The sequence below is a fragment of the Aegilops tauschii genome, chromosome 5, assembly GCF_002575655.3.
Source record: "Aegilops tauschii subsp. strangulata cultivar AL8/78 chromosome 5, Aet v6.0, whole genome shotgun sequence".
Classification (NCBI taxonomy): domain Eukaryota; kingdom Viridiplantae; phylum Streptophyta; class Magnoliopsida; order Poales; family Poaceae; genus Aegilops; species Aegilops tauschii.
The window spans coordinates 112,393,242-112,464,025 of NC_053039.3; the positions used below are offsets into that span (position 1 = coordinate 112,393,242).

Below are 70,784 nucleotides of genomic sequence, written 5' to 3' on the forward strand. Positions count from 1 at the left end.
GGAGAGATCTTTGTGCGCACCCCAGAGTTCGAACCTCAAGGGTTTTGCCGGAACCCGTAATCCGACAGGCACCAACTCCTATTAGGAGTAGGGTTGGACTCCCAGCCCTCCCACACACATAAATATAGGGGAGGGGGCGCAACAAGGCATCCCAACACATTGGCCTTGGCCGCTGCCCCGTCTCTCCCTCCCGGCATAGTTCTCGTTCGCGGTTTTTCGCTTAGCGAAGCGCTGCCGTTGCTCCATCACCACCACGCCGTCGAGCTAGTTTTGATCCCATCTACTTCTCTGCCTTCTCTTGCTGGATCAAGGAGGAGGAGACGTCATCGAGCCGCACGTGTGCTAAACTCGGAGGTACCGTCCGTTCGGCATTAGATCGGTTGGATCATGATCGGATCGCGAAGAGTATGACTACATTAACGTGTGATATACGCTTCCGCTTAACGGTCTACGAAGGTACGTAGACACACTCTCCCCTCCAGTTGCTATGCTTCTCCTAGATATATCTTGGGTGTTCGTAGGAATTTTTTAAATTTTCATGCTTCGTTCCCCATCAATATACACACCCTGTAAAACCATTTTTATGGGAACTGAAACTTACACTTCAAATCAATCATCTACGGTCTGAAATGCATGCTCTAAGAGCATATCCAATAGATAATATAGATGTACAAATAACCATCTTTTACATCATTAGGCCCCAAAACACCCCTCCAATAGATGATTCAGATGTATAAAAATTTACTACAAGTTTACACTATAGTGTAAATACATCATCAAGTGATGCAAAGATACATCACTTGGCCACGCGTGATGTAAACGCCCAGCTGCCACGCAAACGCCCAATTGCCACTAGGACACTTCCCGCTGCCCGCTGCTCGCCCACTTGCTTCCCATCGCCGGTGATTTTGCCCCAGAAACGCCCCCGCTGCCGTTCGTCCGTCCACCCCGAGACCTCGTCGCCCATCCCTGCCGCCAGAGCCCCCAACGACCCGCCGATTTGGATCTACCCCGTCGAGGATTTTTTTGGCCGATTCGGATGTTCACTGGAGCGCCGGGGAACGTTATGGCTCCAGGATCTCATGGCCACCTTCCGGAGTAGCGCTACTCGCTACCGAAGCTAGCAGGGGCAGCCACGCGACCACCGTGACCCCGTCGAGCGGCCATTGCTTCGGTCGGCGGCGGCGGCGTTGCATCATGTAAGTGGACTCCTTCGCTATCCGCCAGCCGTCCAGGGGTCGTAGTAGACCTAGCCGCCCACCCTCGACGGCCGACGTGAGCATCATTAGGGCTTCCACCAGCCGTCGACCAGTTTCTTCCACCCCGCACACAACGTGTTCGACGAAATTCCCCCAAGGTAAAAATTCGCACAAACTTGGAGATTTTTCATAGGACATAAAGTTGTAGTTTGATGGCGATTCCCTATTGCAGATGAGCTCGTGCAACTCCTCTTTTGTGGACGATTTTTCATCGGATGAGGAATTTAATTTGACCGAAGGAGGGGACATTGATATGTTAGTAGCGATGCACAAAAGGAAGAAGCCGAAGCACGACGGTTGTGTGTTTGGCCGTGAGTATACCCGAAGAGAACGGGTTGAGACGCACAATAGATTGATGTGCAACTATTTTGGTATTCCATCCGTTTTTTCTAGAGAGGTACTTTCGTCGGTGATTCAGAATGTCCAAGGATTTTTTATTTACATTTGCAATTCCATGAAGCAACATGGCAGAACCTTCGAGCAGAGAGGAAAGCGGCCGCGCGGCTGATGGCCCTTTTTACATCACCTGTTGGAGCAGCGGCCGCGCGGCTGATGTATTTTTACATCATCCATTGAAGTTGGGTGTTTTTGTGTAATACTTTCCTTTTTATGTAAATTTTGCATCTAGCAGTTTTTATTACGAACTCCTCCATCCGATAATATAAAAGCACTTTTGGAGATGCTCTAAGAGCATGGTTAATAATATAGCCAACGGTCAGCTATAAGAAGTTGCCATGTCATCTAAAGCCAACCTCACAACTAGCATGTACAATAGTAAATTTTAAATGTGTATTAATTTATTAGTAGTTGGCTCACCTTACAACCTCACAAAGCGCTAACTAAGAGCCCGCTTCTCTTCTCTCTCCTTCAACTGAGCAAAGATATCCAGATATAAGTTAGTTGGGAGAACATGAGAGTTCTCAGAGTTCAGCGATTCATGACCGTCGGATCGGATTTTTGATGCGTTCCAGACCGTTAGATCGATGCGGTGAAAGATTCTGGCCGTCGGATCGACCCCCGCGCCTATAGCAATGAATAGTTACTGCCCTCTCCCGGTCTCTCTCACTTCGCGGACTCGTTCCGGTCTCGCTGGCGGGTGGGGTAACCAGCAGATGGGGCCCACATGTCATTTGCTTGGGCTGGGGCGCGTCCCGTGCGGCCCGTCGGCGTGCTCGACTGGTAAAAGATCTCATGCCACCGCCGAAAATCTCGTGCCCCACCGAGGGCATTTTTGGGTTTTCATGTGGTGGCACTGTGCGTGCTGTGTGCGTGATGTACGCTGGTTGGGTGAGGGAGTCCATGAGGTGGGGGCAGGCGGCTGGCTTGCCCTTTCGAGCTCCCCATCGTCCCCTCCGCCCATCATCTCCTCCCCACCCCCTCACGCCTTCCTTCTCCTCCTGCCCCGCCCGTCCCGCTCGCCGTGGCCGTGGCTGATGACCGCGGCCCCGCCGTCCCGCCCTGCCCGCCGCGGCAGCCATGGACGAGCTCGAGCTCGACGGGGGAGCAACGGGCCGCCCCACCCGTCCCGCTCGCCGTGGCCTTCGCCGATGACCGCGGCCCCGCGCAGCACAGCGCCGAGATCGTCTTGCTCCGTTGCGTCCTCTCCTCCTGCCGGATTCACCGCTCACCCGTGACCCTGCCTCGTGGTTAGGGTTTCGGAGGTTGGCTCCAACACCGGCGGCCATGGGGCTGCGCCTCCTCTCTGCCTGGTCGGTTCATCCCCTCCCCCTCCTTCCTCCTCCTCCTCTTCCTCTCTATCTCTTTCTAATCCCTCTCTTCTTTTGTAGCAGCAGAGGAGAGGAGAGGGGATTGAGCCTGCAGCTCCACATGTGCTTCAATTCGATTTGGAGTAGAGCAATTGATGTGATCCTACAGCTGCTGTAGAAGATAGGATGGACGAGAGCACATCATTACAGGATTATTGCTATCTGTTGCCATGTCGAGAGGTTGCAAGGTTCCTGGTTGGTGAGATCTTCCTTTTCCTTGCTGGCTAGCAGACTATTAGTTGTTATGTGCAGCTCCAGTAGCTTTTTGGATGTGTTGACTGCCCGAATCTTTTTCTTGGATGCATTTGCTGCTTGATCCTGGATCTGGTCGGATTCCTTTGGATCGATTAGGTGCTCGGTTCTGTTTGGATCACTGGTATTTGTTGTTGCTTTGCAGGAGACTAGGCATCATGCCTATATCCAGGGTAGATTTTTGTTACCTTTCTTAATTTGTCTTGCTTGGATGCATTAGGTGCTCAGATATTGTTGTTGTGTAGGAGATTGTTGTGGTCTGCCTAGATTCCTATGTTTTTGTTACCTTTTTTATTTTGTCCGCTGCCTGATTTGTCCTTATCAGTGGTGACAAGGGAATGGAAAGGTTTGGCACTGGCTCGCTCAATTACTTACCTTGAACATGATAATAAATATAACATGTTTGTAGTTGTTAGTAATTATTTTCACCCGTGTAATAATCCATTTTCCTAAAGCTAAATGTTTTATCTTCCATATCGTTGGTGTGTGACAGGTTCAGATGGCATGGACAAGTGCTCATTTATTCATGGAGCTAGCGCAGATCATCCTTTTTCGATAGAGGGATTTGGCATCAATCCTTGGCCTTGCTCCTGATTATGTATCGGAAGTGGGAGTGCTAATTATGCATTGGATGTATACTTTGCCTATGAAGCTTAGTGGAAATGCTCAAATTTACCTCAATTATAGTTACAAGGTTATATTCTTCTTCACTTATATATGCTCTTTTTTATGCACTCTTGTTTCATTTATAGATTTGGTGTAGCCTCAAGTATGTAAATCCACAAGGTATATAATTAGTACAGGATTAAGCACAGATTATTGAGAGCCGATGCTGAACAATGCACTTGAACTTTGAGCGATCTGTCAGCCATTGTTCAATTCACATCTTTATGTGCTTAGGATTAGGAGGATATATATGAACCCAACTTCGACACAGGTTTTGCATTGGCTGCATAGGCCGCTGCCCCGTTCATTGTTTTTAAGGGGTGTAGAAGCTAGAGAGAACTGATTATATGAGGATACAACCCTTGAAAGCTATGGATATTCCTATAGGTAAACAAGTGAAATATTTGTTGTTGGTTACTCAGTTAGTGAAAATGTTCGAAAATACTCGTAGAAGATGAGTAAGATCTGCAGTTGACACACCGAATATGTTATTTAGCATAAGCTCTTCCAATCTGCTAGATTCTGTTGGTTACTTAACTTTGTTATTATGTTTGTAGATTACGATTTTCATTTTGTGAACTGCATGCCCGTACTATTATGACTTGTGTGTTGGGAACTGCATGCTCGTATTGTTAACATCTCTAATCCATTTTTCAGATACATTGCTGGTATTGTTCTGCAATCAGTTTACACGTCAGGGAAGTCGGTTTTCTGCTGTCCTGCTGCTCATCTACACTAATTTTCCTCTAGGGATGTGGTTAGTGTTTGTTGCTGGATCCAAAAGTCATCGCCGCCTGCTGGTGATCTTGAGTCTTGACTGTCGCATTGCTGGAACTGTTGTTGTTGTTGCTCGTGGTTGTCTCACAGTCTTGGCTCTTGGTGGCTGGTCCTAGCTCAGGTGCTACTCTATTCTCATCGCTTCCTTCATGCCTTTCTATGCGCACGCTCAATCTTTTTTCATTTGTATGATGATGTTTATCGTAGGATGTTGTTGTTGGAACTGCTATTGTTTTTGCTACAGGTTGCTCATGATCTTAGTTACTTTTTCAGGTTGCCCTGATGGGTTCCATTTTTTAGGTTGTTGTGTACCTATGGATAGTTCGTTGGTGCCTAGGTTCTGTGGTTCATACCTACTAGGCTACTATCTATAGGAAGGAGATATTTTATTAGATGAAGGTTCTTTTTTTACCGGAATACCAAGGCAATCTAATTAGTTGGTTGCTCATCACCATCTCTACATTAATGATAACAAGTAACCAATGTTTGCGCCATACATAGTAGGATTATGGAAGTTGATCACGTGGGTGAAAGCAGTATATCATGATGCATCATTAGTTCATTATCTGCAAGTCTATTGATATATAATTATACTTTTGAACTCATATTTTATTTGTACTCTGTAATCTGCTCATTTAGACATTGTCAGCATGTCTATTATTTTTCTGTTTGTATCTATGTTAGTTAAGACGGTAAGTGCAGTTTGATGTCATTTTTTTTGCTTCTCAGGATCTATTGTACTTTTTAGTTGAAATTTCATTGTGTATGAATGAAAAAGAACAGCAACAAGCAACCCATATGTATAAATATTACTGACTACCGATCCTCTTCATCAGTGGTTTGGAAGTAATTTATGTTGTACCCTTAAGATCAATATGGTGGCAGTGGCTACTTCCAATACCTATTGTGCTGGTCAAGAGCAGGGCCAATAGGCCAGGCGTTTAGAACATGTCTGAGCAAATTTATCTCCGTGTAACTAGATAGAGATTCACTGATTTTGTAGCTCATTGTCAAAATTGGTTATCTTTTCCAGGATAATCATGTATCCTTTGCTTCATGGGCCAATGTTCTATTTTCTCCTGTTCTTGGTGATTGGATGCTGCTAATCTCTATTTTTTTCCTTTTCTATACCTGCAGATTGGTCCTCTGTGGCTCAATCCCCTGGTCGATGCCTCCTTCGATCTATGGCTGCTCTTCTCTGTTTACTGATGTGCGGGTCAACCCTTCTTCTCCCCCTCCTTTATGCTCCCCTTCTTTTCCAAAGCTAGGTACACGGTTGTATGGTGATATGCTGGTTGTGCATAGGCTGGAGAATAAGATCCTTCTATTTCTTGTCTTGTTTCTGATACAACCAAAAGTATCAGTCACTTTGCGCACTGGTTTTTTTGCGGTTGCCTTGCCTTTTGTCCCTTCCTGGTAGGGCCAACACTTGTTCCTTTGTGCATGGAATGTTGATGTTTTGTTCTTTTGTGTATGGATAAGAGTATTTGGGGCTTGGCTTCATTAGGAAGGAAAATCTATGATCGGCCAGTTCTGTTGTTGGCCTCATGTTAGATAAATTTCAGGTTTCGTGCTCGCTTTATGAGCTTGGAGATGGTCACATGTTCAGTTTTTTTACTTTCTGCACTGCTCGATAAATCAATGACTTTTGATTCAATATCTGGCCTAGGTAGCTATTCATTTTGCATCAATCTGTGTGTAGCTGAAGAATGTTGGTTCCATCCATCTTGAGTAGGTTTTCTTGAGCTCAGTAATTAATTTTTATGGAAAGTGTATTTTGCCGAGTAATAATTATATAGTCTAATGCATGTCCCAGTTTAGGATTACTGTTACAACTACCCCATCTGCGGTGTTCCTGGATTCTGGTGATGTAGTTTCAGAATAGCCTTCTTTTAGTCTAACAAAAGGGGATTTTTCATTTGTACTTTAGCAAGGTGTCTGAAGATATATATCTCGGCAAAAGATACAAAAAAGGGAATGTCATACAGGGAATGGGAACACGATAAGATTGACTGATAAATCACTTTGCTTCAGTTTAGGAGGTTCTGATGTGGTGGTCTTGATGTAACTGGAGTATTCAGTGTAAAGTTTGTGGTCTGCACCTCTTTTTTTTCTTAAGAGAACACCTATATTTTTTATATCTAAAGAGTTACTGTGACTACCATGGGACTTGAGTATTCAGTCCGTGTACTTCCAAGGTCTACATCTTAACATGAATCAAGCACTAGGACTGACATGTAACTTGAGTATTCAGTCTGTGCAAGGAAATGTGATGCTTGGTCTGAAGACAATAACAATATTTCTACATGTAAGAAGTTGAGGTAATATATTTGTTTCCATTTGAAAAAACTAATCCTATTATTCTTGTGGATATATGTTATGTATTCCGTCAAAGCATGTGTGCTAGATCTTACATTGTGAGAAATAGCAAAATAAGTATTGTATTAAACATTAGTAAGTCAGTCTACAGTGGTTGTGTAACATCCCATCATTCAGTTTGCCAGATACTTAATTTATGTTTTTGCACTCAAAAGTATTCTTCTGATTCCCCATAAGCCTCAACTTATCACGGAAGCATGTTCAGAGTTCATTTGCGATTCACTTCACCACTTCCTTGTGTAACTCTATCCAGCGGTGACGTGTTGGTGGTTGGCCCCTTTCGCCGTCGTACCCATCTTGCTGATCTTATGTGTACAGATCGATTTGATGCATCATTGTCGTCCTCTTTGCACGGCTGTGTGGTGTCTCTCAACACGTGATGGATTCACTCACACAGAGGAAGCTTTTCTCCACTGCATCGCCGACAATCGCACAAGCTTTTGGGTCCATGGTGCCACCAGTAAACTAGGTATGTCCCATTCTGTTGATTGATCAGTTCATCATGCTTTTAAAATTCTTGCACTATGATTTGCTCAAATTCTATCAAGACAACGGTGGAAATCAAATTTATTTATTTTAAATGCATGCCATTTCTCCCTGATCATTAGTTCATGTCACTTGATGATGTAAACCTGGTGTCTTTTAATCCTTTTCCATAAACCAAGCACTTGGGAGTTTATTGCAAGCCCGGTTTCCACCGTACTATAATGCAAGGCTGGTTTTTATTTTTTCATTTATTCTTTTTGGTGAGCAGGCGAGCTAACTAGATGCTTTAAAGGATTTGAATTGAGTTTATTGTGCGAACCCTGCTGCCATGTCTCCACCTTCATGCAGTTGGCTTGACTGGATCTTGTGGTTTTTTCTTGCCAGAGACTCCCTGCGCCACCATGGTTTTATGTGTACTACCTCTGCAGTGGAAACTTCTGCTACAATGTGTATCGACACCAGAGCCATGTTCCCTATCATGGTATGGTGCTTAGCATCATCATGTATTTCCATTCGGTGTAGTTGAGGGCTTCCAAAGTTTGTGTTTCCAAATGATACCTCATTTTCCTCTTATTTGTATTGTTTCACATTGTTTTCAACTATAGGGATAAAGAGCTATAGAAATTTATGTAATTTAGCTCCGGTAAATTATGCTAAACTGCAATGTATTAAAAATATGTTTCCTAACCACTCACATGGCTACGTGGTATTTACTTTCAGGAATCTCGATAGACTAAGGCTGATGGTAAGATGTGATGGTTATCCAAGTAGTTACCTAATAGTACTTAGTATTAGCTCTTCCCCAATCATATCATATACAGGTAGTCTATAGTTCTATATCCAAGATGGTTGTTGCACCCTTTTGGCCAGTTTAGTATGTAAGGTCAGGTTGCATTAGTCTATATTAGGATGAACTGGCTAACATATCAGTGATGTAAAGTCGCCTCATGTGTACTTTATGTAACCTCGGACACGTGTACAACCTATCACATGTCCATGTTGTTCTTTCCATACACAACTTTTCCATGTGCGGTCTTAAATACAACTTGGTCTCACACCTATACCCGAGAGCTCTCCTTGGTACAAATAAGCAGGAAACTATATGCTGAAAAGTGCGGTGATATATTCAGTTACTAAATTTACTGAATTTGTGATCCCAATATTGCCAGCAGAATAGTGAAATGACAGGGATTGCTCTATAGCAAATTTGTAGTGTCCTTGAACTTTGTGATGGGCAATTCAGTTTTCTAGGGCAACTGGTCTGGTCCAAACTAATAAATGCATCGGTTTTCATGTTATGTTCCCTGTAAGAAGTTGATCTTTGTTTCTTATGTATTTGCCTTTAGCTCTTTTGTTCATTGCATTGTTGCTTGTTGATGTTCTTACATTATTTTCTGATCGCTTTATTACCGGGTTGAGAATGACCGCACCCGCAGGGGTGCGGCAAGCCGCACTTCTTACCTGTACTGTCAACAGAGGAGCGCTGGAGAGAGAACCCATTGAATGCAGAAGCCTGAAGGAGTCCATACAGTGCAGGCTGATCAAGCATGAGGTTAGTAGCATGCAAACTACTAACAAGCTATTGTGATTAGGGATACATGTCAGTTAACTCCTTGTTCGTGCAAGCTAACCTAATTGATTACTTACTAGCTACATATTGGTATGTTTTAACTTTAGAATGAGAGTAATCACTAGAGGATTGGATTCATGGTTGCAATATCTAATTTCTATTAATTTGCTTTTATATATTATGAACTTCAGTTTCTTTATATGCCAAAACAAAATCACCAATTTGGAAACCTCTGTCGGTGTTAAATAATTAGGCATATAATAAGGTGAGATCCCTTTACTTCGATTCATCGCATGGTGTAATCAAGTTATGTGCCTAAAGAAAATCTTCGATATGTTTTCTGGGTGCCATGTAGAATGCTAAGGTAAAATAATTTTACTCTTATCTTTTATATTCTTTTATGTTAAAGAGGTTACAGTGTATCCAGATCATTGAATATTATCCAAAGTGGTTCTCCTTCATATAGGCCAAATTATTTTCTCCCTATCCATGAGGCACACTATTTGAATAGTTTGCCTAACATGATATGTCCTTTAGCAGGTCCGTGTGTCACAACATGCAAGGAAATCAAATATGGAGTGTGGGTAAAGTTATATATCAAGAAAATTGGATCAAAGCGTGTGGACAAAGTTATATATGAAGCAAATCGGATGAAGGCTTGTGGATAAAGTTATATATCTAATAGATGTAGTTTACTATTATGCAGTATAAAAAACAATGTAAATAAGTTAGCTGGGATTAATACTATGGCCTGCTTTTGGTTTCTATCATACCAAACCTTGCTTAGGTATTTCACGTCACATTTTATAACAAATGCGTCGATGGCATGCATATATAGGGTCATCTTTTTAGATATCTTACGGGGTGATTACTACTGTGAGTATCTACCATCACCTACTCAGATATATTTCCATCCTGAGATATATTGAGTAATATCAGATGTTAATCAAAATAGTTATATCAGAGGTTTGATCATTGAACTTAGTTGATTAATTCCTTGATACACTTTTATCCTGAGATAGTCCCTACATTTCCATCCTGAGAAACCTATTTTCTTTCTATTACCGGGTTAGCAAAAAGGGGATTGTGTGGGAGTTGGGGTTGGGCAAGTAGCACCTCTTTGATTAAGTCCACATCATAATTGAGAGGCATTGTAGTAGTGGATCAGTTCATAGATAATGCCATGTTTTATATGCAATGCTTCAATGGTTGTATTACCGGGTTGGATGAGTGCACCCAGATATAGATAAGAGACCAACAATAACAAACAATTGGTTAGGCTCTATCAAAACGGCAGGGATCAAAGAGTATCATATGTGTCTTTGCCTTCAAAATTGAAAAGGGGAACCATCCCTCCCTGTTCATGAGCTTTGAAAGGTTAAGGTACAATATCGCAAGTGCAATTTTTGTCTACACATAAATCGTTCTATGCAATGTATCTAATAGATTGCATGCATCGGGTTAATGTGACGTGCCGTCTATGAAGTTGATCAACAAGGCAGCCGAATGAAGCAACTTATTAGTATGCCTAATAGCTATGGCTATGTAGTTTTTATTTATTTATATCGTGTTTCTGCTCTTGGTACTTCCTCTCTCATATTTACGCTCTTAGTACCGAGCTTAATATCAAGTGGTTTCCTTTTGTGGTCTCATGAACACACTAAATTGAATAATGCCTTATTTCTCATGAAGATGTCAAACGCGATGACGTTTTACTCCTATTACATGTGAATGTTTCCTCTTCTTTTTAGTTTGTTGTATCCTGTTTGAATACGTCGCTAAACCCGACTTCCTACTAAATTGAGCATTATCGGCTTGGACACATCGATGTGACCGGCATCCTAGCGCCAAGGCGCGTTTCCGATCTAGTAATATTCTAGTCTTTATAGCCTGCTTATGGCACCTTATTATACTTGCTCTAATAAGCACAACAGCACCACCAGCTCAGCTGATCAGCACCTAGTCAGCCCCACATGTCACTCCCACAGACCTCCACCCTCTGCCGTTGCAGCTGGGCCACCTCGAATGCCAACCCCACAGGTCATGGACTTTACACCACCAACAAAACCGGTGACGCTTTCCAGTCGAGAAATCTTCCGGAAATAATTCTCTCTTCCTTGCTTGCTCCGGCGTCTTATCTCTTCCCTCCCCAACCCCCGCGCAGCCTGGTGCGATCTTCCTCTCCCAGCCATCCAATCCCCAATTCCGCCTAATCCAATCTTATCACCAAATCATTCGCCACTACTAGCATGCTGCCAGCGCGCGGCGATTACTGCGTCGCCGTCGCTGCACGCGGGAGCGATCTTGCTGTTCCGGACATATAAATATCCTGACTTCCTGGTCGCTGTCTCCCGGGGATTTGCTTCCGTTCCAGCCTGATTGCGGGGCGAGAGATTGGAGAAGCTGTTGGTTGCGTGGAAGGATTTGGAGGAGTTTAGGAGGGTCTCCGAGGCGGGTTACGTACGGTGCCGGGAGTCCGTGGAGGAAGGAAGGTGATTGCGTTCGGTGGCCGTGATGGCGCCAACGACGCACTTCACGCCGTCGCAGGCGCACGCGGCGGCCACCTCCCACCACCCTGCCGCGGCGGCGGCGGCGGCCACGGCCACTGCCCGGCTGCATGCGTCGGCGTCCGCGTCGGCGCCTGCCGCGGCGGCCGCGCTTTGCCCGCCCTTCCTCGCGGCGGGGTCCCACTCCGTGACGTGCCCGCCCGTCCAGAACCCGATATTTAGTGGCCCGGCCGCGCCGTGGGCGGTGCAGCCCCAGCGCGCCGCTGCTGGGGCCCTTGGCCCGGAGTTCAGGCGTGCGCGCTCCACCAAGAACATCTCCAAGCGCAACAACCGTGGTGCAGGAGGCCAGGAACGCGGGGCGCGCGCGTCCTCAGCTGCTGCTGGGCGCTGTGTCGACAAGCTGCTCCGCGTTGCCCCTGAAGACCGGCGCGCGCTCGGCGCATCGCTTTCCTCTTTCCGGGGAGAGCTGGTTGGTCCTGATGATTACTGCCATGTCCTTCGGGAGCTCGGCGACAGGGACAAGTCTGCGCTCCGTGCGCTTGAGGTGTTCCACGCTGCACTGCCCCTTGTTGGCAATGGCTCCGTCGATAAGGGCAAGCTTTTGACCGCCGCAATTGGTGCACTCGGCAAGATGGGGCGACCAGACCTCGCAAGAAGAGGTTTTGATTCTGGCATTGCAGGGGGTTATGGCAAAACGGTGTTTGCATACTCAGCGCTCATATCAGCATATGCCAGGAGTGGTCTTGCGACCGAGGCCATGGGGGTGCTTGAGTCGATGAAGGGTGCAGGCTTGCGGCCTACCACAGTTACGTACAATGCGGTGATTGATGCATGTGGGAAAGGGGGTGTTGACCTCAGGTTCACGCTCGGATATTTTCGTCAGATGCTACGGGATGGGCTTTGTCCTGACCGGAAGACTTTCAATTCACTTCTTTCTGCGTGTAGCCGCGCAGGGCACTTGGAGGATGCCCGTGCTGTCTTTGATGAAATGATCCATCTTGGCATTGGGCGTGACATTTACACATACAACACATTTATCGACGCAATTTGCAAGTGTGGCAACATAGAGCTTGCTATGCAGGTTCTGCTGGATATGGAAGCGAAAAAGCTGAAGCCAAATGTTGTTACATACAGTACCCTGATTGATGGATACTCCAAGCTGGAGAAGTATGAGGAGGCACTCAAGTTGTACGAAAAGATGAAGTCTTTGGGAATTCGATTGGACCGAGTTTGCTACAACACAGTGCTGGCTATTTATGTGAAGACCGGAAAGTATGCCGAGATTGCCATTGTGTGTGACGAGATGGAGGACTCTGGGATTGAGAAGGATACTGTCACTTACAATTCTTTGATTAATGGATATGGAAAGCAGGGACGCTTGGACATCGTCTCTTTCCTCGTCCAAGATATGAGGAGACGCGGGGTAGCTCCTAGTGTACTCACATACTCAACTTTGATAGATATCTATTCAAAGGCAGGAATGCATGGTGATGCATTTAATGTCTATTTAGATTTTAAGGAATCTGGCCTAAAGGCCGATGTTGTTCTGTTCAGCTCTTTCATTGACACATTGGCCAAGAATGGATTGGTAGAGTGGGCATTATCTTTGCTGAATGATATGACTGAGATGGGTATCAAGCCAAATGTGGTTACGTATAACACAATAATTGATGCATTTGGCAAGTCTAAGGTACACGCTGAGGAGGATCCTGAAGTTGGAGAGATGGGCATTGTTGGGGTTTATAATGGCCAGATCATAAGGGCTGCTAATCCAGTGACAAGAGGACGCTCTGCCATTGATGTCCGGATGAGGAGGTCTCAGGAATTGTATTTCATTCTGGAATTGTTTCAGAAGATGGTCCAACAGGGTGTACGGCCAAATGTTGTTACATTTTCTGCGATCCTGAATGCGTGCAGGTACATCTTGATTTCTTTCATTCAAGCCTTTTAATGCCAAATCTCTCAAATTCTTAGTATTCTACGACTGGATGCTACCACTGGATGCTTGTCTAGCCATTTCGTTATTAATTTTGTCATTCTAGTTGAAAGTTGAAAAATTGGTGCTGTATTATACTGAAAATTGTTCTCAGTATTCTGCCACTAGATGTTGTCTGACCATTTAGTTCCGAACTTATCATACCAGTTGAAAATTTCAAAATTTTGTGCTGCACTATACTGGAAGTCAATTACTCCAAACCAAAACCACAGCACTTATTTTGGAACGGAGGGAGTGCCTTTTTCCTGCCAGTTTAATTTTTCTAAGTTCAATATGGATGTATGCTTGCACTGGTCAAATTTTAGCCTTCAGCCCTTACATTACATGATCTGCGCATGGTGAAGACTATTTCTTTTACATCCTGTCATTATTTATTGGTTTTAGTAAAGAGTGTAAGCCGAAGATATCCTTATGGCTTCATATTTATTTTGGCCATAACAGAAGTGTATAATACATATGAGAGTGGAGTTAGAAAATCATGTTACTAGTACATAAATCTGAATTAGCAGAGTCACATTGCGTTCCTCTCCAACCTGCAAATCTGGTATACGGTAACTAACTCTTCGCTTTAATTCCGGTCTTGCAGTCGCTGTAATAACTTTGAAGATGCAGCCCTATTACTGGAACAACTTCGCTTGTTTGATAACTTTGTCTACGGCGTTGCGTATGGGCTCCTTATGGGTTACCAAGAAATTTGGTCGCAAGCACAGTCCCTTTTTAATCAGCTGGGACGCATGGATTCTCCAACATCCTCTGCCTTTTACAATGCTCTTACTGATATGCTATGGCATTTTGGCCAGGTAGGATCTGCTCGAAGTGTACATCTTTGATTTAAGTATTGTGCAGAAACTGAGAATTTGTGTTGTTAAAATGATTAAATCCTTGAGCAATCCTTAACATTTTATCAATGCTTAAGGGTAATTTTTATTCTCAACTGACTGGTTATATTTGAAAAGCTGAAATAGTATCACAGTAATACTTGTGTGTTTTTCTCAAGACGGAGGCAAAAGATTTGCCTCATCTATTAAGTAAGAAGAGGAGAGTTGCCCAGTTAATTAACGGAAAACCGGGCTAAAACCATCACAAACCGCTGAGTGGCACACACATGATACCCCACACACCTCAACAAAGAGGGCCTCGTCAAGATAGTTTGTAATAGTTTTTATATTAACTTTTAAGTGACTTGGAATCTTTCTTATTCCCCTCTTGAATTTGATAGTGTAGTGGATTTTGTCATTGTCCTTAACCTTAGTATGCATGGAATTTGATTTCCCTTGAATGAAGTCATGTTGTGCGATAGCCATTCCAATATTTCAATTAAACATTTCTGACGTAGCCCATTGACATTTATGGTTACTTTGGAACTTGTTTTCAGATTAGTAGTAGTAAAACTGACCTGAATTGGTATTTCCTGGACTGCTTGATATTTAATTGTACTAAACCATCTTCATATGTAGGGTAGCAAGTGTTGTGTGCTATGTAAAATGTTCCCAATTAAACTGCATACACAGGGCTAATCCATTCAATGAACTGAATGACAAATGTGTGTTCCTTATTATTTTCAGAGGCAAGGAGCTCAGTTAATTGTGCTCGAAGGGGTGAATCGCCGTGTGTGGGAGAACACATGGAGTGAGTTTTGCTTGGACCTGCACCTTATGTCATGTGGTGCAGCTCAAGCAATGGTTCATGCATGGCTCCTGAATGTGCGCTCTATTGTCTTCGAAGGACGAGCTATGCCTGAATTTGTAAGGTACTCAATGCTACAACTTACTTTTCTTGTGTTTGTTACATTTACAGTAGTTGTGTGTCTGCACAAATGCAAAGGCTGTAAACTTTTCCTCCATCTGCATCTGTGGGCTGAAGCCATGCTCTGTATGTACAGCATTCTGACAGGGTGGGGAAAGCATAGCAAGATTGCGGGCGCAAGCACTCTCCGTCACGTCATCGAAGCACTGCTCAACTCAATCGGAGCACCCTTTCAGGTTGAGCGATTCAACATTGGAAGGTTTGTGTCGCCCAGCGTCGTGGTGGCTGCCTGGTTGAAAGAATCCGGCACCATCAACACGATACTCCTCAGCGACGAGCGTGCGCAGCGTGCAAGCCCATCCAATCTGGTGCCGAGGTTGGAGGCGCTGCAGTTGTAGCCCCTAGAGCACGGCATACCCCTGTAGCAGCGTTGTCTGTAAGCTCCCCCGCTTCTCTTTAGTTTGTCTTCTGCCTTTCAGAAGACTGTGTAGTGTATTATAGGCTCGCCGAATAGGAGCTTGTTTTGTTGTTGAATCCTGTTGTTAATTGGCAGTGTACCTTTCAAGTTCCAACTCCTTTCATCAAGGTTGGGAAAAAGAAGTTTAATGAGAATCCACCCGATTGGCCCCCCTGCCCTCGATGGATTGTCGCTTCGTCGACAGCACGGACCGGGTATCACTGCTCCCAGAGGGTCATCTGCAGCGGGTTAAGATGCTTTGAGTTCTTGTTTTGGTGCTTGTCCTGTGAAGGCAGATACCTGGAGCTCTGGTTTCGGCAAGTGCCATGGATGGATGACGCTGACACCTCCACCGGCTGGTTTCCCCCTTTGGCTCGTGATGCTGCTTTACAAGATGCCATGAGCTTTGCTGAAGATGCAAATGGCATCTCCCCATCCATGAATGATGAGCAGGCAGCCTGTGGCTGTGTGGGCAGCTCAAGTGGTTGGCTGACGAGGCGCCATGGAAAGGGCAAGCAAAAAGGCGTGGAGGAGATGAGCGCAATGTGTAGGCTGTTGATTCATTCATTCAGTTGCCATGGCTCCTTTCTGAACAATTGGACCTGGAGTTGGGGCATTGTCAACCATTCGAAATGGTCAAAAAATTGGCAGAAACTGTATATTTGCCAACGCGCGACTCATTTTTTTACTTTGATTTTCATTTTACATTTAATTGTTGGTTCGCTTCTCGCTCTCATCGGTATTTGACTTCTTCCTTGCATACCCCCTTGCATATCTGCCTTTTTTTTCTCCTAATTTAGATACTCCCTCCGTCCGAAATTACTTGTCATTAAAATGGATGTATCTAGAACTAAAAAACACCTAGATACACCCAGTTCAATGACAAGTATTTCCGGACGGAGGGAGTACTTTTGAGTCGTTGAAGCAACATCTTACACGAGGGCGGAGTCAAAGGAAGAGAGGTGAGAGCGACATTCATACTAAGGAAAAAGGAAGAACCGATGGTTTTGGTTTTGGTCACGGGATCGGTAAATGATCGGTTAGCGTTGTTCGATTGATTTTTTCTTTGCGGGAAGAAATCAATGATCCGTCGTTTTCTCTCTTTTTTTCTCGGAAAAGAAATGGCCGAGAAGTTTGAAGATCAAAATAAATTCAGAGGGGTGGCTGCAAGTTGCAAAAGCCAGCAGAGAAAAAGGAAGGAAGGATTGCGTGTGGGAGCACAGCAACACCACCAGCAAGATGGATGGGTTGCTTGAGGCCCATGCAAAGCTAATGATTATCCAGCAATTTGGGAGGGGAGGGGATATGCTCTGCTCCCCAAGCGAGCGAAGGGAGGCCATGGCAAACAAACTTGAATGACAGCTGAAAGAGATTGGTCCAACAGCAGATTCGCCACTATTTCTGGACAATTTCTACTTGTAACTGTTACTACTAGTACTAGTACTGTTTCTGGTTTATTATCTGGATTCTGGATGGAGAAAAGTGCTCCGGGAACTGTTGGGTGTACCTGTAGATGATGCCTCACTATTTTGCTTAACTCTAACATGCTCTAGTAAATACATATATGGTATGTATTTTGCAACATATGCGGTAGAATTGTCACTATCGCAGCTAACAATTATACTCTTTTTCTCGAAAGATAAACAATTATAGACTTTAATAGGAGGACAAAAAGATAAGCACTGACCGTGATGAAGCCCTCTTCATATACCCCAGTTACACCGAAAATGGAAATAACTGTAAGGTCCTCTGCACTATTCATGAAGTATATAAAATATATGAATTATATCTCAAAAGAGAAAAATTCCAATTTAAGACAAACCGCAAGTTAATCAACTTATACTCTTTCCAACTTTTTTAAATATACAAATAGTTGACTTCATTTTTTTTATAGCTGTTATGCATCCAATAATATAATTATTTGTGCATATCCTGCAGTATTTTTAGTATTGCTAGATCTTTTAAAAAAGGTTAGACTAAACCTCGGCTTGTTTTGAAGAAAAGAACACTAGAAAACTTGCAGGTGACAAGAAATGAGAAATTCGTATACCAATGTAGATTTTCGTTCTCATAGAAAAAGTCCACGTGTACCTACAAACGTTGACCTTGTTAGCAAATCAACCACCAAAAAGGGGAGCACCCTCATTATATACCTCATTTACGCTCAAATAAAAACAATGTTAAGAGGTAGTAATATATATCTGCAAAGTCAAGGGGGAATTTTCTGGCCAAGATAATCAAAATTAGAGTTCAAAAGTAAACTTGACAACATACTTAAGAAAATCTTGACTAAGAGCATTATGGGAGATGTCTAAGTATCAAGCAATTTGACAAAGTCTCCTTTACTCTAATCACGAAATATAAAATACATACTAATCACAGGCTTGACTGATGGTAATGGAGTGCTCCATGCTAATCAACAAGAAATGGAAGCTATGGCGATGAGTTACTTTGAAAATTTATTTGAAGCTTAGGTGAGCTTGAATGCAGATCATGTGGTGCTCTTGTTCGAGTGGCGCCTGATCTCAGAGGATATGAATGTGAAATTATGTGCTTCCTTTTCAGATAAGGAGATGAGTGATGCTATGTTCCAGATCAGGCCCTTGAAGGCGCAAGGGCCTGATGGGTTTCCTGCTCAGGTTTTTCAAAAGCATTGGGGCATCCTAAAGAATGACATTATTGCAGCGGTGAAGCTTTGAAAGCACACTTGCCCCCTTGGCGGTTTTGGTAATTCATGTCAACATACATATAATTGGACTAATGCTTTTATCTAGTGTATTTCAGAAAAGTTCAACATTGACATGGCGAGGACATGAGGATGTGGACCCCTTCAAAATACTAAGGATATGGATTGGCAAAGCTTCAAGACTCTACATTTTTGGTTAAGTGACCCAACATCACATTGAGTCCATACGAAAGCCAATACTATTAAAAGGGGATGAGGTTTTGATCATGACTCAATTGCTTGATGATATTGCTCCAATAACCCTCTACCACTTTCTCCAATCCACACATGTCTAAACCCTAAATAGCCAACTCGGTCCCACCAAAAACATCTACTCCGGACCCACCGAGTTGATCCTATACACTACCAGAGCCAAACCCTAGAATTTCGGTCTCACCGAGATTGCGATTGGCCTCACCGAGTTGCAGTGACTAAGTTTCTGTAAGCCAATTCGTTCACTTCGGAATCACCGAGTTGAACTAATCGGAACTACCGAAACGAAGTCTTGCCTAGGTCATCGCATTTCGGTCTGTCCGAGATTTCCATTTCGGTCCCACCGAAAAGTCCAACGTTCATATCTTTTACACATCGGTCTCACCGAGTTTTTGCTTCGGTGTCACCGAGTTGAGTCAAAAGTGTGTAAGGGTTGGATTTTGGGTGAAGGCTATAAACACCCCTCCGCCCCCATCTACTCTCTAAGAGAGCCATCAAAACGAATCTACACTTTCACCATTGATTTTCTGAGAGAGAACCACCTACTCATGTGTTGAGATCAAGAGATTCTAATCCAACAATTTGAACCTTGATTTCTAGCCTCCTCAAGTTGCTTTCCACTCCAATCCTTCTCCTACCCAAGCCAAATCTATGAGAGAGTGATTGAGTGTTGAGGAGACTATCATCTGAAGCACAAGAGCAAGGAGTTCATCATCAACAACACCATCTATTACCTTTTAGAGAGTGGTGTTTCCTAGATTGGTTAGGCGTCACTTGGGAACCTCCAAAATCTTGTGGAGTTGAACCAAGGAGTTTGTAAGGGCAAGGAGATCGCCTACTTCGTGAAGATCTACCCCAAGTGAGGCTAGTCCTTTGTGGACGTAAGCCATGGTGGAATAGACAAGGTTGCTTCTTTGTGGACCCTTCGTGGATGGAGCCCTCCGTGGACTCGCGCAGCCGTTACCCTCCGTGGGTTAAAGTCTCCATCAACATGGACGTACAATAGCACCATCTATCGGAACCACGCCAAAAACCACCATATCTTCATTGCGTTTGACCTTCCATCTCTACCCCTTTACTTTCCGCAGTATTGCGTGTTGTATTCTTTCCGCTGCTCTATCTCTAGATATGCATGTGTAGGAAACCTTGGGTGTATCTTAACTAGTGCCTAAGCCTCAAGAAAATTAAAAACTGCACCTTTGGTTGGTTAAGTGTCTATTCACCCCCCTTTAGACCTATCTTCTCGATCTTACAAGGTTCCTTTGAGTCTAGACACATGCCGCCAGAGGGAGTGAATGTGACGATCATTGTGTTAATTCCCAAAGCTGATGAGCCAACAAAGCTTCTAGAGTTTAGACATATTAGCCTCTGTAATGTAATTCTGTTAATAGGTTATGACCCATTCTGCGAGATATTATTTCACCAGAGCAGAGTGCATTTGTACCAGGCAGACTCATCATAGACAACACCTTCATTGCGTTTGAGTGCACTCATTTTATTAAGCAGGAGAAGGACCCCAATAAGAGCTTTTGTGCATATATGTTTGACTTGTCTAAGGCGTATGATATAGTAGATTGGATCTTTCTGGGGCGAGTGATGCAACAGTTGGGCTTTAGTCATCGATGTGTGAGATGGATAATGTCATGTGTCATGTTGGTGAGATATACAGTTAATATTAATGGAGCTCGCTTTGATTCATTTGCATCCGAGGGCTACGCCAGGGAGATCCTCTTTCACCATTCTTTTTCCTTTTTATTGCTGATGCTTTAGCAAGATTGTTGAAACGGGAAGTTTAGAGGACAATCATTACCCCTTTGAAGGTGTGCCCGAGAGGACCAGGGATTTCACACCTCTTTTGTAGATGACACGCTGCTATTCTTCCGGGCAACTGAGGCTGAGACAGTCTGAGTTAAAGGAGTCTTGGAGAATTATGCAAGAGCTACTCGGGAATTGATCAATACTGAAAAATACTCTATTTTGTTTGGAGAGCAATGACAAGTAGGTGAAAAGACTGATGTTACCCAGGTTCTGGAAGTGGAGAATGTTAACCTCGAAGAAAAGTACTTGGAGTTGCCAACCCCTAATGGGCACTTGCCTAAAGGCCATTTAAGAATACAAAGAGGCTTATCCTTTGGCGTGACTCTCAAATGGCTCAAAGCAACAAGGAGGTGTTAATAAGGTCACAGCCCAAGCACTCCCAAGTTACTTGATGAGCATCTTTCGATTACATGCAACCACATGTGATGACCTCACGCGCATGGTTCGGAATTGCCGATGGGGAGCCGAGAAGGGGAGAAGGAAGATGCACTGGCACGCATGTGAGACTTTGATGCGACCAAAGTCACATGGCAACCTTGGATTCATGGAGTTCCACCTTTTTAACCAAGCGTTGCTCGCACGATGAGCTTGGAGTGCTTGCCTCCCCTGACACCTTATGCTCAAGGCGCGATACTTCCTCAACGACAACATGGAGGACACTGTTTTTTCTAACGCTTCTTCACCTACTTGGCAAGCAGTTCAACATGGCCTTTAACTTCTCAAAAAAGGCTTAGTTTGGATAGTGGGAAATGGACGATCAGTTCAAATTTGGTGCAATAGATGGATCCCAAATGTAGGCTCTGGTAGGCCAATTTCCCCACAAGGACGATGCAGGCCGCGCAGAGTATCTAAATTATTGGACGATCATTGCAATTGGAGAGTTGGTTTATTGCACCAATACTTCCTTCCAGTCGACATTGAGCAGATAGTCAAAATCCGATCATCCCCTTGCCTCGGGGAGGATGTGCTGGCGTGGGAAGCAAAACTGAGTGGTGTTTTCACCGTCCGGAGCGCGTACTAGTTGGTGCTCGATGAACGTCTTCGTCCTTCTTCAATCGTAGTGAACGAGGCATCGAACGGGCGATGAGCCGTCTGGGCTTTATTACGGAGGTGAGATCTGTTCCTCCTAAGGTGTGTGTTGCAACTGATTCTCTGCCTACTTAGGTCGGTGAATAAAGAACGTCGTACACTTGAGGTTTCTGACTTATTCTTTCTCTCTACGATCGAGTCGGAGGATACTTTCATGCCCTCTGCAGAGGTCCACGAATGGTGGCGCTTTGGTAGGCAATGGTGCAACACTGGAGACTCCGGAGCTTCATCAACTGGTGAACTTAGTGCCTGGATGGTTGCTCCACACCCTTGCTAATCTACCGGAGAGGGGGCGGTTAACGTTGGTGATGACATTTATGGCGCAGCTGGCATGTCAACTGTGCGATTGCGCATCACAAGTGACCATCGGAGGTGGAGTCATCGGAGCGATTCCTAGTGAGATATGTCAAATCTCTAGTGTCCATCAAGAACCACCTTGATGCGTGCCAAGTTAAGGGCAAGATGTCAGTCGCTGTTCATCTCCCCCAAAGAGTGCTTCCACATGTGGAACAAGGCAACGTCTCAACATTACGTTGAGAATCATCGTCGTCGGTCTGGACTACTTTGAATATTGATGGTTCCTTGAGTGAACGAGAAAACAGGCAGGTGCATGGATGATCTTGCGTGATGAATCTGGGGCGCTCATATTCTCATCATGCCGAGAGCTGCGGCAGTATTCCTCACCATTGAAATCAGAGCTTGCTGCATGCATGGAGGGCTTAGCTCTAGCTATCTAGTGGACGTCGATGCCTATTGCGGAGTGTGGTGCAGTTTGACCACCTTTAGTTGACACACATGATACGAGTTGCCGGTGATGATAGATCTTTGTATTCTATGATGGTTCGTGAAATCAACACATATCTTTCGGAAGAAAGAGAGTTTGTAATTAAGCACGTTAGGAGAGAGCAGAGCTCCGTGAGTCATTATTTAGCAAATTCCGGTAGAAAGGAGAAGCGCACTGTTGTGTGGCTTTGATCATGGCCTGGTGAGGTACCTGAATTATGTAATGCATACATGTTTTGTGCTTGCTCTATAAGTTCTTTTTTTCTCTCTGCAAAAAAGAAAAGAAATACAAAATACATGAATTGCCTATCTTAGAAGAGAAAAAAAAATCTGTTTAAGACAAACCGCAAGTTAATCAGCTTATCTTGTTTTCAATATTATTTTAAAGTATACAAATGATTGACTTTCAATATTGTATAGCTCTTGCGCATCCAATAATAATACACTTATTTGTCATATCTTGCCGTGGTTTCTCACCCGAATTGCTTGGCAGAAAATAGAAAGAATAAAATTCTTACGGGTCAGAGAAGAAGAGAAACTTGTACAGCAACAATGTAGTTGATCAACATGAAAGAGATTCACATGCACCCACAGACATGTAGCACAAAAAAGGGGAGAGCACACCAGAGTAGAAACACGCAGCACAAAACACCAAAGAGGCAGTTAGAGGCCAAACCCTAACCCAATTGTGGCAACGCCAGTGCGAAAGGCCAGTGATAAAATGGACCAACCAATTCGCCCATTTCTCCCTGCCCTCTCTCGACAGATGACGCCACAGGTTGGCATTGGCAGCAAGGTAGATGGATAGGGACAAGGACAGCCAGCCCCCCTCCCCTCTCCTCTCCTACTGTGTGGATCAAAATATACTGTAGATATATAAAACAAAAGAGATTGACAAGTAAATGAATTTCTCAGGAAAATTCCAAAGCCCAAATAAAAACTAAGACCGGAGCTTTCCATCATCACCTCGCGCAAGGCCAGCGAGCAGCCGCCGTGTTTTTTATAGCCCGGCTGACCAATCGCCGGAGGAGGACCCCTCAGGAACTCACCACCAGGTCACCTATATCATTTCCTCCCTCCCTCCCTCCCTCTTGTACGCTTGCTTCTTTTTTTATCTTCTTCCTCTCCCTCTCACTGGTTTCTTGATTATTTTATTGTTTAGCTGTTCGCCCATTTGGGTGTGTGTGTGATGGATGGATAGATAGATTCCAAGTTTCCAACCCCAGCTATAGCTGAGTACTTGTTTGCTCCGAGCAGAAGCCAAGAACAGCTCCCTCCCAAGGAAGGATCTTTTTCTTTTCCTGGATTTGGCCCGCTTCTGTCCGGGAAATCTCGGGTTGGCGGCGGCTGGATCTCCGGGAGGAGGATTTGATGCCGGTTCTTGCTCCATTTTGAGCCCGAATCATCCTGCCTCGGGACCGGCGACAGGCGAGCGGCCTTTCGAGCTCCCAGGAGCCGCGGAGGGTGAGCGAGGCGGCCTCCGAGCGCTCGGGAGGGCGGCGATGCCGCTGCTTTGATTCTGGTTCACGCTGCTGCGGGGATGGATTCCAGCGGGGAGGAGCTCCTGAAGAAGATCCGGCAGCTGGAGGTGGGCCAGGCGCAGCTCAAGCAGGAGATGTCCAAGTTCGCGCTGCCGCCGACCGGCGGCGGAGGGGAGCGCCGGCGCTCGCAGTCCGTCTCGCCCAGCCGCGGCGCGCCGCCTCATCCTGCGCCGGCGCCGGCGCCCTCGAGGCGGCTCTCCGGGGGGCTTGATGGAGGCCAGCGGGGGTGGGGCCGTGGCTCCGCGTCCTTCTCGCACTCGTCGCCGCTGCAGCGGGAAGGCCGTGCGGCGGCGGAAGGCGGCGCCACGGGCGCTGGGCTGGCGGAGCGGCAGTACCGCAGGGTGCTCCAGTCGCTGGGGCAGTCCGTCCACATTCTTGACCTCGATGGAAGGATCATATACTGGTGAGCTTTCTACTTCTTCAATGTTTGTTGACCTGTTTTGTGCGAGCTTGTAAATGCTCGAGGAGCTGCTGCGGTGATAGTGATGGCATCGGTTCAACTGTTCTTGTTATACTGCAATGAAGTGACCATGCATCCAATGGGAGTTGTGTTTTTAGTGGCATTTTAACCATGTATGCGTGTGATGATGGGACTTACTACTTGGTGAAATCTGGTATTTTGTCAGAGCTTTGTACTCCTACAACCCTAGGCTGTACAAGTTACGTATCGTCCATGCTATGTCACAGTTTATATTGATTTGAAGTGAAGCTTTCTGCCTGGTTGAACAAATTGGTAACAGTAAAATAACACAATAAGGTTTCATGGCACTTCTGCCATTGTTGTTTCAAGAGTTGAGTGATGCACATGGGTCAAAGTTTTGGGTCTTCATTTTTGTGTGAGTCGCATTGCTTATCAATTCAGCAACACAGTTTGATAGTCATGTACCTACTTCCCACCTGTGCTAAACAAACATCACATATTTTTTTTAGTCTGCAGTTCTGCATGGACTTTTGCTTCTTGTTCTTGTTAATGCTTTCTTATCACCAAAGCCTTTCATTTGCTATGATGCAGGAATCGGTCTGCAGAGAATCTCTATGGTTATCCTGCATCAGAAGTACTTGGTCAGGATGCACTCATGCTGCTGGTTGATTCCCGTGACCTCAGTGTGGTAAATGATATGTTTCGACGTATTTCTTTGGGTGAGAGTTGGACTGGGAAGTTTCCAGTTAAGAACAAGGCAGGGGATAGGTTTTTAGCTGTTGGCACCAACACTCCATTTTATGATGAGGATGGCAGTTTGGTGGGCATTATTTGTGTTTCAAGTGATTCACGCGCATTGGAGGAGATACTCAGTGGACCTTCAACCTCTGCAAGGTCCCATTCAGAATCATCTAGCCCCTCCTGTTGTGATGGCAGTTGCAGCAACAGTAATCGAAAAACCAGTTTGTTGAACAGAAATCCGTTTGATCCCCAGCAGTCTACTATAGCCTCCAAGATAACAAATTTGGTGAGTTCTGTTACTACTTTATTATTGTAAAAAGTAGAGATATGCATGCCATTGAGTAGCAATGAAACATTGTTTCTCTATAGCATGTTTTCTTAATTATTTGCTACTGTATTCCTTTCTGATATTTAGAATAACACAGGCTAACAAGGTTACAAATAAAGTTCGTTCGAGGGTCAAGATGGATGAGAATGGCATGGTACGGGAAGGTGGCAGTGGTGAGAGTCAGTGCTCTGATCGTGATAACAAGGAAGGTCCATCTAGTGGACCAAGTACACCAAGAGGAGATGCACCACATGGTGCCTTCGGCACGGAAGAGAATTCCCCTGGGAAATCAACCAAAACAAACGGTGATGAATCAGAAGCGAAAATAGGTCTCCACAAGATGTTGAGTTCAAAAGCAGAGGCATTGTTGAACAAGAAAGGGATAACATGGCCTTGGAAAGGGCGGGAGAATGATGTGCCTGATTGCAGAAATCAGGTGACCTTGCCATCATTGCATAGTGAGCAAGAGAATGGCCAGAATCATCCGAAAGTCTCTGACACTCAATTGGCTGAATATAACCAACCTAACAAAAATGAGGCATCAGGTTCCTGGTCTTCTTTCAACAACAACAGCTCAAGTAGTGCAAGCAGCACTGGAAGTACCAATAGTAGTGCTCTATACAAAATCGACCATGAAGCAGACTGTCTGGATTATGAAATCCTGTGGGAAGATCTTGTAATTGGAGAACAAGTAGGCCAAGGTAGTTGCTTCTCCTTTTGTGAGTTCTTATGTGTATATATTTTTTATCACATGGAAGTTTCTATGCTGTTTCATAGTTTCTACCAGCGGCTTTAGAATTGACTATTTGGTTATGGTAACTGGCTTTGTCTGCATGACATTACTTTAGAATAGCTCCTTTCCTGTCCTATTTGTTTTATAAAATCTATGCTTGTTGCATAATCTCCATTGTCAAATCAGCTAGATAATATTACAACTATATATGTAGTTGGAATAAATAATAATCCATTTTGCCCCCAGTTTGGCCAAGTTTTGGTTCTAATTTTATTACAACTGGGGCCACGTAGCTCACTAGCTCTAACTCCTAATGAGACATAGAAACTTTTCACATGGGTTGCTTAAGTTTGCTTTCAAATTTGTGATTAAAATTTCTACTTTCAAGTTCTTAATATGCTATTTTGGTTTGATATGAATTTGCCCTACTAATAGTGTGTGTGCTTATTCCTAGGACCTGAACATTTAGAGAGCTTAGACCATCAAGAATTTCCCTTGCATTTATGCTCAAACACTTCTCCAGATCCAAATACTCTTGTGTGAATTTAGTTGCTATAGGGTTTGATATTTTTAGAAGAGTACAAGCATGCCAAAAATGTTGACGGGGTGTACTGCTTTCTACTATATTGAGTGTTTTCTAATTGTGTCCCTTTCAATTTTGATCTGCACAGGCTCCTGTGGGACAGTATACCATGCTTTGTGGTATGGCTCGGTATGTTCAGTTGTTTCTTTGTTGCACGAGTGACTTGTCTCTGTTCACTTTTGGTTGTTAGTTTCATCTTTTTGTGTGGCATTTTGCTGCAGGATGTGGGTGTGAAAGTTTTCTCCAGGCAGGAATATTCGGAGGAAGTGATACAGGCCTTTCGACAAGAGGTAGTTTTCCATTTTTAGCACAACTTCTGTTAGTTGATTCATGAAATATACAAGAGAAGACAATGTCTATGTAACCAGCAGAGTGGCTTTCAGTATTTTCTTAGCCGATTAGCTAGCATCAAACCTGTGATGTTCTATTGATACTTTGGGCCTTTCAAAATAATGAAATTTTTTGTTCTCAGGATGCCCATAAAAACCTATCATTGCCATGGTTGCCAAACATTTTGATGTGAATAAATATGAACATAACATGGCCACAGATCATCACTTTTTTTAAAGGTTAATTCCGGAAGATAGAAATTAAGTATTCACTGACTTCAGGTCTCGTGATATCATTTTAAATTTAGTTCTTCTATAATGAATTGTCATCATTCGTATGTGAAGGTATCCCTTATGAAGAAATTACGCCATCCTAATATACTGCTCTTCATGGGTGCGGTTACATCTCCACACCGCCTTTGTATTGTTACCGAGTTCCTCCCACGGTGTGTTCCCTACTTTGTACTTGCGTTCTACTACCCTATATTTTTGAAAGTATCTATTCTCTGGCTGTTGCTCTCTTCTTTAAATGTATAAGACAATGACCGGAGCTACTTGTACAAAACCTGCCATGGCTTGATTTTTACAAAAGCAATTTCATTAAGGCATGGTAAATATCATCTCTATCAAAATTAAGCACAGAAGATGGCACAAGCAAGTGCCATGTCACTCCATTTTCTATCTACTATTTGATTCAAACCTATGAACAAAATTGAAAAGAATACCTAAGAAAACACTCAGTATTTACAAAATATAGTGCATACTATACACTTCTAAGTAAATACTTAAGAGCACACCTCCTTTCTCTAGATTTCTCTCACATGCATATAAAGACCAACATGTTCCATATTTTCTAGGACCATCAATAGTCAATTTTAATTCTAATAAAAGAGAAAGTTGAATGCCTGCAACTGTGCAACAATGTGTGGATTTGATCCTAGCTAAACAGAAGTTATTTGCCGGTTTAACTAGATTAGACATTTCTCCTTTTCTCTTATGGTGTACCCATACCTGTTGATAGAGGTGGGCAAAATTTCATGGGGACCGTTTATTAGGCTGTTCAGTTGTATATTTTATCCATGTTAGCACATCAAGATAATTTTTAGATTTATGCTTCAATACTCACTAGCACGTCAAGATTGGTTTTGTTCAATTTTATTAACAGAATATGACTACTACCCAGATGTCATGATCTTACCTACAGAAAAAATAGGTTGGGTCTCATTTTCATTGTTCATTATTTCTCAAATGCAGTGGAAGTTTATTTCGCTTACTTCAAAGAAGCACTACCAAGTTGGATTGGAGACGACGTGTTCACATGGCTTTAGATGTTGTAAGTGCATTTCTTTCTAATGGCCGAATGTGGATTTTACCACAGATCACATATTACTTTTTAGTCCAAAAGGAAATGCAGTTAATGACAGGAAAAACAGAGAATTATTCTTGGATTGTGGTATGTAGAGACATTGATTGCGTACAAAACGTAAAATGTGAGACACCTGATTTTGTGTTTGTTGCAAATGGGCATGTGTAGAAGTTGAATTCCAGATAAAAAGGCCACATCGGGTAGTTTCAGTGCAAGAAATAAATATATTTGAAAAGTGACGGTATCGTATGTTCAATATATTCATTTATTTTTCCCCTTAGGTGGCTGGATTCTACCTGAAGTTTTGAATTATTATGATGCTAATATGCACATAGCTATTCTGTGAATAGTTTTGGTTAGTTTGCGTTTCATTTCAAGCAAGGAACTTCAGAATCTCCTGGATGATAAGATTCATAACGTCTTCTTATTAACATTTCTACAGGCAAGGGGCATGAATTATCTTCATCACTATAGCCCACCTATCATTCATCGAGATTTAAAGTCGTCAAATCTGCTGGTGGATAAGAACTGGACTGTTAAGGTAACATTACAATCATTTGCTCTTCAAGCCTTTTAATATGTTCTACTTGCATCTAATTTCATCTTGCTCAATCAGGTTGCAGATTTTGGTCTTTCACGTCTCAAGCGTGAAACTTATCTGACAACAAAAACAGGAAAAGGAACGGTAAGTATAAAAAAAATCATTTGATTGATTGACATACACAGCATGGACCTTTTGTTTTCCTAACTTTATTGATGCCGCTTTCTTGTGTAGCCACAATGGATGGCTCCGGAGGTATTGCGCAATGAACCTTCAGATGAGAAGTAAGTACATGGCAGTTTTAATCAACAGAAGTTCCTGTGGTCACATCTGCAAAAGTACATAATTGCTAATGACTTGAGTGACTACATATTTAGGTCTGATGTGTATAGCTATGGGGTGATCCTATGGGAACTTGTCACTCAGAAGATACCGTGGGAAAATCTCAATTCAATGCAGGTATGTTGCTTCTATGTAGTTTTATCTGTCATTAAATCATCTGGTTCAGGCCATACATTTGGTTCAGATTGTGATGATTTGAATTTCAAGCAATATTTGTTTCAGCAGCTCCACAAAAAGTTAAATTCCAGAGTAATATATTCTTTTTGGATTGGTTACATCGCTTCCTAAAATTTGGCACAAGAACATGAGCTGGTTGACATACGAATATTCAGTTGATGGGCTTCTAAATTTGTCCGATTAATTGCGATTGCTAGTATTATTGGTCACCTAGGAATGTAACTACTAGAGTTACGAGAAGCAGCATATTCTGCTGGTTTTCATATTCTGGAGAAGTCCCATGAATAGTGTGAAATTTTCTTATGGTAGCAGCATCTGTGCTCAGTATTGCTTAAAAAAAATCTAGTTCACTTGCAGTTTTCTCAGAATTTGACAAGTTTTGTAGAATGTACATCAATTGTTGAAACTCTTGGCTATTTGTAAATTAATTCTTGAAACTCTTTCCTATGTAGGTCATTGGTGCAGTAGGTTTCATGAACCAAAGGTTGGAGATTCCCAGTGAAACAGATCCTTACTGGACATCACTTATACTCAGTTGTTGGGAAACGTATGTACTATCTCTGCCATCCCTTTTTTTTTCTCACTCTTCTTAACGACTTGCCTTTTCAGACTTCATAAATTTTGAACTGTGCTGGTTTTTGTACATGTCGTGTGTTCTTACTACCATTGTCCTTGGTGCAAGCAGCGACCCACAAAGCCGTCCGTCGTTCCAAGAACTTCTGGAGAAGCTCAGGGAACTGCAAAGGAAGTACGCGGTCCAGAATCAGGTGCAGCGAAATGCATCTGCCGCTGCGAAGAACAGCATCATCGAGGAATGAAAGATTCCAACTTCTTGCTAAGGCGGTGGGTGTGCGAATGAGGAGGGAACATTGTCGGTCGGTGATGGAGCGACGTTTTAACCCAAGAAAAGATTCGTACCTCAGGTGTGATTGTTTCACGAGAAGCCAATGCTGAAGATTGTGCAGATGAGGTGTCCTCTGAATTCGTGGGAGGATATGCCTGAACTTCCTCCGACCGCAACTTCTGGCAGCAAAGATTAGAGTAGCGAGTGAGCCGAGGCTGGCGCTTTTGGGGTTCTACATTCCGTGGCGATGCGTGACTAACATGCGATCGGATTGATCTGGCTTGCATTTGTAACACGGAGAGGACGGTGTTGCTGTGTAGATTGTTCTGATGACAAATTGTACACGAGTGGCCAATCAACAAGAACTTTGTAAGATTTGTACTTGTTTTTTTTCCCTTGCCTTCTTCTGCTCTTCAAATTTTTTTTTGGCGGGAATTCCGAGTTCCAGCACAAATCAACCGAAGCTGTTACTGTACGTCTACTTTTATTTCTTTTATTTAGTATAGGAAAATTGCCCGTCGCGGGAATGCACTGTAGACATGTTATCATGGTATTGAAACACTCAGGCGCATTGCATTCGACTCAAGAAAAAGTATGTGATTAGCTTCTCCACCCCGCATCATGCAATGACTAACCACAAATCATGCGAAATTAATATGTCTCAAGAATGTAGGATGCGGATGCAAATTGTTTTCAGAAACATACATTCCAAAAAACATTTTGCATAAGGTGATCACAAAATGTATATATGAATATGAACACCAAATTATTAATGATAGTGAATCACTGATATTTCACATTCGTCAACAACAACATTCCTGCGTTGGTAGAACCAACTTGCCGCCGACTATGTCTGATATTTCTTTGCCTCCACTTAGCTTCGCCTCAAGCCATGCTATGATCAAGGAATGAAGAGGGTCCCCACATAAAAAGAAGGAATTAAGAGGTACCTTCCACGTAGTAATAAGGCCACTCATAAACCTGGTAGTCAATGGATTAGTCTTACATTTTTTCTCACTTCTCATGAGTTTCAACTCCCTTACAACAACTATTATTATGCATTGTCATGTCTTGAGACATACTCCCTCTGTAAAGAAATATAAGAGCGTTTAGTAAACGCTCTTATATTTCTTTACAGAGGGAGTAACAATTAGCTAAACACAAAATAAAAATCTAGATTTCTCGCCTTAATCTGTAAGGTAATTTACTCAAGTGTGATGAATCATTATCAGATCTAGATATAACTGAACTACACGTGCAAAAAGAAGTACGTGATGTATGCATCTCTTTCTAGCAGATTTGAAAGCGTTATGGAAGAATAATCAAGGAAAATAAATGCAATGTCCAACTTAAATTGTATGAACAAACAATCAGGCCTTTCTAGCAGATTTAAAAGCTTCATGGAAGAATAATCGAGAAAGATAAATGAATGTCAAATAGGGGTAAACAATCTATGTTGGACTGGATTATAAGTGTTTCGGTTGCACCGAACTCGGGAACTATCTAGCTGTCAAATATTTGTGATGTGAGCAAAACCATGGACAGATATAAAGTGAACACCAATACAGTTTATTTTATACAAGTACGCTTTGAAAAAAAAAAATGCCCACGCAAAGAGAGTCCAAACCTGTTGATGATAGGCAAACCAGGCTCCCATATTTGAAGTATTGTCATGGAAGCAACCTGCATTGGAAGGGTGTGCCATGGTCCATTAAGTATGACCCTTACAAAAATTGGTAACTGAACAATGCAAGGAATCTATGAACACTGCATATAGAACCCTGATGAAAATTGGTAATATCTAAGTGAGATCCTTGTAGGCCAGAACAAACACAATGATAATAATAACTAAAAGGTACAAATACTTCCTAATGTGCTTTTTTCATGGCATCTACCCTTTGCTTATGTAGTACATGCAAATCCAACAACGATAATAATGCACTGGAGCTACTGGTAGGAGATCAAATGGCAAAGTTTGAGCCTCAAATCAGTTGCAAGTCAGAGACACACAGGGTCTTTCATTCACATGAGACTGCAAAAATTAAATGTCACAAACCTGAAACCTGACTAAATCTGAATGTACTTCTACCATTCATCTGCTGGATAACAAACTTTGTTCTCTCGAGAACTCATATATAATTCAGTACTACTGTCCTGTAGGATGCATAAATGACAAACTGAACACCAAAATTTGTGGTCAGTATATTAGTAACAAATCACAATAATACATTTTCTTTTTCGTTAATTTCGTGGCAGCTCACAAATAAGGTGCAGACGTCATATCCACAAATCAAACAAATCAGGCCTATTTAGTACAAAATTCTCTACTTGTAACTTTTTCCTAGGTCAGTGTTGCTAACATGATAAATTCCATAGATTTACTCGAGCACTCTAGACAGTACCAATTATTACCATATCCTGTGTTCTGTCCTCATTGCAACGGTAGCCTAAATTACAGCTTGTGTGCCAACCTAAGAAGGGGACACAAGAAGCCTCGGACAGTAGCCTAAGTTACGACCACATTAGTAATAGAACAGTGATGATGCTTTTGCACCAACCTAAAAAAGGGACATAAGATATAAATTTTCTCAGAGATCCAGATGCAACAAAATACAACGATGATAAAGAAATCCAAAGAGAGCAGTGGATTGAGTTAAAATAGACAACATGTCCTGCTCCAATCAATTCATTATATGCCAAACTGGAAAATAGCTCCCAGCTTGGGTATCAGTTTTGATTCTACTCTGCATCTATGATGATTTGCATTCTAATTCACGCATTAGCTTGGGTAAGATTCTGCACGAATCAATCTTTTAAACACACTTACAATTGGCACATGTTTTGTAATAGAAGTCAGACAACTGAGAAATTATAGGACGATAAAAAAAGTAACTAAACAACAACGTAAACAGAAATAGTACAGAAACATCGATTCATTTGGGTCGAACTGTAGACCAGAATCTGTCTGAACATCCAATTTATGTATTTGATTGATGAGAAATGCTAATAGAAAGGGAGAACAATAGCATACCAGTGCATGGAGATGACACACCCACCACGCAGATCACCAAGCCGATCTCCTAAATCCTGATTGCCATAGTTGAGACCACTGTTGGCCGCTTTCTTTGCCGCGGGTGCACGCTGGTTACCCTGGTATCAATTCACGTGTCACAGCCCGTCGACTGCTCCACAACCCCGTCGCCGGTACCCTAAGGGACCACTCCAAATCGTCCTTGTACGCCATGAATGACATTGGTGATGGCTCCAAAACACCTGATTCAGAATTTTTTGCTTTTTTTGAAGGTCGGTTATCGAAATCCTCTGGAATGTTCATTTCAGAGGTGTCATCTGTTTTCTGCAGTTACAACATAAATAAACTGCTTTAGAAAACCCACTTAGGGTATATATAAAGGTAGATGCAGTTGTTTAGTGCTGAACTAAATTGACTTGCTCCATTTAACAACAACAAATGTTCACAGCAGCAACACATATCAAAATATGCAATTTGCATGGGGAAACTTACAGTGTGCATGTTGCTATCATCAAGTGTTACTGGTGGCATGTCCGAGAGCCGAATCTCCTTGGCCTCCACCTGAGTTCTATCAGACGTCTTTGGGACCTACAAGTGCACACACAACAGAGACATCAAAACCAATTATCCTACATGCAGGGCTATAAAAGATGCATTATCGTTAGAATAAAGAGATAAGCCTGAATATCCAAAGAACTCGACATGACGTCATGATAGCAGTTTCACATCAGTGCTTGCAAACAAACAAGAAACCTATTGACGTATCTTACTATGCCAGCAACAATCCTAGAGGCATTTGCCTGTTTAGCAAACTGATACTTAAAAGCAGGCTAATTATCAGTGACTCCTCAATCCTAACCATCAACTCCCCAATTAATTAGCAAATGTTTGTTAATTAGGAATTACCCTGATGCATGCTAATTCAAATCTGAAAACTCTGAACTACTGTGGCAAAAGCAGCTCCCAATTAATACTGAACCTGAGAACACATTGATTTGATAGTAACCTCTGAATTAACTCATCTGGGTAATCAGAAAACATTGTAATTTGAAAGAAGTAACACCAGTCGCTGACGCCTCACAAGCACCATAAAACAACTACTGTCAGAAGGAACACAGGCACCACAAGTTTAGCAAATTTTCCAGCCTCGACATGATTTCTATTGTATTGTCTCAGCCCATGATCTCTAGTGTACGCCACAAGTTCAGCAAATTTTCCAGCCTCGAGATGATTTCTATTGTTAATTATAGTGTATTATATAGGATTTGTGGAATATTGACATGTATTATCTTCTGCATTAATGTGCGTGTACGTGTGTCACATAAATAATAATCGGAGAGAATTAAAATAACAATTCGATAAGAAAAAGATTGGGAAAACTTGACAGCTGGGGTCCGTGGTAGAATGAGAACCGTGTAACTAAGAAATCTGGCTCAATTACTACTTTCAGATACCTGTATGGCCAATAGTTGTCAAATCTGACTACCTAATCTAATAATCAATACATATACAATCTGGAAGTTAAATATATGGAAAAACATCTGTAATTTAAGCTATATGTAAACATCAAACGGAACTGTATGTATTTTGTGGTGTTGCTGGAGAGGATGTTGAGTGGCAGACCACCCCAATTACTGGTAGGCTTTCGGTCCCTACAGCACACAATCGAGTCAAGAGGAGTGCTCATGGATGCATGTCATGATTTTTATTCTTGAAAAAATGCTATGAAGCATGGACAATAAAGTAGGGAACGCGGCGCCACCATGAGGATGCAGTTCCTTCAGTTGTCAGCCCCACCAACGCATAATCTGCTTCAATCTATTCTAAGCAATCAGTACACTTCGCCGAATCAACCATCGTCAGATTTATTCAGTAATTGGCCTAGAAGATATATGCTAGATTGCAGCATAATCTCTAGTGTATTTGCCAACATCATGTCCAGCCACAGTGCATGCAAAAAATCAAACAATAGAGATAACAACCTACTGCTCAGTTACCATCTCTAAATAAATCTCTGAACACACAAAAGCTTGAGGGAAGGGGCAACAGCAGGGCTGTTTTTGAGGGAGGTCGAGGCATCACATACCTCTGTTGTAGCCACCGTTGGACTCACAGTGCTTTTCTGGACCAAGAATTCCGGCGAACACAGTGCCGGTTCCTCCGGCGTACTCAAAGGCGAACTCGGTGCCTGTTCCTCCGGCGTACTCAAAGGCGACATGATGCTGAGCATGGTGTTAGACTGGCAAATCATTATCAAGCAAAAAATCATCCAAAGCACAATCTAATTGTTGTCATAAAACAGTGCAGGATAGCAAGTTCACAAATGGATCAGCTCAGCCCCAAATAAGCGTCGCAGTTTTGCTCAAATTAGGGATCAGAGGTAGTAACACAACACGAACCGACCAAATTATATATTACTACACTGTAACAGAGCGACAACCAAAAATCATCGTCAGGCATCAGCAAATAGCATACAAATTTCTCCAATAGTTCAACCAATGAAACCCCTAATAATCAGGCTAAGAAACTTGCTAAGACTTCTAGCGAGGGCACATAAAAACACGCCAATATTCACAGCATGATCAAAAACAGATTGAGCAGCTATTAATACTCAATAACTCTTACATTAAGAATGATAACTACGACAATTGCAAGATCACATGGTAGCAGGTGAATTGCAACATTATACGGCAGGAAACAGGAGAAGCAAGGTAAGAAGATCTGTATCATACCCCAAGCGACGGTGCACTGCTCGCTGGTGGCGCTGGCCTGGTTCACGATTCCGGCCAAGAACAATTCAACTTATAGCAGTGAACTCCAATCCGGGTCGGGACGGTTTCTTTGTTCGAGAAGGACACGGGAGCAGGAGTTTGAGAAGGACACAGGAGCAGGATTTCCGTCAGAGATTCAAATCAACCACGGGAGCAAAAATCCGTCAGAGATTCAGAAGCATACAGCTCACAGCTTTGCCTGCTCGCGGACACAGGTGCAGGCTCGCGCTCACCGCGGCAGGACGAGGGCGGAGGCGAGCTGCAGGGCGTGAGCAAAGGCGCGCGCGGCAGGCAAAGGCGGTCTCCCGGCGCGGTTGGCACGCGGCAGGACGCGGGCGGAGGCGAGCTGAAGGGCGCGGACGGAGGCGAGCACGCGGGCGCGCACGGACAGCAGCGAGGGCGGGAGCTGTCGTCCTTTGCTCCGGCCGCCAATTCGCTGGCCGACGCCAGTGCCTCATTGACTTGGCTGCCTCTGCCTCCTCGACCAACGCCACTGCTCCACCTCGAAGCGCGGCAGCAGACGCCTCCCGCCGCGCACGCCACGGCGAGCGTCCTCCATCCTCCCCCGCGACGCACGACGGCCGGTCAACAACCGCCACCGCCCCGCCTCGCCGCGTCGTCTCCGCAGCACTCGCCCCGGCGAACGTCCTCCAACCTCCTGGCGAGTGCCCTCCATCCTCCCGCGCGAGGCACGGCGGCGGCCGTCGCCGGCCCACGACGGAATGGGCGAAGCCGCCGTCGTTGTCGCGGGAGAAATGGATAAGACGACGGGAGGACAGCGGGTGAAATTCAAATGAGTACAGGGGCTTTTTTGCAAAATTGAAACGTTATATATAGACCCACTAAAACAGGGACTGCGGGTTAATTTCTTATAAACCGAGGGACTTTTTGCAAAATCGCTAGCAACGATGGACTACCAGAAACCCAACTTTCTTTATTATTATACTAGCACAAATGCCCGTGCGTTGCAACGGAAGGAAAAAACAACAAATTTTTAACCCAATGTCTCAAGACCCCCCTCCTCCCACAACCCACCGCCAGACATGATGACATCAACAAACTCTTTGAAATCCTCCACGCTGCCATGAAAAGATGTGTTGCACAAAAAACATAAACGTGAAAGGATGTCGTAAGTGTATTGAAGGTGTATGCAATTTAAATCACAGAAGTATCCACCCCATTGCGAGTATCTCTTCACGCCTTTGTTGGGGTTGCTTAGTGAAGCCCTATAAATATCGCATTATACCGAAAATAGTGAAGTTCATTTTAATACAATGTCTTTGCCTCACTACGGAGGTAACACAAATTTCCATGAACTAGTGTTGGCTAGGTTTAGGGACTGTATAGTGTAGCGCTATTCATATCCAATGATATTATGAGCATTGTGCCAAGATCCTCCATCCTTAGCTAATATAAGATAGAAAACTGTGGAGTTTGTGTCGCACACATCGGGTACTCCGAGTCAGACTCCTTGTGCTTTGGCGACGGGTAGAAAACACACACAAAACATGCAAAAGTTGTCATGTTTTCTAGCTTTTCGCAAGTTCATGTTTCTTGTGTGAGGTGTGTAGATGATCTAAAAATTACGGCTCCTATGACATGAAGATGTAGAAAAAGCTTGATTCAAGTATCATGGAAACGTTTGTAAACTTGGAGCTCCTGTTTGCAATAGGAGAAAAAAACAATGTACGCCCTTAAACAATAAACCTTAGATCCACATTTTTTATTTTAACATGACATCCCATTTGAGTTGTTGCTTATCCTCCTTTTGATCCTTGCCATTGATGGCTACTCTGTTCACTTGTCAGTCTCAAGATGATGAACTTGACCACCACCGTACACGTCATTGAATCGCGCTAGCGCAAGAAAATATTTAAAACTTGAAAAACAATCTCATCGAGCTGAAAGCGAGGCCCACCCTCAGCAGCTATCTTAATATGTACATGGAAGTGGCATCGACGAGGGAGCGACCATGGCACAGCGGATGGCTGCGCCCTTCTTGTCCAGCATGGCAAGGGAGCGGACGGCATCTAATCCTCCACATAAATGGATGACACGCAGGCGAGGTGGTAGCGTGGGGAGGAGGCGCGCCGTGGTATGGCGCTCTGGGAAGGAAGCACGGCAAGATGGCGCCTCTGTTCCTCTGCTTCGTCTGCGTAGGTCTCGCTTGTTTTTGTTTCGATTGAACCAGGAGTCCAGGTCGCTAGGTAAAAACAACTTAGGGCAAAATCATCCAACAAAATATGATGTGTGGGCTTGACATGAAAAGTGAGAAAAACTCAGTTTGTGATATTCTATCCAGTTATCATCAAAGTGTATTACTGAATCAAATAAAAAAGAAAGATGTGGTGTTAGAGCAATGTCCCAGGAAATATGGGGCAATTTGCCAAATTGCTCGCAAATGGGAGACCACAATACCGTCCATGGCCTTGATGACAGCAAAGTCATGTCCTCAGCCGATATGCTAATCAACCATAAAAATATTGATATGTACGCTAGTAACATATAAATGATTATTTAGAAAGGAAAACCTGATCTTCCCACATGTACATGATTCTATCAACTACTTACCTTGTGAGTGAATATATCATTAGCTCCATCTGCCCATATTACAAATTTTGATCACAGATCAGAATACACAGCTAAAAGTATTGGACATAGGCTCCGAATGTCAGGTACACCATAAATTATGATACATGGGCATTCGATCATATGTTGCCATTGTAACTGAAGCTCACATTGATCAGTACTCCTATGCCAACAACATGGAAAACACCACTCTACATCAAAGCACACTGCACGATTAGTACATTGTGCAGATATGTGTAGTTTCTCTACGTAACCTGAAGGTATGAGAACCAACACTCATTGGTCGACTGCACAGCTGCCACATCATGCACCGACACCCTCTGTCACTCACCGTTTCATCTCCTGGTCCTCGGCCTTGATGATGTCTTCAGCCTACTGCAACTTCTCCATCAACCAGAGCAAAAGAGCACGTGCGTTGCAACAGGGCCATAGGAAGTGTCCTTTAGGTGACACCCAACAAATCCTCGACAACTATCAACATAAATATAAGGATACTCCACTACCGAACATCGGCTGGCTGTTCCAGTTTCTGGACAAGCAGATAGTGTAACATGCGCTGCACTACATATTTCAGTTAGAAGTATAGCACAACGAATATCATAAGTGATCCAAGTTGTTCACTTGCTGAAGTGAAAAGAGCCATAAAATTTTATCCTTTAAACATACAAAATAGTGTCAAATACAGAACCTGCAAAAGATTAACACTCACCTACTATTTTCAGTAAAAGAAAAACGTCTGCAAGATAAGTGTAGTGCTGTAGTAACCTTCCATGTAGATACGTCAACTTGCTCATGCAAGGACATATATCAACCCTGACTCGAGGATACAACCAATTTACAAGACCATAAATCAAGTCCTTTTATTTGTTTGCTGTAGGTGGAAGAGCCTGGGGTTCTATCAGTGACAAGATGGGGTTTCTGTCAATGACAAGATGAATGGTGGAGATGCCGGCCAGCAACACTGCAGTCAAATCCATGCTTTAAGCAATTCCTGTGTCTCAATGTAAACTATGAAAAATTAAAGGGAACACTTGAATGGAAGTACGTAGCACCCATCTCTTCTAAAAAATAAATGTTTCACCTATATTTCGTTCATTTGCTCAATCACATGCCATTTGATTCAAGCCGCACACGGTAACCATAGTTGGCGACTGGTGCTAAACCATAAAATGAAAGAGATGACACAAGCATAAATGATATTCACCTAATTCTGAGCAATTTTCTCAAATCAGAAATGAATGTCATAAACGCGGTAAGAACGGATCTCTATGAACATCATTTTGGTTTCTACATAATGCATTGTATATTATATCAGGGATTCAGGAAATAACCATAAATAATAAAGCTTTGTAGCAAATTACTCTCCGTCCAACCATCCCTCCAGTACGCTTGCTCCCTTGCAGGCATTGATACAAGCACATGGGGATTGAATCAATCAGGCTAGTCCGTGAACCGGTTCAGCACTTGTTGTCCGTTCAATGTATTTCTGTGTCCAAAATTCAGCATCAGACATAACGGATATGTGTTGCGGGTACAAAGGAAATTCAGAAAGAGTACCGGGCTTTGGCTGAGCTGCTGCTTGGTGCTTGCCGTCAAGTTGGTGCTCGAGTTTGAGAGTAAGAGGGGAGGACAGGGAGGAGGCAGGAAAGTACGGGCATGACGGTCACACCGAACGGCTTGGCCTCCAGGTAGTCATCGTGCTCCTCAAAGGCAATGCACAGGTGCCACACGAGAGTGTCCATGGACTCCCACATCTTCAGAGGGTATTGTCATAGTGCCGGCGGCGAGGGGCATTCCGCCCGCAAGCACCATGGTCTTGTCGAACTGGTCCATGGCCGCTGCCCATGGCGTCCAGGCGGTTGACCGCAGGGCTGTAGCAGATGGCGCTGGAGATGTGCAGCCACGGTGCTGCACAGGCGAGGTGGGGAGACACGGGATGAGGCACAGGGGACGGCGGCCGGGAGCTGCGCAAGAGGCCGGTCGCGGCGCCGGTCGGGCGTCGATCCCACGGCTCGACAAATGGTGGCCATGGCTCCGGAGCGCGTGTGCGCAGTGCAATAGGGGCGGCGCAGAACGAGGAGACTGAGGAGGAGGCCCGGCGCTCGCGCCACGGACGACCGGTGACGGACCGGATCTGGGCGAGCTCGGGCGGTCACGAATGAACAAGAGGCGGAGAGAGAAGAAAATAATGGAGAGGAAAGAGGAGGCAGATGGGCTGAGAGGAGATCGCCGGCGTGGCCCTCGTCGTCGGCGGCCGGCAGGTGCTCTCCGGTGGGGCGCGCGGAAACAGGTGACGAGCATCTCACGCGCATGGCGGCGCAGAGGGGACCTAGCGAAACGTCTTTTTTACTCGTGCCCGAATGGCTTGTGTGGGGCGGACGAGCTATGGGCCACCGAGCAGACTCGCCTGGCTCCAGCCCAACATCGACTACGCTCCGAAACAATTGTCAGCGAACGAAACCGTTTTAGTACCACCTCGTTATATGTTTTAAATTTATTAAACTGAAAGCGCAAAATCACGGGAAGAAGCGTATTGTGACGGTGAACCCACGGAGTCAATCCGTGCTTTATTATTAAAAAATTAATTAATAGCAAAAGGGCCCGTGCGTTGCACCGGGAGAACGAAATCACATGCCCCTGACCCAATAAGAATCAATCTTAGGAATAGCCACCCACAATTGATACACCTACCATAGCTTCTGATCATGGCGTTTTAAACATAGCGGTACACTTAATTCAGAAGCCGCAACAACTACCAAGAAGGCAACCAGCTCGTATGAGGTTTTACATTGTGTTACAGGTGGCAAATTGTCTAAAAGGTTGCCACATCACCATTGTCCACTGATGCCAAATGAAAAAGTTATTACACCGGCTTCACATCATATGGCACCGCCCAGTCTGAAAGAAGGAACCCAGGTTTAGATAAAATGCTATATAAAATCATCACTGAAGCATCTCGAGCGAGTTCTTCGTCCGTCGAAAATTTCCTTTGTTCTCCACATCAATTCTTTCTATGGCTGAAACCACCACCCCATCATATTTTTATGTTCAGTTGAGCACACATAGTTTAGTAGTACAACATAGAGAAAAGCACAAATGTATTTAGAACTGAAAGTGAATATAAGAAGCATGACCATATTGTTGGAGATTATTAATCCAAGTCCTATAGAAAATAGAAGTGTTGAAGCAGTCTGTACACAAAGTTGCAAACCCATCCGGATGAAGTAGTCTATAAGTAGTTACGGATTGTAACGAGCTGACGTTAAAACTGAAACCAGAGCAGACACACAATTTCTCTCTCAAAAGAAAAAAAAATATCATTATTATAGCCGACTACATGAATTTATAAAAACAGAAGTGAAAAGAAAATCAAGTTACAGATGAATAAATTACAACTATAGATTTAACAGTACCTGCACTGTGTTAAGGTCAAATTGATTCAATTGATACTAACATTCAGCATTTCTTTTGAAAATGTCTAATGCTTATAGCCCGAAAGCTGAAAAATTCTTTGCATATTGTTTTTTTTGGAGCTTATACATGTATGGGTGGGTGCATCAGTTCGGGTTTAACTAAGTAAACATCTTAATGTTGAAACTTTTGGTGAAATCGTATCACAAAGAGGAATACTTATGCAAATTTCATCAGTGTAAAGTGCCTTATTGCTGGCCTTTCCGCTATGATTGCAAGAATCAATTTGCCACCAAAAAGAAACCCCCAGAGACATATGTATTTAGACGATGCTAATGTGCACTGTACAATGGTAGAATAAAAATCATCTCAAAATTAGGTTCAACAATACATTAATTAGGTTTTTTTAGGAGAAATTACCTACTCACGTCCATGTTCACAGTAGTGGAAAAAAGGAATATAATTTCTACTAAAGCAAACTACTATGCTTCCTGCACTAACCTTGGGCATTGCTCGAATGTTTTAGAGTCTGCTTGTGTCATTCTTAGTTGCAAAATGCAACCAAAAGTGTAGTATTTAGAAGCAACGGGCGTAACTTGCAACAAAATAACTATTTGTATAGTAAATGGCCTAGTTCAATAATCAGGTAGAAACTGTTCAGGCAGGTTGTCCTTGAAGTTCTCCATGTCGTGAGCATAACTTCATTGGCTGAAAAAACTGATGATACACTTAAAATTAACAACCAACACTATGCTAGTATAAAAAAACAGTAAGTCTAATGTTTCTTCCAACGAAGGATCACCCCCATTGCTATACCAAACTGAGGCTCTTTCCCTTTGTTATACAGAATAACAAAAAGGGCTATACGCCCCGCTTTATAAATAAAGCATCACACCACACAATCTTCCAAGGATGCTATACAGAATAGAGCACTACCTTACAAACAATTTCAGAGGACACTGACCAACAAATATTGCAGTTAAAATTTTCAAGTTGTGATCTCTGGCGCTCCCCGGCTTGGTTGTGATGGTCGTGGAGCACAGCCAGATCCTAGTCCTCCTGTGGACGCTGACGCGCAGATCCGACCATAGGCGAAAGAGGCCATCGACCAAGAGAAACAAATCGATAGTGGCCTAGACCATGCGAGCCCAGCGTCCTGGATCCGAGGAGCTATGGCCATAGTGGCGACATGGAGATCATGGTCGATGCCCGACAGAGGAACACAGCTAGCAAAGAAGGATAAATAGGAACATATTTCTCACCTTGGAGGTGTTGCTGCTGCTGCACTGAATTGTTTGAACTTTGCTATCTGTACCTCCTTGGAAACCTGAAATATGCAGATGTTAGAAAGCTTATAATTTGTATATGATGATTTTAAGAGAAGGGGAAAAGAGTATCAAGAATAGATTCGCACTTTTGGCTGTTAGCCATTACAGGCTTGAATATATCTATTTCTGTATGTGCAAACTATCATAAATCAATAATAGTATTATCGTTTAGCTATTCCATGGAACAATTTCTCTGAACATTCTTGCTTCAAAGTTGTCAGAAGTTCTAGCTATGACAAAGACATGTACTAAAAGTTCTCAAAAATAACAAAAAATAAAAAGGCATATCAAGACAGGAAGATGTTTGTTTGACCAAATAGTTACCACTCTCTGAACCATATCGCCAAAAATGAGCAGGAACATGGTTGTGAACTCATCCCCAGTGATCTCTCTTTAAACCAAAACTCCCTGACATATGGTGCTCCCACTCACCTTCCTGCCTAGAACCCCGCGAGAGGTGGGGAATAGCAGGGGCTTGCGAGGGAACCACTCCAAATCGGCCTTGTACACCTTGAACGCGGAGCATCCATGGTTGCTCCTGTAAACGAAGTACGGCGGTGAGATGAGAAGAGCTCAGAGAGAGAGAGAGAGAGAGGGGGAGAGGGAGAGGGAGAGAGAGAGAGAGAGGGAGAGGGAGAGGGAGAGAGAGAGGGAGAGAGAGAGAGAGAGCACGGGGGCAAGGGGAGAGACACAGGAGACCTGGGCAGCTCTCTTTTAGCAAACATGGAGAATAAAGGCATTAGCCTGTGTATTTCCATTGTCAGTCTGCTCCACGCCTCCACATTGGTCAGCTCTTGTACTCTATATGGACTACTACCATATTTCTGAAACTTAAGAGTGCACAGATTAGGCCCTTCACGGCTCCCACTTAAACTGAACATCTTTACATCATGAAGCATCATTCTTGAACAGTAAGAAGTTCCAATTGGATCAAACTAACAACACATAAATACAAATCACATAATTACTAAATATCATAAATCCAGACCAGATTGTCAAGCAATAGTACAATAGCAAAAGTACACGCTGCGAATTACAACAGCAAGGGAGCATGCTACTTCCAGGATATTCATGATCTGATTATACAAAATCTAGTACTCATGTTTATAGGATGGGGTACCTCTTAGATGGAGGACTCGCGGATGGCGTTCAAATCCTACTTTCCTTTTTTTCTGAAAAAATAGTATCTTCTCTGATCTAGAGAGAAGAGATAACAAATAGTTGATGGGGAACGTAGTAATTTCAAAAAATTTCCTACGCACACACAAGATCATGGTGATGCATAGCAACGAGAGGGGAGAGTGTTGTCCACGTACCCTCGTAGACCGACAGCGGAAGCGTTATCACAACGCGGTTGATGTAGTCAAACGTCTTCACGATCCGACCGATCAAGTACCGAACGCACGGCACCTCCGAAGTTCTACATACGTTCAGCTCGATGACGTCCCTCGAACTCCGATCCAGCCGAGTGTTGAGGGAGAGTTTCGTCAGCACGACGGCGTGGTGACGATGATGATGTTCCACCGACGCAGGGCTTCGCCTAAGCTTCGCGACGGTATTATCGAGGTGTAATCTGGTGGAGGGGGGCACCGCACACGGCTAAAATATCGTATATCAAGTGTGTTCTTAGGTGCCCCCCTGCCCCCGTATATAAAGGAGCAAGGGGGAGGCCGGCTGCCTATGGGGCGCGCCAAGGAGAGGGGGGGAGTCCTCCTCCTAGTAGGAGTAGGACTCCCCTTTCCTAGTCCTACTAGGAAAAGAAGGGGGGAAGGAAAGAGAGGGAGAGGGAGAGGGAAAGGGGGCTGCGCCCCCCTCTCCTAGTCCAACTAGGACTCCTCTGGGAGGGGGCGCACCACCTCCTGGCTGCTGCCCTCTCTCTCCCCTCAAGGCCCACTAAGGCCCAATACTTCCCCGGGGGGGGGGGTTCCGGTAACCCTCCGGCACTCCGGTTTAATCCGAAACTTCTCCGGAACACTTCCGGTGTCCGAATATAGTCGTCCAATATATCAATCTTTACGTCTCGACCATTTCGAGACTCCTCGTCATGTCCGTGATCACATCCGGGACTCCGAACAACCTTCGGTACATCAAATCATATAAACTCATAATAAAACTGTCATCGTAACTTTAAGCGTGCGGACCCTTTGGGTTCGAGAACTATGTAGACATGACCGAGACACCTCTCCGGTCAATAACCAATAGCGGGACCTGGATGCCCATATTGGCTCCTACATATTCTACGAAGATCTTTATCGGTCAGACCGCATAACAACATACGTTGTTCCCTTTGTCATCGGTATGTTACTTGCCCGAGATTCGATCGTCGGTATCTCGATACCTAGTTCAATCTCGTTACCGGCAAGTCTCTTTACTCGTTCCGTAATACATCATCCCGCAACTAACTCATTAGTCACAATGCTTGCAAGGCTTATAGTGAAGTGCATTATCGAGTGGGCCCTGAGATACCTCTCCGACAATCGGAGTGACAAATCCTAATCTCGAAATACGCCAACCCAACAAGTACCTTTGGAGACACCTGTAGAGCACCTTTATAATCACCCAGTTACGTTGTGACGTTTGGTAGCACACAAAGTGTTCCTCCGGTAAACGGGAGTTGCATAATCTCATAGTCATAGGAACATGTATAAGTCATGAAGAAAGCAATAGCAACATACTAAACGATCGGGTGCTAAGCTAATGTAATGGGTCATGTCAATCACGTCATTCTCCTAATGAGGTGATCCCGTTAATCAAATGACAACTCATGTCTATGGCTAGGAAACATAACCATCTTTGATTAACGAACTAGTCAAGTAGAGGCATACTAGTGACACTTTGTTTGTCTATGTATTCACACATGTATTATGTTTCCGGTTAATACAATTCTAGCATGAATAATAAACATTTATCATGATATAAGGAAATATATAATACTTTATTATTGCCTCTAGGGCATATTTCCTTCAGTCTCCCACTTGCACTAGAGTCAATAATCTAGATTACATAGTAATGATTCTTACACCCATGGAGTCTTGGTGCTGATCATGTTTTGCTCGTGGAAGAGGCTTAGTCAACGGATCTGCTACATTCAGATCCGTATGTATCTTGCAAATTTCTATGTCTCCCACCTGGACTAAATCCCGGATGGAATTGAAGCGTCTTCTGATGTGCTTGGTTCTCTTGTGAAATCTGGATTCCTTTGCTAAGGCAATTGCACCAGTATTATCACAAAAGATTTTCATTGATCCCGACGTACTAGGTATGACACCTAGATCGGTTATGAACTCCTTCATCCAGACTCCTTCATTCGCTGCTTCCGAAGCAGCTATGTATTCCGCTTCACACGTAGATCCCGCCACGACACTTTGCTTGGAACTGCACCAACTGACAGCTCCACCGTTCAACGTAAATACGTATCCGGTTTGCGATTTCGAATCGTCCGGATCAGTGTCAAAGCTTGCATCAACGTAACCATTTACGATGAGCTCTTTGTCACCTCCATATACGAGAAACATATCCTTAGTCCTTTTCAGGTATTTCAGGATGTTCTTGACCGCTGTCCAGTGATCCACTCCTGGATTACTTTGGTACCTCCCTGCTAAACTTATAGCCAGGGACACATCAGGTCTGGTACACAGCATTGCATACATGATAGAGCCTATGGCTGAAGCATAGGGAACATCTTTCATCTTCTCTCTATCTTCTGCAGTGGTCGGGCATTGAGTCTTACTCAATCTCACACCTTGTAGTACAGGCAAGAACCCTTTCTTTGCTTGATCCATTTTGAACTTCTTCAAAACTTTGTCAAGGTATGTGCTTTGTGAAAGTCCAATTAAGCGCCTTGATCTATCTCTATAGATCTTAATGCCTAATATATATGCAGCTTCACCGAGGTCTTTCATTGAAAAACTTTTATTCAAGTATCCCTTTATGCTATCCAGAAATTCAATATCATTTTCAATCAGTAATATGTCATCCACATATAATATCAGAAATGCTATCGAGCTCCCACTCACTTTCTTGTAAATACAGGCTTCTCCAAAAGTCTGTATAAAACCAAATGCTTTGATCACACTATCAAAGCGTTTATTCCAACTCCGAGAGGCTTGCACCAGTCCATAAATGGATCGCTGGAGCTTGCACACTTTGTTAGCTCCCTTTGGATCGACAAAACCTTCCGGTTGCATCATATACAACTCTTCTTCCAGAAATCCATTCAGGAACGCAGTTTTGACATCCATTTGCCAAATTTCATAATCATAAAATGCGGCAATTGCTAACATGATTCGGACAGACTTAAGCATCGCTACGGGTGAGAAGGTCTCATCGTAGTCAATTCCTTGAACTTGTCGAAAACCTTTCGCAACAAGTCGAGCTTTATAGATAGTAACATTACCATCAGCGTCAGTCTTCTTCTTGAAGATCCATTTATTTTCAATGGCTTGCCGACCATCGGGCAAGTCAACCAAAGTCCATACTTTGTTCTCATACATGGATCCTATCTCGGATTTCATGGCTTCAAGCCATGTTGCGGAATCTGGGCTCACCATCGCTTCTTCATAGTTCGTAGGTTCGCCATGGTCTAATAACATGACCTCCAGAACAGGATTACCGTACCAATCTGGTGCGGATCTTGATCTAGTTGACCTACGAAGTTCAGTAATAACTTGATCTGAAGTTTCATGATCATTATCATTAACTTCCTCACTATTTGGTGTAGGTGTCGCAGAAACTGATCTCTGCGATGATCTACTTTCCAATAAGGGAGTAGGTACAGTTACCTCATCAAGTTCTACTTTCCTCCCACTCACATCTTTCGAGAGAAACTCCTTCTCTAGAAAGGATCCATTTCTAGCAACAAATATCTTGCCTTCGGATCTGTGATAGAAGGTGTACCCAACGGTCTCCTTTGGGTATCCTATGAAGACACATTTCTCCGATTTAGGTTCGAGCTTATCAGGTTGAAGTTTCTTCACATAAGCATCGCAACCCCAAACTTTAAGATACGACAACTTTGGTTTCTTGCCAAACCATAGTTCAAAAGGCATCGTCTCAACGGATTTCGATGGTGTCCTATTTAGAGTGAATGCAGCTGTCTCTAAAGCATAACCCCAAAATGATAGCGGTAAATTAGTAAGAGACATCATAGTTCGCACCATATCTAATAAAGTACGATTACGACGTTCAGACACACCATTACGCTGTGGTGTTCCCGGTGGCGTGAGTTGCGAAACTATTCCGCATTGTTTCAAATGTAGACCAAACTCGTAACTCAAATATTCCCCTCCACGATCAGATCGTAGGAATTTTATTTTCTTGTTACGATGATTTTCAACTTCACTCTGAAATTCTTTGAACTTTTCAAATGTTTCAGACTTATGTTTCATTAAGTAGATATACCCATATCTGCTCAAATCATCTGTGAAGGTGAGAAAATAACGATATCCGCCACGAGCTTCAATATTCATCGGGCCACATACATCTGTATGTATGATTTCCAACAAATCTGTTGCTCTCTCCATAGTTCCGGAGAACGGTGTTTTTGTCATCTTGCCCATAAGGCACGGTTCGCAAGTACCAAGTGATTCAAAATCAAGTGATTCCAAAATTCCATCAGTATGGAGTTTCTTCATGCGCTTTACACCGATATGACCCAAACGGCAATGCCACAAATAAGTTGCACTGTCATTATTAACTCTGCATCTTTTGGCTTCAACATTATGAATATGTGTATCACTACTATCGAGATTCATTAAAAATAGACCACTCTTCAAGGGTGCATGACCATAAAAGATATTATTCATATAAATAGAACAACCATTATTCTCTGATTTAAATGAATAACCGTCTCGCATTAAACAAGATCCAGATATAATGTTCATGCTCAACGCTGGCACCAAATAACAATTATTTAGGTCTAAAACTAATCCCGAAGGTAGATGTAGAGGTAGCGTGCCGACGGCGATCACATCGACTTTGGAACCATTTCCCACGCGCATCGTCACCTCGTCCTTAGCCAAACTTCGCTTAATCCGTAGCCCCTGTTTCGAGTTGCAAATATTAGCAACAGAACCAGTATCAAATACCCAGGTGCTACTGCGAGTATTAGTAAGGTACACATCAATAACATGTATATCACATATACCTTTGTTAACCTTGCCATCCTTCTTATCCGCCAAATACTTGGGGCAGTTCCGCTTCCAGTGACCAGTCTGCTTACAGTAGAAGCACTCAGTTTCAGGCTTAGGTCCAGACTTGGATTTCTTCTCCTGAACAGCAACTTGCTTGCTATTCTTCTTGAAGTTCCCTTTCTTCTTCCCTTTGCCCTTTTTCTTGAAACTAGTGGTTTTACTGACCATCAACACTTGATGCTCCTTTTTGATTTCTACCTCCGCTGCCTTTAGCATTGCGAAGAGCTCGGGAATCGTCTTATTCATCCCTTGCATGTTATAGTTCATCACGAAGCTCTTGTAGCTTGGTGGCAGTGATTGAAGAATTCTGTCAATGCGAAGAGCTCGGGAATCGTCTTATTCATCCCTTGCATGTTATAGTTCATCACGAAGCTCTTGTAGCTTGGTGGCAGTGATTGAAGAATTCTGTCAATGACGCAATCATCCGGAAATTGAACTCCCAGTTGAATTAAGTGATTATTATACCCAGACATTCTGAGTATATGCTCACTGACAGAACTATTCTCTTCCATCTTGCAGCTATATAACTTATTGGAGACTTCATATCTCTCAATCCGGGCATTTGCTTGAAATATTAACTTCAACTCCTGGAACATCTCATATGCTCCATGACGTTCAAAACGTCGTTGAAGTCCCGGTTCTAAGCCGTAAAGCATGGCACACTGAACTATTGAGTAGTCATCAGCTTTGCTTTGCCAGACGTTCATAACTTCTGGCGTAGCTCTTGCAGGAGGCCTGGCACCTAGCGGTGCTTCCAGGATGTAATTCTTCTGTGCAGCAATGAGGATAATCCTCAAGTTACGGACCCAGTCCGTGTAATTGCTACCATCATCTTTCAACTTAGCTTTCTCAAGGAACGCATTAAAATTCAACGGCACAACAGCACGGGCCATATATCTACAATTAACATAGACAAGCAAGATACTATCAGGTACTAAGTTCATGATAAATTTAAGTTCAATTAATCATATTACTTAAGAACTCCCACTTAGATAGACATCTCTCTAATCATCTAAGTGATTACGTGATCCAAAGCAACTAAACCATGTCCGATTAACACGTGAGATGGAGTAGTTTCAATGGTGAACATCACTATGTTGATCATATCTACTATATGATTCACGCTCGACCTTTCGGTCTCTGTGTTCCGAGGCCATATCTGTACATATGCTAGGCTCGTCAAGTTTAACCTGAGTATTCCGCGTGTGCAACTGTTTTGCACCCGTTGTATTTGAACGTAGAGCCTATCACACCCGATTAACACGTGGTGTCTCAGCACGAAGAACTTTTGCAACGGTGCATACTCAGGGAGAACACTTTTATCTTGAAATTTTAGTGAGAGATCATCTTATAATGCTACCGTCAATCAAAGCAAGATAAGATGCATAAAGGATTAACATCACATGCAATCAATATAAGTGATATGATATGGCCATCATCATCTTGCGCTTGTGATCTCCATCTCCAAAGCACCGTGCTTGTGATCTCCATCTCCGAAGCACCATCATGATCACCATCGTCACCGGCTCGACACCTTGATCTCCATCGTAGTATCGTTGTCGTCTCGCCAACTTATTGCTTTTACGACTATCGCTACCGTTTAGTGATAAAGTAAAACTATTACATGGCGATTGCATCTCATACAATAAAGCGACAACCATATGGCTCCTGCCAGTTGCCGATAACTCGGTTACAAAACATGATCATCTCATACAACACATTATATCACATCATGTCTTGACCATATCACATCACAACATGCCCTGCAAAAACAAGTTAGACGATCTCTACTTTGTTGTTGCATATTTTACGTGGCTGCTACGGGCTTAGCAAGAACCGTTCTTACCTACGCATCAAAACCACAACGATAGTTTGTCAAGTTGGTGCTGTTTTAACCTTCGCAAGGACCGGGCGTAGCCACACTCGGTTCAACTAAAGTGAGAGAGACAGACACCCTCCAGTCACCTTTAAGCAACGAGTGCTCCGAACGGTGAAACCAGTCTCGCGTAAGCGTACGCGTAATGTCGGTCCGGGCCGCTTCATCTCACAATACCGCTGAACCAAAGTATGACATGCTGGTAAGCAGTATGACTTATATCGCCCACAACTCACTTGTGTTCTACTCGTGCATAGCATCAACGCATAAAACCAGGCTCGGATGCCACCGATGGGGAACGTAGTAATTTCAAAAAATTTCCTACGCACACGCAAGATCATGGTGATGCATAGCAACGAGAGGGGAGAGTGTTGTCCACGTACCCTCATAGACCGACAGCGGAAGCGTTATCACAACGCGGTTGATGTAGTCGAACGTCTTCACGATCCGACCGATCAAGTACCGAACGCACGGCACCTCCGAAGTTCTACACACGTTCAGCTCGATGACGTCCCTCGAACTCCGATCCAGCCGAGTGTTGAGGGAGAGTTTCGTCAGCACGACGGCGTGGTGACGATGATGATGTTCCACCGACGCAGGGCTTCGCCTAAGCTTCGCGACGGTATTATCGAGGTGTAATCTGGTGGAGGGGGGCACCGCACACGGCTAAAATATCGTATATCAAGTGTGTTCTTAGGTGCCCCCCTGCCCCCGTATATAAAGGAGCAAGGGGGAGGCCGGCTGCCTATGGGGCGCGCCAAGGAGAGGGGGGGAGTCCTCCTCCTAGTAGGAGTAGGACTCCCCTTTCCTAGTCCTACTAGGAAAAGAAGGGGGGAAGGAAAGAGAGGGAGAGGGAGAGGGAAAGGGGGCTGCGCCCCCCTCTCCTAGTCCAACTAGGACTCCTCTGGGAGGGGGCGCACCACCTCCTGGCTGCTGCCCTCTCTCTCCCCTCAAGGCCCACTAAGGCCCAATACTTCCCCGGGGGGGGGGGGGGGGGTTCCGGTAACCCTCCGGCACTCCGGTTTAATCCGAAACTTCTCCGGAACACTTCCGGTGTCCGAATATAGTCGTCCAATATATCAATCTTTACGTCTCGACCATTTCGAGACTCCTCGTCATGTCCGTGATCACATCCGGGACTCCGAACAACCTTCGGTACATCAAATCATATAAACTCATAATAAAACTGTCATCGTAACTTTAAGCGTGCGGACCCTTTGGGTTCGAGAACTATGTAGACATGACCGAGACACCTCTCCGGTCAATAACCAATAGCGGGACCTGGATGCCCATATTGGCTCCTACATATTCTACGAAGATCTTTATCGGTCAGACCGCATAACAACATACGTTGTTCCCTTTGTCATCGGTATGTTACTTGCCCGAGATTCGATCGTCGGTATCTCGATACCTAGTTCAATCTCGTTACCGGCAAGTCTCTTTACTCGTTCCGTAATACATCATCCCGCAACTAACTCATTAGTCACAATGCTTGCAAGGCTTATAGTGAAGTGCATTACCGAGTGGGCCCTGAGATACCTCTCCGACAATCGGAGTGACAAATCCTAATCTCGAAATACGCCAACCCAACAAGTACCTTTGGAGACACCTGTAGAGCACCTTTATAATCACCCAGTTACGTTGTGACGTTTGGTAGCACACAAAGTGTTCCTCCGGTAAACGGGAGTTGCATAATCTCATAGTCATAGGAACATGTATAAGTCATGAAGAAAGCAATAGCAACATACTAAACGATCGGGTGCTAAGCTAATGTAATGGGTCATGTCAATCACGTCATTCTCCTAATGAGGTGATCCCGTTAATCAAATGACAACTCATGTCTATGGCTAGGAAACATAACCATCTTTGATTAACGAACTAGTCAAGTAGAGGCATACTAGTGACACTTTGTTTGTCTATATATTCACACATGTATTATGTTTCCGGTTAATACAATTCTAGCATGAATAATAAACATTTATCATGATATAAGGAAATATATAATACTTTATTATTGCCTCTAGGGCATATTTCCTTCAATAGTCAGTTCAATCTGCAAGAATTTAGAACATACAAATCATCTTCTATCTATTGTATAGGGAAGTGCTAAGCAGCAGCAAAACTTCCATCAGCACACACGCAACACATAGACACACGCACGCAGCGGCAGGCAAACGCACACAGGCTAAGCACACAGCAACACGCACTCACATCACGCGGTCACCTCGGGCGTCCGGGCAGAGTAGGTCATGGACGAGGAGGTGAGGGTGGACGCGGCTGGAGCCGATCCGCCGGCCCGCCGGCTGCCGGCATGTACACCGTTCGTCGGAGTTCCCATGGGTCGAGGCAGCGACTTATAGAGAGAAAACCCTCGCCCGAGAGCGGATCCTGCCGATCTCATCCGGATTCCGCGACCGTGGAGCGAGGAGGGGCACCGTAGAGCGGAGGGATATGGGGTCGCGGCGGGGAAGGAAACCCCCGCTTTCCCGTGCGGGGCAGCAATTCCAACGACCGATGAGTCTGGGCTGCTGCTTATGGAAACGTCAGGCCCATCCCAATAACGTAAGACAGAACGACCGCGGAACAATAGTACCACCTCGGATGTAGAAAATAATATAGGTGAAAAAACTGAAAGGGTAAATTCACGAGAAGAAGCGTATTGTGACGGTGAACCCGACAAAGTCAATCCGTGTTTTATTATTAAAAAAAGAAAGATAAATATATATATTAGGTAAAGATAAGAAAAAACATAATTTACCAATTTGGTCTGCTCTCCAATTTATTTGAGTAGTGCCTCTGATCTTCCATTTCTTTTTGACGGAATACCTCTGATCTTCCAAGTATTTGGGTAGCACGACCCAGCAGTAGCTTGGGCAATTTTATTCCCCTCCTACAAAAGAAAAGGCAATTTATGAATCCTAGCACTAGTACGGGCCGACTTACCTCAGCTCGCTCTTGTTTTGCCTACGCCGGTTTGCAACGTTGGAATTGTCAAGTGAGCTTGGTGCGGGCAAGGCGGTCACGTGCGGTGTCCTGTCTTCATTCTAGGGTGAACAAGTTCGACGGTGCGACGTCCTTCGAGCCAAGACGAGGGGGTAGGGTCCCTCTTCGGCGAGGAATAGGTGTGTGCGCATTGTTCTCGGTCCCCTGCTGCTGCTCATGTCTTCTGCTGCGGTGTTCGAGCAAGCTCTTCGACAAGCGGAGCCTCTTTGTTTTCTTTCAGCCTGTGTGCCAGGCATCAACCCGGCAATCCGACCCATGGGCGGCGGCGCCCATGGGCACCCGATCCAAATGCGTAGGGTATGGGTCGGCATCTTCATCCATGGATAACCCCGATGGGTAACCCGATTAGTCATCGGTAGGGTATGGGCATAAGTTCTTGCCCATGAGTCACCCGGTGGGTTGCCCGATTAACTGACTTGTGGTTAAATTGAAATAAATATGGATGGATGCGTTTCCTTCTCTCAGTCTTCACGCTCATAAGAACACAACCATCCAGATGTTTCATTCGGCCCAAGACTTGACTAGTTCAACCATAGGCCCATGCTAGCCCTATGGTTTCATGCATCTGGCTGGCGTTACTAAAAAAAGCATCTGGCTGGCTCGGTGGCGCCTAATAGTACCACCTCGCTAGTGAAACAAAGAAGTGAAGGCATCGATGCTTATATAACAGAACTACTACCAGAAGGCAGCCATAAGTGCAGTGCGGCCAGACCCGATGGGCAACCCGTTGGGTCGGGTTACCCGATGGGTATGGGCATGGGTCTGATTGTATGCCCATGGGTAGGGTCGTGGGTGGATGGTAGACCCGATAAGCTATTCGGGCATGGGTTTGGGAGAGGTCGACCCGGTCAAACCTGACCCGACTGCCAGGTTGAGCCAGGCACCTTGTATCTTTTGGCCATTGGCTTTTATTTCTGTTTTAGTAAGGTGTTAATGTTGACTGTAATTCTAGTCAGTTGATGGCCTCACTAATTCAAAGCCATCATCTCAAGCCTTATATTGTCTATAAAAAAAATCTTGTTCTCGTTGACGAACGTTTGCTCAACAGAAGAGATAAATTCGTTGTTGTTGGCGTCGTCTCCTTGGTACTCCCTCCGTTCCATATTACTTGTCGCTGATTTAATACAAAGTTGTACTATATTACTTGTCGCTGATTTAGTACAACTTTGTATTAAATCAGCGACAAGTAATATGAAAGGGAGGGAGTAGATGTGATTAATGGTAACTCCTTTTGTTTTTGCGGTTTCTTCCCATCCTGGCCTTATTGCCCTCGGCAGCAGTAGTCCATTGCAAAATGAACGAACAACGACTCTTCATTACTGATGATATTATAGTAAGGGATGCGCCGGTTAGCAATGTATGCTAACCGTCCGTTAGTTACGAAGCGGGGATTACATGATATAATTACAACTTAATTAGTACTCCCTTCGTCTAGAATTACTTATCGTAGAAATGGGTAAAAATGAATGTATCTAGAATTAAAATACATCAAATATATCCATTCCGCTGATAAATATTTCCGGACAAATGGAGTAATTCCTAACAGAGTCCATACGCAAGCGTGTGATGCCGTCCACGGCGCAACCTGACGACGCAGCGCTCGGCGGAGGACACGGCCGTAGATGCGCGACACATCGAACGGCTGGACGGGCTTGAGCAGGAAATCCTCGGCTCCTTCCTCCAGGAACCTGACGGAGGAGAAACGTACGTACGTGTCAACGAGAACGACAAGAACATGAACCTCATGTCTTCATGCATGCTAGAGCTGTCACCAGTCCCACTGATGACTGAAAAATAATCTTTGTAGGCCAAGGTGCTTAGGCATGCATGGAAATGAAATAATAAACCTGTTGATCCTTGCCGACACGTTCTTCGAGGACCTGACAAGAAAGCGAGCAATGCCTTTGAGTGCGAGTGAATGGCATATCCACATGCTACGTCTTGCCTATCAGCGAACCCAAACTCCACGTAACCAGAAAGTCATTCAGAGGCGTAGATGGTGCCCCTAAGAATCTGACCCAAATCTGTCAAAGAGGTGTTCCCTTCGGCTCGTGCTTAGTCCATGCATCAAACTCAAAAACAAAAATGCTGTTTGGTACCCTGCTCAGACCAAACTTAATAAGACGAGCAAGATCCTCCCTTGTAGGAAAATCTACACTGAGCACCTGATCCTCAAGTCTCACGGGAGCACACTGAAAACCGGTTGAGACCAACTCCCTAAGCTGTTGCACAATCTGCTCTTCCGTAATCGTCCCACGTGTCACCCTCACCAAGCCCGTCCTCGAGCTCTCCATACGAGGCGTAACTGGGGTGGTGCGAGGAGATTCAAAGAACATCAACTCGGGGCAACACACCCCATAGATTGTGACCACCGGTTTCGGTCCCAAGAGAAGGGGGTACTCTCCTGAACCATGCATCGGCTTGAGGCATATGTCACAAAGAGGCGATCGCTTGTGGATTGGCGCCAACACCGTTCTCCACAACAAGCTAATTGCCGCGCTCCACAACAACGTGGTCGGCGGTCACTTGGGCTCCACAACGACATACCAACGCGTGCGCAAGCACTTCGACTGGCGCGGCCTCAAGCGCAATGTCGAGGAGTTTGTGCAGCAGTGCTCGACCTGTCAGCAGGCCAAGCACGAGCACTCCAAGCCGGCGGGGCTCCTGACACCCCTACCAATTCCGACAGTGCCATGGGAGGACCTCACAATGGATTTCGTGGAGGGACTGCCATCATCCGAGGGCTTCGACGCGATCATGGTTGTGGTGGACCGCTGCACCAAGTTCTCCCATTTCATCCCTCTGCGCCACCCCTTCCACGCGACGCAAGTGGCACGTGCATTTTGGGACAATGTGGTCAAGCTCCATAGCATTCCGGCATAGATCATCTCCAATCACGACAAGATGTTCACCAGCAATCTCTGGCGGGAACTGCTCGCCGGCACCGGCACGAAACTGCTCTACTCCACGGCATATCATCCGCAGACGGACGACCAGAGCGAATGCGCCAACCAGTGCATGGAGATGTATCTTCGATGCACGGTGCAGGACGCGCCACGCAAGTGGCTTTGCTGGCTTCCCATGGCCGAATTCTGGTACAACTCGACCTTCCACTCATCGCTCAATTGTACTCCATTCAAGGCACTTTACGGCAAGGATGACAACCTGGGTGCGATGACGGTGTGGCCCTTATGACTCACCCACCGGCAAGGACATGAACTGGGTGGAGCGCACCACACATTCGAGCACAGTTGGAGCGCGCCCAACGGCGCTTCAAGAAACAAGCCGACCGCAACCGCACGGAGCACCAATTCCAGGTGGGCGAACAAGTACTTCTGAAGCTCCAACCTTACGTCCATCAATCTATTGTCAGTCGACCCTGCGCCAAGCTCGCATTCAAGTTCTTTGGGCCATACACCATCGTCAAGAAGATCGGACCCCTGACGTACAAGCTCGGCCTGCCGGAGTCCAGCTGCGTGCACCCCGTCTTTCACGTGTCCCAGTTGAAGCCGTTCACGCCGGTGTACGCGGAGCTGCCCCAGGTCCCAGATCTATCCACCGCGACAAAGAACCCACGTGCAGTCTGGATCGGCCCATGATGAAGCATGGCAACACATCAATTGTTCAGATCAAGGTACAGTGGGCCGACAACTCCCATCCGGCGATGACATGGGAGGATTACGAGATTCTACAGCAACGTTTTCCGGCGGCGCCAATCTGGGAAGACAGCGACGCAAGTACTCAAGATGGAGCACAATCTTAAGGGAGGGAGAATGTCACACCTTGCCACACTTGGCATGCCTGCAAATGTGCCCCACCTGCAGGTGGTGTGTGTGTGTGTGCGCGCGCGTTGGGTTTAAAGCTGGCCACCTGTGGCAGCGAGGGTATGCGTGTGGAAAAGTCTGTATCCTCACCTAATCATTGATGTGCAATCGAGCTTCTTCTCCCCCAAGTCTCCTCCTCCTCCTCGTCTCTCAACCTCACCCACCTCCGATTCCGATCCCTCTCCTCTCTGGTTCGTTACATATCCCACCGCTAGTTATTCACAAAGCGCATCCGAAGGAGTCGCCGAGGCCACTGCCGGAGAACTGGCGATGGAGCCAGCATCCTCCTCCTCCTCGTCTTCAGATGCAGACCTATCTGCGAGGGCCCGGAATCTCCCGCCGATGCGCCGGCCAGTGGTGCGGTCCTGACCGGGCGGCAGCGGCGCCTCACGTGTCACCCCTCCCCTCATGTCTTCAGAAAACTTGTTGTCCAATCTTGCCTCTTCCAGTCAAACTTCTCACCAAGTACAGATTGTATAACTATCTGAAAGACTGCTTGAAGTGGATAAACTTCCACCATACTTGCAAGCTTTTCACTATAACATCTCTCCTATTTTCAATTTAAAATATCCATTTCATGTTCGGTACTTACATTTATACCTTGATATTCAGATTGCTCGTCACTGGAGATTCACTTGCAGAACTGAACAAGAATAGCACATGTATGCTATCATGGCCAAAAAGGGTTATACACTGATACTCCCATGTATTAACAGAACATGGCTCCTATTTTCCCAATTCATTTCAAACATATGTAAGTGGAAATGGAAACAAAATCTAGAAAAAAAACCGAATTATTCGGTCAAGTGATTTGTGAGTCTTATTGTTTAGGGACATTTCCATTCCCTCCCTATTTCCTGCCCGACCTCATCTTTACTCCTAAAAAAACAATGCTCAATTTTGCCCCTCTTCAGTTATAATCCCTTATGAAAATACCCTTCCGTGCCATTTCCGTCCGGTCAATGGCCTTTGACCGTTAATGAGCAGTTCTCTGGACATTTGTACCCCTCGCTGCATATGCCACTTACATGTGGGACCCACCCAAAGAAGAGAAAAAAAAGAAAAAACTCTCTCCCACCTCTACCACTTACACATGGGACCCAACAGAAAAACTCTCTCTCTCTCTCCTTTCTATCTCTCTCCTGTTCCCTCCGGCGAGCTCCTGCCCCCTCCTGCACAGCCATACCACCCACCCGTAGCCCTGCCTTCCCCCATCTCCCGCCTGTAGGTAGCCCGTTGGGAAGCCCGGCCGCCGCCGGGAAGACCCTTCCGGCCTTCCGCCGAGAAGCCCCACCGCCGATTCCCTTCCTCTCTCTGCTCGAGGACTCGACAACCTCCACTCGCCCACGCTTTCACGGCCGTCGTTACGCCATGGCCTCCCTCCCCCTCTCTCTTGGCGTCACCAAAGAACGACAAAAGCGCCCGGTTCATGCCGTCGCCGAAACAGTGTCTCGCACGCGCTACCAACGGTATCCCCGAGCCTCGAAAACATGTCTACTAGCTCCAACGATCTCCACCTCATCTCCCCATGGGAGAAATTAGAATGAGTCACGCCATAGCAACGGATCATTTCCGGTCTTCCCCGACTCCGATGTCGCGCTGCCGCTGTTGATCTCCTCCAGCAGTGGACGCCGCCGGATTCCCTCAGGCTCTGTTGCTCTATATTGATCCCCGGAATCTCCTGGTGCACCCGTGAGTATCCTCGCGTCCCAGAGCCACCACTCCGCGAGCAGCCGCACCGGCGTCCGCCATTGATGACGACCAGGTCGTCTTCGAGCGTCACCACATCCATCCACCTCGATCACCACATCCAACCCCGACGCCAGACCGCCCTGAGCACGCCCCCATGTACCTCACCCTCAGGTGCGATGCTCCTCGCCGGCGACGACCACCGGCCGAGCCGCGCAAGCCTCACACGGGCATGCGTGGACCAATTTTGACCCTGGCCGTGGGTCCAGTGGCCCACATGTCAGGGGGAGAGAGAGCTAGTGTGAGAGAGATTTTTTTTGGGTTGGGGGTCCCGGGTCCATCTGTAAGAGAGAGGGGAAGAGAGAGAGAGATTTCCTTTTCTTTTTACAAGGTAGGCCTCACGTGTAAGTGACATATGCAGCAAGGGGAACAAATGTCCAAAGAACAGCTCATCGACGGTCAAAGTCCTTTGATCGAACGTGAATGACACAGAAGGGTATTTTCATAAGGGCTTCCAACCGAAGAGGGGCAACGTTGAGCACTGTTTTTTAAGAATAAAGATGAGGTCGGACAGAAATTAGGAAAAAAATATAGAAATGTTCCTATCTTTTAATTCCTTCTTGCAGAATAACCCAGGAATCTAAAATTGACATAACCTAGCTATATAGAACAACCATGTTGTGCCGAAATTATAGTGTTAGAGACTTTTTCCAGGAAAAGATAGCACGCTATAGAAAATAGCGTCGTCTCTTAAATTACGCTATTAGCGAGGCATTATATACTGATTTATTTAGCGAGGTAATTCTCTATACGCTATAGCATTGCTTTTTTTTCCAGTGCTTTTTTCTCATCTCATGCTGTTCAGGGTACTTGCTACACTATCCTACAACATTAGGCCAGATGGTATATGGACTAGCATCTATATAAAAAGATTGGTATGACAAATTCTACTAATATTTTTGTGCCCACACAATTCATATGTAGGCACATTTGGAGCTTATATTCTCATTTTAACAAATCACAAAAGTGGTTCCTATGCTGTGTTTAATTTATTACCAAGACAAAATGTTGAACCACATCGAAACTCCAACTTCAAAGACTATAGTGGTAGGATTGCATATTTCACCTATCTCCATGGTTTCTTGACTGGCTTGGCAACTCCAACTTCTCGGCGAGAAACTGATCTCCCCTCAAGCCACGACATTGCGAGAACTGTCTTCTCCCTCACTGAGACAACACAGTGGTCTTGTATGTAAATACTCACGAAGACTTAGCACAAAAATGTTGACATACATATTGTAGCCAAACTTGTGATGACCATAACAGCAACTGGACCGATCATCACTCCTACTAGAAACCCTAGCAGGCAAAGCACTAAGCACCAAATAAACACGACCGATGAGGCATCCTCGGTCACTGGATGGTCTAACCAAAACTGTATAATGTGAGAGGACCAGAGATAAAGAAAAAGGCAAGAGACCACAACAATCTCAGAGATCAAGATTATCAGCCGTTTGTATTCATAGTAGAAGAGCACAACAATGAAGATGAGAAGTACAATGGACCGGTACATGACTGCCACCTCTACCATATTGCGTTGTTGCCTCTGCCTCTTCTCAATCTCATCCTTACTCAAGTAGTTGTAGCTTCTCACAGCAGCCTTTTGGATGGGAACAAGGGATGGGGTCGTAGATACTCACGCGGCGAAGACCCGGTGTGTCAAATTCATATCTTTATAATAAAATTTTGTACTTATTTAAACTGGTTGTATAATACTATAGCTTTAATTAGTTTACTTTTATATTACTTAGTTAGCATAGTCAACAACATAAAAAATTCGCCAAATAATACTTATAGTGTTCTCTGTTTTATATGCAGCTTAAATGTATACCATTAAAATTTCGCTTCTCTTAAATTTAAATTGTATAATATAAAAATTTCTCTTTGAATTATTAAAGATAATAATTCTATTAACTATATAGTGTATAAATATACATTTCCATGCGTGTGTGTTCGTATATATTAATAGCATTAAATATCATGATAGAGATTTGTAAAGCATACAATCCAACAAAATATTAATAGTGGTTTCTAGTGTATTGTTAGGTAAGCTTATATAAACTTTTGGAGTATGCCAATTGTCTCTTGCAACTTGGGTTCATTAACAAATTGGCAACATGTGCATGATTTGTACTTGTACTTCAAATAACACATTTATTGTAATCATCGAAGAACATAGAAAATTGCAGACTCTACTTTTGTACAGATATGATTTGATATTTGATAAGCTCCTCTAGAATGTAACTAGTTTAATTTGGTGTATACCAAAGCTCCCACTAGCTTATAAAATAAAAGGTTGTGCATTAATTTGAATACAGAAATCTACTTAACATATATTTCATTATTGACATGCATGACGTGTGAATTTGCTTCGAGATTATATACACTATTAGTGTGGTGTGAATTTTCTCCCATGAAAATTGAATCTTCTTAGGTATTCAATAATCTTTCAGACATAATGTATAATACTATGGTCATTACTTCCATAATTTAGTAGTTTGGGTCCCTGTTGCTCTCAGGGCCCAGGGTGGTTGCCCTTTTTCCCCGGCCTATGGACCTGCCTTGCACGTCGACCGTGTCGGTGGTGATCTCGACGGCGAACGATGTTGAGTGATTCTCGCGTCGGCCTACCAAGGATGAAAACGATAGACGGGAGGAGTGGAGATGGGCGATGGCGGCGGAGGGGTTTAGCGGCGATGACATCCACGGATTGCAAACCCCTCACTCTCCCTGCTCCAAGGGAGTGCCTTCTTCTCTTCGAAACTAATCTCTACTCATAAAGGGAGTTGGTATGTCGATTGGTTTGGTTTTGCACTCACTCACTAATGCCTAAAAATCATCTCAGTTATCTCTTGTCCAATTCCTGCCTTGCCCACAATTGCATGCAATTAATTAGCCATACCAGTTAATTATGCGTGTTAATTAGCCAGACTATGTCCATTTAATCTGGAAAGTATAATCGAGCGTTAGATGAGAGGATCACATTAATTATGAAGAATATCATTTTTTGGACTGCACGATCACATTAATTATGAAGAGTATCATTATTTAGACGGGATAATCATGTTAATTATGAAAAGCATTATCTAGCGTTTGACAGTAGGATCAGTACAATAATGAAAAGTATTATTTTTTCAACAGGAGGATCACGCTAATTATGAAAAGTTCATCGAATGTTGAACGGAAGGATCATGTTAATTACAGAGAGTGTCATTCTTTTCTGTCACTGGGATTGAGCACCACAAGATTGAACCCATTACAACCTCTCCCATTGCAAGAAAAATTAATCTAGTTGGCCAAACCAAATCAATATATTGGAGAGAAATACAAAGCTATATAAATAATGCATAAAAGAGTTCAGAGAAGACTCAAATAATATTCATAGATAATCTAAACATAAACCCACAATTCATCGGATCTCAACAAATGCACCGCAAAAGAAGATTACATCGAATAAATCTCCAAGAACATCGAGGAGAACATTGTATTGAAGATCAAAGAGAGAGAAGAAGCCATCTAGCTACTAGCTATGGACCCATAGGTCCTTGGTAAACTACTCACACATCATCGGAGGGGCAGCAAGGTTGATGTAGAAGCCCTCCGTGATCGAGTCCCCCTCCGACGGAGTGTCGGAGAAGGCCCCAAGATGGGATCTCATGAGAACAAAAGCTTGCGGCGGCGGAAAAGTATTTTTGGTGTGCCCCCTGGTCCTTGGGGAATATTTGGGTATTTATAGAAGAAGAATTAGGGTTAGAGGAGGCACAGGAGGCCCACAAGCCTGGGGGGCGCCCCCCCTAGGGCGCGCCCTATGAGCTTGTGTGTGGCACCCCGGCTCAGAGAAACCGAAACGCCCCGTATTCCAGCACAGAGATCGAGGAGAAGTCTTCTGGAGTACGGCACTGCTTAGCATAGAACAAATCAGCTCTTTATTGCAATCTATTGGGTTACAAGGGGATTACATCGGCGCAGCGACGCTACGCCTGCCACGGTTGCTCTATGCAAGCAGCAGAACAACACGACACAATGGTATGACTACTGGCAGCGGAACAATGATGACGGTGATGAACCCCACTCCGCTGGGACTCTGGCTGGAACGCTTATCCTAGCGCGCAAACAAGGGATCCACGACAAACAAGCAATCATATCCGGCATGACCTGCAAACTGGCATGACACGCCAGGTCAGTACATTGAATGTACTTGCAAGCTCACAAGAACCAAAGCAATCAAGACAAACAATAGCATGGCAATTATAGGTTAACACGGATTAACATGATACTATCAGATCAATCATAGCATGAACAAGATGATATAGCTAGAACAATACGAGCATGGCATAAACATATGAACATGATGATACTAGCATGCAACATGATGAAACTATCATGCACCAACTTACTCTGTTCGGGTTACCTCGTAACCATCACCTGTATCACTTACCATCATGGATATCTCACAATCGTCTCAGGATCCAATCAAGCTTGGTATTAACAATACCGTAGTAATCATTTATGACCACAAGGAGCTTGATCTTTACCCTTGACTCTTGCATAACATCCCCAAATATCCAACAAGTTGGTATTCACAATACCACAATGATCCTCTCACGATCACATAAATATCAACCAACTTCTTTCATCATCGAACCGGGGTTGTTATTAAGCACATTATTATTATTACTGTTGACCCATAGTGTGACCGACACGAACTGGACCCATATCCGCGGGCGTGGCTATCGATAGGTTAAACACACACTCTGCAGAGGTTAGCACACTGTACCCACACCACGGAACCCATGGTCTCGCACTCCCATACGTGCGGACACGGCGTTCCGACAAAACCGATCTACTGCCATGACACTCTCCCGGCCACTCTGACCAACTCCCCTTTGGGCTAAGTCCTGGGTGGCCCCGTGCCTACCAAAGGCACCAACGACCACTGTCGTGGCAAAACGGTCCCAAACGGGGACATGAGCTCAAAACCAAACATGGGCACACAAGGCTTATGCCGTCCTACCCGGCCAAGGTAGCGCCCGCGCATAACCTTCCCTTGCGGGAGGCACCGGCGAGAGGCATGACAATAGACCCAGTTAGGGCCTTCCCATAAGGCAAACGTGGTTGCACTGGTCAGCTCGATATGGTGGCACCATGACTCAGCCAACAGTTGTTCAAGTTCAATTTAATCCGGTTAAACTTGAATGCAATATGCTAATCCATGACAAAATAACATGATACAACTACAATGCATGAACATGATATCAAACATAAGCATGGAGGTGCATCATAATCCACGAGCATAGCAACAACATTTAACCATTTATCCAGATGAGCATGGCATACTGACAAGCATGAATATCACAACTAGCACACTACTCATAGCATGACATGACACTAGCATCAACAATAAATACCATGCAATAACGATAAAATTACCATGCAAGTATTTAATCAACTGGATGTAAAGAAACATGCATAACGGCGGTACTCGGAACAGACGATAGTCATGCACCGAAGACCATTGCCAACATGTACTACTACTACCAAACATGGTCCATAAGAAAGTAATACTAGCATGAATAGCATAATAACAGAGCGCAAGAAAACATAGCATGACGGTAAACACCGATCCATAAGCATAACCGAAATACCGACAACAGTAGCAAAACAAACAGACAGTTATTAAATATTCAAGTTTAAAACCAATGCTTCTGCATGGCTATCATGCAAATGGTGGTTGTGTCTTGCTTGGGGATGGAGAAGGCTCCGGGAAGAAGTGCGGAATGACCGCGGAAGGAATCGCCGGAAAGGGTACTCTCTCGGAGGGGGCTGATTAGGGCAAGGGCAAAATGGTCATTTTCAGAATGTTGAAACATAGTGAAAATGGTGGGAACAGAACGGGCTCGACGAGACGAAGACGTGGGCGTTGGATTCACCTCGATCGGATTTACGGATAAAAAGTTAGGAGGAGTTTTCTGCCAGGGACCTATGTGCAAGAAAAATATTTTCAAACAGGGCCTGGACAGAAAAACTGAAAGCGTATTCGAGTGAATACGTTTCCTATAAAGGAAAGCGCACTTTCAGCCGCAGTTAACACAGAATACGCTTTCCGAATTCAAAAACGTCTTCTGGAAACTACGCTTCCACTTAGCTGATGTGGCAGTGGCGGGGCCAGGCTTATCTCGCTGACGTGCGGGTCCCATGGGCAGTGGGGCCCGTCACTTATCCACGTCGGCCACCAGGTCAACGGGTCGGAGGCCGACAGGTGGGGTCTGCGGGGCTGGGGCCCGCCTGGCTGGGGGTCAACGCCTTCTTCCTTCCGCTCGCGCCCGATGTAGGGGAGGAACGGCGCTACGGGCGGCCGTCCGGCCGGCTCCGGCCACCTCTCGCGGCTCTCGGCACACTGGTGAGCTTGGGGAAGAGCGGAGCATCCATTCCTGGGGTGCACGGGCCCCGAGAAGGACCGAAACGATGGCGGTGAGGGCTGCGGCGGAGGAGGGCTTCAGGTGGAGATGGGGTTCTGGCCATAGTGGCTCCGGTGAGGGGAAGAGGGTCTGAGGAGGGTCGCCGGAGATCGGAGGGGCTAGAGGTGGTGGCTAGAAGTGGAGGAGGGGCTCGGGTAGCTCCAATTTAGGAGGACCGAGGCGGCGACCATGGCGACAGAGGGAGGGCAGGAGAGCTTCTTGAGCTCGAGACAGAGGCTAGGCAGGGCTCTGGGAGTGAGGTGAGGTGCGTGGTGTGCTCGGGAGGGGTCGGGGCTGGCTTATATAGCCATGTCAAGGCGGTTCGAGCTCGGTTGCCACTGCGGACGCGTGTCCGGCACCGCGGACGCGTGTGCTCGCGGCCAAGCTCGAACGACGACGAGGGGGAAGTGGACGAGGGTCACGGAGACGAGAGGGGCTCGGGGACAAGAGAGGGAAGAAGCCACGATGCCATTAATGCCTTGTCGGCACTGTGCGCCCATGGACGCGCTCTGTTTCTCGACGGGGACGGGTCACCGGGGAAGCAAAAGGAGAGGGCAAGAGCTCCAGAGGGACAGCGACGGCTCGGGGAGCACGCTGGACATGGTTAGGCTCCAAGGGAACCAGCGCACAGAGAGGGAGAAGAAGACAGAGGCGCTGGAGCGCGCGGATGATATGCCAACACGGTGGTCACCACTGTGACCGGCAAGGAGAAGCTGCCATGGGCTGGCAAAGTTTGTCTGGAGGCTAGTCCTTGATCCCCAAGGCATCTTAGAAGTAAAATATAATGAGAAGGAGCCAAGGAGAGGAGTGTGGCATCGGTACAAGTTTGCTGTATCAGATTTGGACGAGCACTGCTGATCAACAGGAAAGGTATTATAGCCAAATGGGTTGTCTGGTGTGTTTATGATAGGAAGGACAAGAATCCTGTGAAGTTTGGAGGGATTTGGACCACTAAATAATATAGTTGCTTTACAACTAAGTAATCTGGTCCAGAATGAAGATCATGATGATGCTCTCACATGGAGTATCAACTTGAGCTCAACTTGGGCAAGGCTGAGTTATTTGGTCATATGAAGATGCTACAAAAGGTTTCATACCAATTGGATAAACCAAAATGGTACTTCCTTCACAAGCATTTCCACTGACCAGAAACTAGAAATAATTTTGGTGATCAAACTGCTTAAGCAAGTGATCCCAAATTTGGTGGAGATATGTTATATGGGTAGGAGCATGATCTGGTAATTTTTCATAATTAATGAAGCAATTTAAAATATACTTGCTTCACAACCTGAAAATATTGCCAGAAACAAAGATTTGGTCCTGTGCTCACATAGAACATAGGATAGGGCTGAAAATTGGAGGAGGGTAATTATATGAGCACATGAAGGAGTGTGAAAAATTTCAACTTATTTGGATAACCCTAGCTAGCACTTCCTTCACAAAGGCTTCCCTCAAGCAGGAACTTTGAAAAATCACTAAGGAAGCTTGGCTAGGAAAATAAAGTTGAATTTTGTCACAGGCCAATTATTTGGACATGAAAAGGTGTCCAAGAAGTTTGAGGTCAATTGGGCAAAGTAAAATAGCACTTGCTTCACAATGTGCCATTTAGGGCGGAATAGGAAATAAATTATTTGAGCATGATGATAAACATGGCAAATGAAATAATTTGCCATATTTGAGGAAGATATGACCCAAACAATTTACGAGAATTATTTGGGAATTTTAGGATTGACAGAAATATAGGTTGCTTCACAACCTAGGGCAATTAGGGTCATTCGTTTAACAGAAAAAGGAATATTCCCAATAAAAAGAATATTAGGATTTGGTCCAAGGTGGAAATGGAAAGGTCTAGGGAAGGATTTGAGGTTGACAAGCCACTCTGGAAGCAAAGAAGAGTCATCTTCTTCAGATTCCAGACCACAAAGCCACGGAGAAAGAAAACTCAAGCAAAAACCTCAAAAAATCAAATGAAAAAGAAAGGGCCAAAAATCAGGCTGTGACATTGTGGCCACCTCGTAGCTCTTCTGGCCTCCTCCCGAAGCTTCCTGGGTGTTTTATTGGCCAAAAAAATCGTCAAAAAGTTTCGTTCCATTTGGACTCCGCTTGGTATTGATTTTCTGTAAAGGCAAAAACAATGAAAAAACAACAATGGCATTGGGCACTAGGTTAATAGGTTAGTCCCAAAAATGATATAAAATAGCATAATAATGCATATAAAACATCCAAATGGATAATATAATAGCATGTAACAATAAAAAATTATAGATACGCTGGAGACGTATTAGTGTATAACCGGTTGATCTGTTGGGGGTTGTCCGTATGCTCCAAAGGACAGAAGGGAGCTCCTCAACCCAACAACCTGGAGTGTGCTCAAGAGGGTGTGCCACTGAGGCTACATCAAACTGGATGTGCTCTTGCTGATAGAACTTCTTCATAGCCCCTTTGGACAAATTACTGCCATTATGAGTGATGTGGCTGTGCGGATAACCAAAGCAAAAAATCAACTTTTTCACGAACTTGACCCCCGTTGCTGCATCACAATTGCTGACTAGCTCTGCTTCGACCCACTTGGTGAATTTATCAACATCAACAAAAGGTGAGTTTTCTTGTCCTTGGACCATTTAAACGGACCAACCATATCAAGCCCCCGTACTGCAAAAGGCCAAGTGATGGGAATCATCCAAAGCTCTTGAGCCGACACATGAGCTTGGCGTGCAAACTTCTCGCAACCATCACACTTGCGTACTATTTCCTCAGCATTTCCATGCACCGCGAGCCAGAAAAAACCATTAAGGAAAGCCTTTGCCACAAGGGATCGTGAGCCGACATGGTGACCATAATCACTAGAGTGAATCTCATTGAGTATCTCTCGCCCTTCATCAGGGGAAACACGTCGTTCGAAAACACCGGTGATGCTTCTTCTGCGCAACTCGCCATTGACGATAGTCATGGACGTGGAACACCGAACGATCTGATGAGCAATGAATTCATCTTACGAGTCATATAAGCCAGATAAGGAACCGTCCAATCTAGAATAGCACGAAGAGCCGCCACCAACTGGGCCTCCGGGTCAGGCACAACAAGATCTTCCTTGTAAGGAAATTTAACAGAAGGATTATGGAGAACATCAAGGAACACATTGGGAGGGACCGGCTTATGCTGAGAGCCAAGTCGTGATAGAGCATCAGCCACCTCGTTAATCCGCCGATCTATATGATCCACCTGATATCCTTTGAAATGCCCGGCGATGTTAGTCACCGCTTGTCGATAAGCCGCCATGAGGGGATCCTTGGAGTCCCACGTTGTAGAGACCTGCTGGATGACCAAATCAGAGTCGCCCAGGCATCTGACCCGGCTGAGATTCATCTCCTTGGCCATACGGAGACCATTAATGAGGGCTTCATACTCAGCTACATTGTTAGTACAGGGAAACATGTTTCTAAGGACATAAAAAATTTATCACCTCAGGGAGAAGATAAACAATTCCAACCCCCGAGCCTTCCAATTGCCTTGAGCTATCAAAGTGTATCGTCCAGTACGTATTGTCCGGCTTCTCCTCAGGAATCTGTAGCTTAAGTCCAATCATTGATGAAATTCACCAATGCTTGAGATTTGATGGCTATCCTGGGCACATACTTAAGATGATGAGGACCGAGTTCAATTACCCACTTAGCAACCTGGCCTGTGGCCTCCCTGTTCTGGATGATATCTCCCAAGGGAGCTGAGCTCACCACAGTTATTGGGTGTTCTTGGAAATAGTGCTTCAACTTGCGACTAGCCATGAAAATGCCAAATACCAGCTTTTGCGAATGTGGATATCTCTGCTTGGACTTTGTCAAAACTTCACTGACATAATAAACCGGCCGCTGGACCGGATATTCCTTCCCAGCCTCCTTGTGCTCGATGACAACTGCTGCACTTACTGCTTTATTATTAGCGGCAATGTACATGGGCATAGCTCTTTGTCAATAGGACCAGCAAGAACAGGCGGCTCATCCAGCTATTTCTTCAAGGCTTCAAAGGTCTCATTTGCAGCGTCACTCCAGACAAAATTGTCAGTCTTTTTCAACATCTAGTAGACCGGAATAGCCTTCTTGCCAAGGCGGCTTATAAACCGG

General features: G+C 44.6%; 3 protein-coding genes and 2 long non-coding RNA genes across 24 annotated transcripts; 3 read left to right on the forward strand and 2 right to left on the reverse strand.

Annotated features, from left to right (window-relative positions):
• Positions 1-2,560: 2,560 nt before the first annotated feature.
• Positions 2,561-9,969, forward strand: LOC141023312 (uncharacterized). 3 transcript variants are annotated; one of them, XR_012184250.1, is made up of 9 exons: positions 2,561-2,968; positions 3,050-3,220; positions 3,771-3,971; positions 4,601-4,841; positions 5,858-5,930; positions 7,418-7,568; positions 7,972-8,066; positions 8,306-9,137; positions 9,693-9,969. It is a non-coding gene; the product is annotated as an uncharacterized lncRNA (long non-coding RNA). The 3 variants fall into 3 exon arrangements; XR_012184248.1 differs by lacking the exons at positions 7,418-7,568; positions 7,972-8,066; positions 8,306-9,137; positions 9,693-9,969 and having other exon boundaries at positions 5,858-6,310; XR_012184249.1 differs by lacking the exons at positions 7,418-7,568; positions 7,972-8,066; positions 8,306-9,137; positions 9,693-9,969 and having other exon boundaries at positions 2,566-2,968; positions 3,050-3,224; positions 5,858-6,310.
• Positions 9,970-10,613: 644 nt separating this feature from the next.
• On the forward strand, positions 10,614-16,633 carry LOC109750003 (uncharacterized). Of its 2 annotated transcripts, XM_020308943.4 has the most exons (5): positions 10,614-13,579; positions 14,245-14,458; positions 15,224-15,408; positions 15,541-15,840; positions 15,958-16,633. In XM_020308943.4, exons 1-4 carry the CDS (start codon positions 11,670-11,672, stop codon positions 15,800-15,802), a joined length of 2,571 nt encoding a protein of 856 aa, XP_020164532.1. In that variant the 5' UTR covers positions 10,614-11,669; the 3' UTR covers positions 15,803-15,840; positions 15,958-16,633. The 2 variants fall into 2 exon arrangements, with proteins under 2 accessions (XP_020164532.1, XP_020164531.1); XM_020308942.4 differs by having other exon boundaries at positions 11,225-13,579; positions 15,541-16,020.
• A 6,606-nt stretch (positions 16,634-23,239) lies between these two features.
• On the forward strand, positions 23,240-30,893 carry LOC109750005 (uncharacterized). The gene is made up of 14 exons (XM_020308946.4): positions 23,240-23,544; positions 23,747-24,433; positions 25,043-25,478; positions 25,618-26,221; positions 26,925-26,965; positions 27,058-27,126; positions 27,511-27,611; positions 28,420-28,498; positions 28,974-29,072; positions 29,148-29,216; positions 29,307-29,356; positions 29,450-29,531; positions 30,044-30,138; positions 30,277-30,893. Exons 2-14 carry the CDS (start codon positions 24,030-24,032, stop codon positions 30,407-30,409), a joined length of 2,262 nt encoding a protein of 753 aa, XP_020164535.1. The 5' UTR covers positions 23,240-23,544; positions 23,747-24,029; the 3' UTR covers positions 30,410-30,893.
• A 217-nt stretch (positions 30,894-31,110) lies between these two features.
• LOC120964390 (uncharacterized) lies at positions 31,111-37,044 on the reverse strand. Of its 11 annotated transcripts, none has more exons than XM_073499945.1 (8): positions 36,422-37,044; positions 36,199-36,305; positions 35,553-35,688; positions 33,959-34,054; positions 33,467-33,790; positions 32,492-32,612; positions 32,063-32,118; positions 31,111-31,416 (listed from the first exon to the last, which is right to left on the reverse strand). In XM_073499945.1, exons 3-5 carry the CDS (start codon positions 35,682-35,684, stop codon positions 33,581-33,583), a joined length of 438 nt encoding a protein of 145 aa, XP_073356046.1. In that variant the 5' UTR covers positions 35,685-35,688; positions 36,199-36,305; positions 36,422-37,044; the 3' UTR covers positions 31,111-31,416; positions 32,063-32,118; positions 32,492-32,612; positions 33,467-33,580. The 11 variants fall into 11 exon arrangements, with proteins under 11 accessions (XP_073356046.1, XP_073356047.1, XP_073356039.1 ...); XM_073499946.1 differs by having other exon boundaries at positions 31,111-31,522; XM_073499938.1 differs by having other exon boundaries at positions 35,553-35,705; positions 36,422-37,038.
• Positions 37,045-41,532: 4,488 nt separating this feature from the next.
• On the reverse strand, positions 41,533-54,156 carry LOC109750007 (uncharacterized). 7 transcript variants are annotated; one of them, XR_012184243.1, is made up of 6 exons: positions 53,844-54,141; positions 44,686-44,762; positions 44,265-44,389; positions 43,998-44,103; positions 43,500-43,564; positions 42,973-43,305 (listed from the first exon to the last, which is right to left on the reverse strand). It is a non-coding gene; the product is annotated as an uncharacterized lncRNA (long non-coding RNA). The 7 variants fall into 7 exon arrangements; XR_012184247.1 differs by having other exon boundaries at positions 42,973-43,393; XR_012184244.1 differs by having other exon boundaries at positions 44,265-44,395; positions 53,844-54,138.
• Between the last annotated feature and the right edge of the window lie 16,628 nt (positions 54,157-70,784).

Excerpts from the sequence above, each read along its gene's own strand:
- LOC109750003 (XM_020308943.4), top strand. The coding sequence starts at position 11,670 with ATGGCGCCAACGACGCACTTCACGCCGTCGCAGGCGCACGCGGCGGCC. Across the intron at positions 13,580-14,244 it reads GCGATCCTGAATGCGTGCAG|TCGCTGTAATAACTTTGAAG; the intron begins GTACATCTTGAT and ends CCGGTCTTGCAG. Across the intron at positions 14,459-15,223 it reads TGCTATGGCATTTTGGCCAG|AGGCAAGGAGCTCAGTTAAT; the intron begins GTAGGATCTGCT and ends TATTATTTTCAG.
- LOC109750005 (XM_020308946.4), top strand. The coding sequence starts at position 24,030 with ATGGATTCCAGCGGGGAGGAGCTCCTGAAGAAGATCCGGCAGCTGGAG. Across the intron at positions 27,127-27,510 it reads TACAGGCCTTTCGACAAGAG|GTATCCCTTATGAAGAAATT; the intron begins GTAGTTTTCCAT and ends TCGTATGTGAAG. Across the intron at positions 29,532-30,043 it reads AAAATCTCAATTCAATGCAG|GTCATTGGTGCAGTAGGTTT; the intron begins GTATGTTGCTTC and ends TTTCCTATGTAG.
- LOC120964390 (XM_073499939.1), bottom strand. The coding sequence starts at position 35,696 with ATGCTCAGCATCATGTCGCCTTTGAGTACGCCGGAGGAACAGGCACCG. Across the intron at positions 34,055-35,552 it reads CAACGGTGGCTACAACAGAG|GTCCCAAAGACGTCTGATAG; the intron begins GTATGTGATGCC and ends GTGCACTTGTAG. Across the intron at positions 33,791-33,958 it reads ATGATAGCAACATGCACACT|AAAACAGATGACACCTCTGA; the intron begins GTAAGTTTCCCC and ends TTGTAACTGCAG.